This window comes from Nicotiana tabacum, chromosome 16 (assembly GCF_000715075.1).
Source record: "Nicotiana tabacum cultivar K326 chromosome 16, ASM71507v2, whole genome shotgun sequence".
In the NCBI taxonomy this organism is placed as follows: domain Eukaryota; kingdom Viridiplantae; phylum Streptophyta; class Magnoliopsida; order Solanales; family Solanaceae; genus Nicotiana; species Nicotiana tabacum.
The window spans coordinates 127,340,051-127,412,139 of NC_134095.1; the positions used below are offsets into that span (position 1 = coordinate 127,340,051).

General features: G+C 38.3%; 4 protein-coding genes across 5 annotated transcripts in view; 3 read left to right on the top strand and 1 right to left on the bottom strand.

The window, feature by feature from the left end:
• The window catches only part of LOC107820227 (putative late blight resistance protein homolog R1A-10), a 3,780-nt gene extending 3,413 nt beyond the window's left edge, over positions 1-367 (bottom strand). Inside the window, exon 1 of one of the 2 annotated variants that reach the window (XM_016646474.2) lies at positions 63-367. The gene's annotated coding sequence lies outside the window, so the exon portion shown is untranslated. The other variant, XM_016646472.2, reaches the window with a different exon arrangement.
• A 729-nt stretch (positions 368-1,096) lies between these two features.
• Positions 1,097-2,891, top strand: LOC107820228 (uncharacterized). Its single transcript, XM_016646475.2, has 6 exons — positions 1,097-1,239; positions 1,325-1,595; positions 1,679-1,766; positions 1,872-1,996; positions 2,088-2,305; positions 2,388-2,891. The coding sequence occupies exons 1-6, from the start codon at positions 1,168-1,170 to the stop codon at positions 2,457-2,459; spliced, it is 846 nt and encodes a 281-aa protein (XP_016501961.2). The 5' UTR covers positions 1,097-1,167; the 3' UTR covers positions 2,460-2,891.
• A 30,112-nt stretch (positions 2,892-33,003) lies between these two features.
• Positions 33,004-33,504, top strand: LOC142170407 (uncharacterized). The gene has a single exon (XM_075232307.1). The coding sequence runs from the start codon at positions 33,004-33,006 to the stop codon at positions 33,502-33,504; it is 501 nt and encodes a 166-aa protein (XP_075088408.1).
• A 138-nt stretch (positions 33,505-33,642) lies between these two features.
• Positions 33,643-37,973, top strand: LOC107790380 (uncharacterized). The gene is made up of 3 exons (XM_075232309.1): positions 33,643-34,045; positions 35,763-37,129; positions 37,197-37,973. The coding sequence occupies exons 1-3, from the start codon at positions 33,643-33,645 to the stop codon at positions 37,971-37,973; spliced, it is 2,547 nt and encodes an 848-aa protein (XP_075088410.1).
• Positions 37,974-72,089: the final 34,116 nt, after the last annotated feature.

Sequence of the window (72,089 nt, forward strand, 5' to 3'; positions counted from 1 at the left end):
ACACACATACACACACACTGCATAATAGGAATACACTGAAGCTCGCCTTCATAACTTTCTACCTCAATCACCATCTTTTCCGTTGAAATACACCACTATGAACATTTCCTTCCCATGAAAGAACTTTTTCTTCACTGAAAACAGATTCGACAAAAAACCTCTCCATTTACCCATTTTCACAAACACCATATCTACACTATTTTGCGGCGGTGCTGTTGCCTATTAAGTTTCTAATCGATCTCCCGGTTTGAGTTCAAACCCCTGTTCTTCCAGTTTTGGTCGAGTTTCTAATTTTTCGTGGTTCTTCTATTTTCTCTGTTCGACTGTCGCTCGGACCTTTCAGATTTATACTTTTTCTAATTTTTCCAGTTATTTCACTCCTTCACTCCATTTATTTGTAAAAATTATTTATTAGCCCAATACTAAAAATAATAAATGCTACTCCCTTCATTTCATATTAAACAATGTACGTTCCTTTTTAGTCTGTTTAAAAATAAATGACACATTTTTAAATTTGAAAATAATTCAACTTTAAACTCTTTTATTTTACCTATTTACCCTTAATGAGAAGCTTTTATAGCCACACAAATGTCATGGCCCCACATACTTTTTACCCCTTAAGCTTTTAAGATCACAAGTTTCAAGAAACTTTTTTTTTCTTAAACTCCGTACCGAGTCAAACGACCTCATATTATATGAAACAGAGGAGTGCTAAACAGGCCCAATGGCCGTTTTGTTTTATCCTTGCACAATAAAAGTGCACATATACGTTTTGTTTCCTCTTCCCCACGTTCTGACCAACTCTTCCCTCAAAGGTCAGAGTTTCATCTAAGGTAAAATTCCCAGTCTTTCTTCAGTTCATGGCATGGTATAGCCGTTTAATTTTTCCAACTATCTTCTCCTAATAATTCTCCATTCATCCTCATAATTTCTAATTGCAATGATATTTAATGTGTATTAACTTCTGATTATTAAATTGATGATTAATCTTGTGCCTACTGATACTCTATTTTGATGGACTATATATAGATGGTAATGACTGTTGTTCATACTGTAACTTGCTTGCTTTCTCTTGCTTCTCATTATTTTCTTAGAATGACATACTCTTTTCTTTTAGAGTTGGGTCTTCAGAGGGATGATTGGTTGATAAGGGTTAGAATTTGTAGAATGTGGGAATCTTTTAATCCCAAGAAAAATGGAGAGTTAATTGGCTTGGATATGATCTTTATTGACGAAAAGGTACATATATGATTCTTAATCTTTTATATGTAGATTCTCTTTGTAGCTTTTAACCTCAAAATACTTAACTCTTTTCTTTTATCAGGAAAATTTGATGCATGCTACAATCAACAAGAAACTATATAACAAGTTTAAGGATAAGTTGACTGAAGGTTCTTTGTCTGTTATCAAGAAATTCAAAGTTGTTGAAAATAGTGGTAGATATAGGCCTGTTGAAAGTAATTTTAAAATTAATTTCTTACTTAAAACTGTTGTCAAGAGTCTAAAAGAAGATGTTAGTATTCCTATAAATGGATTTCAGTTTATCACACCAGATATGATCGACTCAAGGGTGAACAATAACACTGTGTTATCAGGTATATTCATTATAATTTTTGCTATCTTTTTTTTAAATATCCATGTGATTCTTAAATAACTGCTTTATGCTCTTCATTTGAAGATGTGGTGGGCTATTTGTGCGGAGTTGGAGACATGGAGATTGTTGGCTCGAGGTGGAAAAAAAGGGACATTCAAATTGTTACTAATCAGTGAGTCGCTTTTCATTTTATGTTTGTTTAATTTGTAAATCCTCCAGAACTTTCATTTCCTATTATGTTTCAATTCCTCTTCCTCAATCCATATTTCTGTTGTAGTTCTGTCAAAGCAAAAATTACTTTATGGGAAGAATTTGGTGAGAAATTCGATCCTTATTTGTACAAGAATGATTCTGGCCCGTATATCGTGATAGTAACCGCTACAACAGTTAAAGAATTCCGTGGTAATTGTTTTAGATTTAATGATTAAAGTTATATACTCTGTTACTTTGAATATTAGAATAAAATATTCATTATTGCATTCATTATCAATAGGTGAGGTTAGCTTCGCCACCAGCTACGCAAGCAAAATATTTGTAAATCTCAATGTAGACTACATAACTTCTTTGATCCAAAAGTTTGCAACCGTCTCTGCTGGAGTACAAACTATTGAACGTTCTAATGTTAATAGCATTTCGATTGAGGAAGAAATGTTTTTTAACAGGATGAACATCAAGAAGTTGTTGGATTGCGACTGGAGTCCTGAATTAGAGGTTCTTTCCCTATTTTGCTTCTTGAGTTTTCTGTTTCTCAAAATTGCAATATGCTTCTAATACATAATTTTTTAAATGGTAGGAATACATTGTTACCATGAGGGGAGAGATTACAAAAATAGACAACCATTTTGGTTGGTACTATATTTCATGAAATGCGTGCTCAAAGAAGATCGAAGCTGAAAATGGTGTCTATATTTGCCATATTTGAAACAAAGAATGCAAGTTTTCTTTGGTGAAGTAAGGAACCAATCTCTAATGTGAATTTGATTCATGTTATTATTTAAACTAACTTATTATGTAAAACAAGGTATAAGATACACCTAAAAGTCAAAGACAAAACTAGGCAGAGCAATGTTGTCCTATTTAATCCGATTGCAGAGAAGCTACTTGATACATCAGCCCACAAGTTGTTAAACAGGCTGCCATCAGATAACAATGATGTACCTATCCAAATCCAAAGCCTTTGCAAAAAAGAATTTATTTTCAAGCTAAAATTAAACAATTATAATTTGCAAGAGGGGCTTGAAAATTTTACCGTATCAAAGGTTTTCGTTCCAGTTGAGAATTTGGAAATACAATAGCAATCGAGGAAAGATAAGAAGGCACTGTGTATATGAAACTTTTAATCCATAATTATATTGGACTTTCATATATATATATATGTATGTATGTATGTATGTATGTATGTATGTATGTATGTATGTATGTATGTATGTATGTATGTATGTATGTATGTATGTATGTATGTATGTATGTATGTATGTATGTATGTATGTATGTATGTATGTATGTATGTATGTATGTATGTATGTATATTAGTTTTAGTTTTCTTTTGTTAGTAGGCTGCTGATGTCACATTCGATAACTTGGAAGACTCTGATGAAGATCAACATGTCAATGATGGTGTTACGAATAGAAAGAGAAGAAACATAATCATAGACGACGATGAGTTTAGTGATGAAGACACCAAAAAATGCAAATAGTAGAGTCTTTAGTGTTGGTTATAGCATATTGTGTGTGCTTAAATAAAACTGTTTGGTCCTCTTTTTAGCTTTTTGTTTGGTTGTTTGTAAGACTGCGAAGAACCCTGTCAAAGTTGTTGGTCATTCACACCACTTTAGAATATGAAAAGTGCTGGCTTCTTCACTGAAAAACTTGAGTTCGGTTTGTCAACTATGTTTTGAAGTTTGTTTTGATTTGATTTCTACCTCTTTGTTATGGCACCAGAGTAGTTTCTTGAAGATATAATCCATTTATTAAATTGGTAACTTATATTTTCGGTGCAGTGACGGTTAAATTGGAAACTCATGATTTTGGAGCGAATGTTGCCGCTTCTCCTTCAATTTAGGTGTATTGCATTCATCAAGAAAGCATAATTACTGTACATGATGGATAAAGTCTCTTGCTGAAACAATCCTTTGATAATTTATTTACTTCGTCTATTTTTTTGTCTCAAAGCGAAAAACCAGTTTAAGAGTTGAACAATTAGTAAAACTTAGTATACTACAACTCTTTCCGCAAAGCTAATAGTCACTTAATTGAAATGCACATTGTCACACCTCCTTTTTTCGCGCCCGCGAGGGTGTGTGGGGAGTTTTCTCCAATTAAAGGACAGTCGAAACGGGATTTGTTTGTTTGTTTCAGAGTCGCCACTTGGAATTTTAAGGCGTCCCAAGTCACCGGTTTTAATTCCTGAATCGAGGAGAATATGACTCTGTCTATTTAACAGTCTGCGCACCAGAAATCCGGATAAGGAATTCTGTTAACCCGAGAGAAAGTGTTAGGCATTCCCGAGTTCCGTGGTTCTAGCACGGTCGCTCAACTGTTATATTCGGCTTGATTATTTTTGATTTGTTAAATACATTTTTATTGCATGATTTTATTGTTACCGCTTCTATTTAGATTTAAAGACCCTTCTTTGAATCGAATCACGCGTACGTATATTCGTGTTATAAATTATATTTTTAAAACATGCGGAGTTGTGTCACGCGCACGTGTACACAATAATATAGATAATATTTTTATTAAAATAATCATTTTCGAAATTATGCTTTAAATAAAATCAAGAACATTCGCCCTTTGGTATAATTAAGTAGTGAACATCACATCTCGGGTTTTTATGAAATTAATAATGATATTCTCCGAGAAATCTCTTTTTAGTAAAAATTTGCTCGAAGTTGCGCGAACGCATAATCCGAATCGCCTTTAGAAGTATAATCAAGTCACGCGAACGCATCCTTAATTATGCAAATATTCTTGACAGTAATATAAATTCTCTACAAATGTTTATTGCATCCATCTATTTTTAAATGTAAGAGTCATGAGAAATCACTATTTGAGATGCCTCTAAATTCCTTGAAAAGAATTCACAATTCATTAAGTGTTGACCGCAAATTATATTTTTACGTGTGAATTATATTCCTCAAAAACCATGAGTTTAAAGAGTAAAATAAAATAAAAATAAACAACGTGTGATTAATACTACCATTTTTATGGTAAATACAATATTTATCTACCCAAAAAGCGAATTGCGTATAAAACTTAGGAAAACAATTGATTTAATAAATGAAGTAATATTTTTTTGAAGAATTTTCATTGTTATATTTGGAGCAAACGCTATTTACACATTTTTTGACTTAAAATGTTACAATCTATAAATCCCATCCTTCTTTTACACCACTTGTTTTTAGTCCGAGGTTATAATTGTTTGGTTAATTTTGCTTACGAAGATTGAGTTTGAGATAAATAAACCAATTCTTATATTCTGCCTATGCGAATACTTTGCAAAAACTAACTCTATATTTTGTAAAAAATCGTTGACATTATTTCATATATTAAAAGAAATGAGTTGATCGCGTTCCTAAAATAACTAAGCCATTTGTTATTAAGAAAGAGAACTAATCTACCAATTGATTTAATACTATATTAACCAACTAAAACAAAACTGAAACTTAAACTAATAAAATTTAAATGAGTAAAAGACATCCTTATAATTCCAAACTTCATTTACTTGCCATGTTGAAGCTCTTCACAACATGAGTTTAAAAGATATGTACCTGATATTGGAAGCAAAAGAAAATGAAGATGAAAATCAGCAACAGTAATAACAGTGTAACAGCAACAACTGCCCAACAACAGTAACAACCCAGTAACAGACCGGTGGAGTAGTAATCCCAAAAACAAAAGCTTTAAGCTTTGAATGAAACAACAACCATTAATACTAATTTCAAACAAAGAAAGAAAGCAGAAGATTTTTTAGTTTTTTTTATTTGAAAGCTTAAATATTTTTCGGAATTTTCTATCTTTTAAATGTTCAGCCCTTTTCTCTCTCTCTTATTTTCAGATTTGTTTCTCTCTCCCGTTTTTTTTTCTCTCCGTCTCGTGTATGTTTCTCTTATATTCTGCCTTGTCTTGTGTTCAAGACTTCATATATATAATCCCATCCCATAAATCTTTTAATCAATTAAAATCAATACTTTTTCTCTACCTAACCCATTATCTTCCCACTCATCCCCATTACATTAAATAAACATATCACAACACCCCATTTCATTTTGTCCCCCATGCCTAACATAAAATAATGCAAGATTCCCCCTTTAAATTAAATCTTGTCCCCCTTTATATTAAATAATCATATCACCACCCACCCCATTTCATTTTGTCCCCCATGCTTCAAATAAACAATTACAAAATGTACAATTCCTAAACTACCCCTCACGACCTTACTGAAATTACCAAACTACCCCTGAACGTACTACAAATTACCAAACTACCCATCAGCTATAACACATCATTTAATCAAACTTAACCAAAATATAGACAATATGATTAATTTCTAACAATGTTCAAACAACAAATTTCATGAACATGATTTCTTCAACATTTCAACAACAAAGCACATGAACATGATTTCAACAACAACTCACATGAACACAAATTGAACAACAAAGAACAACTAAAATTTGATTTGAACAATATTTTAGCAACAAACAATCCTATTTTCGGATTCAACAACTACAACAAACAAGTATATTTAGATTTCTAACTTCAATCATATTGAACTTAGGATCAACTACTCTAACAACATTACAACAACAATTCCTATATTAAACTTTATGAGACAAATTCAAGAAATAATCACAAATGGTAAACAAGAAATCAAGCTATACAAATTTCGGATTCAAGATCATCCAAACAAAGTATGAACATGAATGAATCTATTTTAACACAACAAACATGACGGATTAAACGATTAAATCCATATATTTCCTTTAACACAACTAAATTCTTTTTAGACAAATAACAAGATCGACGAATAAACAATTATGAACTTAAGCTTGAATTTAACAATATTAACAATTTCTAACAATACATAAACACATGAAACAAATTGAAGAAATAGTTAATTAAATTTCAATTTGAATCTAACAAACATCAGACTAACAAATACTCACTTAAACAATAATACAAACATGAAAACAACAAATTAAACTTCCATTTTAAAATCTGAAAATTAATTTAACAAACAACACATGAACATGAACTAAAAATTAATTCAAACGATAAACAAAACAAACATTTGTTGATTTTAGATTCGAAAATATCAAAACAAAATACGGACAAAATAAAACTCAAAAACTACTAACCGGATCGAAAGACGAACAACGACCAAACAAACAACGAACTTGACGATGAACTCACGACGTATAGGATCTTCACTTGACGAAAAACCCTCGACAACAACAGTACAATGGTGAGCAACCAAACGGCAAACTCATGGGGTCATCGATGGCAGTACGCAACAGCGAAGGAGACGACGTGAAGCAGCAGCAGTCCGAAGCGGCGAGCAGCAGCACGGCGCGGACAGCCATGGACGACGACATGGTCGACGTCGAAGCTCGTCCATGGCTGGACGTAGTAGATGGCAGAAGAAGATGGAACGCAACAACGATAGTGGCAGCAGCTGTCCGTTGAGGGGGACGACAGGGAGAAGAATAAACATCGGCAGAAACAGTGATGGGGAGGTTGACGATGAAGCAACTGCGACATGAGTGTTTGGTCGTAAGGTTTGAGCTGGTCGACGAGCAAAACACAGCAACAACATTGCTCGTCAATGGCGGACGGTGGAGGGGTCTGGTTTTCTGGCACTTGGGCTGATCATTTGGAGGATGGTTGCCGGGCAGCCATGGTTGGGAGGGAGGTGAGCTTGAGGAAGAAGAAGAAGATAGGAGAGGGGGGGGCGGATGGTTTAGACTTTTTAGGGTTTTCTTCCTTTAATTTTTGCTTTGTTTTTGTAAAATGTAAGACAAAGGGGTTTGGGTCTTTTAGGTTATGGACTGGGTCGACCCAGTTCGAAATGGACTGGGTCGTAGGGAAGATTGGGCCATTTTTTGGGCCTATGGCTTGAAATTGAAGAAGAGGCCCAATTCCGACTTTCTTTATATTTTCGCTCTCTTTTCTTCTTTTATTTTTCTAAAACTAAATTATAAAAATACTTAAACTATTATTAAGAACTAAATTAAGTTATAAAAGCGCAAATTAACTCCCAATAACAATTAACGCACAATTAAGTATTAATTAAGCATAAAATTGTATATTTGGACATTAAATGCTAAAAATGCAAACGATGCCTATTTTTGTAATTTTTAATTTTTGTAAAACAAATTTAATTACTAACAATTGTAGAATTAAATCCTACATGCAAAATGCGACATATTTTTGTATTTTTTGTTAATTTAGCAAATAAACACGTACAAACAAATACAAATAATTATTCAAAATATCACAAAATATCACAAAATTGCACACCAAAGAAAAATCATTTTATTTTTGAATTTTTTTTGGGAGTTATTCTCATATTGGGCAAAAATCACGTGCTTACAGATGCCCCTCTTTGCCCGGAGACACGAAGGGTTTTCGTGCAAAGATAAAACGAGCGATTTTGCCCATCCGAGTACTCCGTTGAAGCATTTTTTTGAAAAAGATTTGACCGAACCTTTGCTTCAAAGGTTTCCTACATATCCTGGGCTAAACAGGAATCATGTCAATGTAGTTCGGGAAGTTTTGGTAGCTGGGACTACCGTGGGACTGCATTGTTACTGTTGTTGCATGCTATTACCACTGCTTACCGATCTCCTTGTTACACCATGCTTAAAAGAAAACAAGAAGCTAGGCTAGAGTACAATTTGTTTTTGTTGCCTTGCTTCCTTGTCTGCTTGCATTTCTTCCGGTGTTTTTCTTCTTTTGACACATGTACTTGAGTTTGTACTGTGACCTCTTTGTTGCAACCTTCTGTTTCCCGGTGCCGGGGAATTTTATTGTTTCCTGCTAGGGATTCCTATTGTAACCCTCTGTTTTATTGTCCTCTGACTTGATCTTGAAATGTATGCCTCTGTTATCTGGGCGGGCTCCCAACTTCAATACTTGAAAATTAAAGACTTGAAATGTATGCCTCTGTTATCTGGGCGGGCTCCCAACTTCAATGCTTGAAATGTAAAGACTGCAATGTATGCCTCTGTTGTCTGGGCGGGCTCCCAACTTCAATGCTTGAAATGTAAAGACTGAATGTATGCCTCTGTTATTATGGGCGGGCTCCCAACTTCAACACTTGAAAAGTAAAGACTGAAATGTATGCCTCTGTTATATGGGCGGGCTCCCACTTCCAACACTTGAAAGTAAACGCCATTCCTCTCTTCAGACGGGCTCCTGACTTCAAACCATACATCGCCATTCCTTTCTTTAGGTTGGCAAGATTTCAACAACCTTTTTAAAATGCCTTTCCTCTCTTCAGGCGGGCTCCTGACTTCAACAACAACTTTGAAAATAATCGCCATTCCTCTCTTCAGGCGGGCTCCTGACTTCAAACCATACATCGCCATTCCTTTCTTTAGGTTGGCAAGATTTCAACAACTTTTTAAAACGCCTTTCCTCTCTTCAGGCGGGCTCCTGACTTCAACAACAACTTTGAAAATAATCGCCATTCCTCTCTTCAGGCGGGCTCCTGACTTCAACCAATACATCGCCATTCCTTTCTTTAGGTTGGCAAGATTTCAACAACTTTTAAAAAACGCCTTTCCTCTCTTCAGGCGGGCTCCTGACTTCAACAACAACTTTGAAAATTATCGCCATTCCTCTCTTCAGGGGGGGCTCCTGACTTTAACAACAACTTTGAAAATAATCGCCATTTCTCTCTTCAGGCGGGCTCCTGACTTCAACAACTTTAAAATAAAATCCTATTCGAGGGCGGATGAACCCGAAATATCCTATTCTAGGGCGGATGAACCCAAAATATCCTATTCGAGGGCGGATGAACCCAAAATATCCTATTCGAGGGCGGATGAACCCATTATATCCTATTCGAGGGCGGATGAACCCATTATATCCTATTCGAGGGCGGATGAACCCAAAATATCCTATTCGAGGGCGGATGAACCCATTATATCCTATTCGAGGGCGGATGAACCCATTATATCCTATTCGAGGGCGGATGAACCCAAATATCCTATTCGAGGGTGGATGAATCCAAAATATCCTATTCGAGGGCGGATGAACCCAAAATATCCTATTCGAGGGTGGATGAACCCAAATATCCTATTCGAGGGCGGATGAACCCAAAATATCCTATTCGAGGGCGGATGAACCCAAAATATCCTATTCGAGGGCGGATGAACCCATTATATCCTATTCGAGGGCGGATGAACCCAAAATATCCTATTCGAGGGCGGATGAACCCAAAATATCCTATTCGAGGGCGGATGAACCCAAAATATCCTATTCGAGGGCGGATGAACCCAACAATATCCTATTCGAGGGCGGATGAACCCAAATATCCTATTCGAGGGCGGATGATCCCATTTTCAAAATCTGGAATTGTCTTACCTCCGACTGTTTTTCTTCAAATCGTGTTGTCTTGCTATCTCTTAAAACTTGAATTGATTTCCTCGTTCCTCCGAGAAAATTTTTGACAATGGCAGAAAATCTTCTGCCCCAGTTTTGGTGCTTTTCCTTGTTCTCCAGGTGGACGCCTGACTTCTGATATTTCAACTGTTCTTCCTTGTTCTCCAGGTGGATGCCTGATTGCTGATACTTCAACTGTTCTTCCTTGTTCTCCAGGTGGACGCCTGACTGCTAATACTTCCATTTCTCTTCCTTGTTCTCCAGGTGGATGCCTGATTGATGTTTCTTTCATTGCTCTTCCTTGTTCTCCAGGTGGACGCCTGATTTTCTCTTAATTTTTTTCATCCTCATTCTCCAGGTGGACGCCTGACTTCTTCTTCAATTTTTCATCCTCATTCTCCAGGTGGACGCCTGATTTTTTCTTCATCCTCATTCTCCAGGTGGACGTCTGACTTCAACCAATAAAACTCCTTTACTTTCTTCAGGCGGGCTCCTGACTTCAACCATTTTTTTTTCAATTCAAACTTCCTTTTTTTTTAAAAAAAAATTATCCTAGGAGAAAATTCATCAGACTAGGATTTGATATCTTATCTTAGGAGAAAGATTCATCGGACTAAGATTTGATATCTTATCTTGGGAGAAAAATTTCATCGGACCAAGATTGTGACTCTAGGAGATAAATCGTCAGACTAGGTCCATTTGTTGTGATCTTAGGAGAAAGATTCATCCGACTAAGATTTTATCTTGGGAGAACAATTTCATCAGACCAAGATTTTGACTCTAGGAGATAAATCGTCAGACTAGGTCCATTTGTTGTGATCTTAGGAGAAAGATTCATCCGACTAAGATTTTATCTTGGGAGAACAATTTCATCAGACCAAGATTTTGACTCTAGGAGATAAATCGTCAGACTAGGTCCATTTGTTGTGATCTTAGGAGAAAGATTCATCCGACTAAGATTTTATCTTGGGAGAACAATTTCATCAGACCAAGATTTTGACTCTAGAAGATAAATCGTCAGACTAGGTCCATTTTGTTGTGATCTTAGGAGAAAGATTCATCCGACTAAGATTTTATCTTGGGAGAACAATTTCATCAGACCAAGATTTTGACTCTAGGAGATAAATCGTCAGACTAGGTCCATTTGTTGTGATCTTAGGAGAAAGATTCATCCGACTAAGATTTGATATCTTATCTTGGGAGAAAAATTTCATCGGACCAAGATTGTATCGGGAGGTAAATTCATCAGACTAGGACTTTTTATCCTAGGAGAAAAATGTAAAGATCAATGATTTGAGAAACTTACCTTCGTAATTTCTTCTTTTCTTTTCTCCTTCCTTCGCGCTGCTTTGTTCTTGCTTGCTGGGGATAATACCATTGCGGGAGTCTTCTTTCTTCCCCTCCTTCAATTTTTTTTTTCAGAATTTATTTTCTCTCAACACTACTGGGGATAAAAGTGTTATCTTCTTGGGATAACGTTGTTGAGGATAACGCTGCTGGGGAATTTTATCCCTTCAAATCGATGCTTCATTCTTCTGGAAGCTGCTGGGGATGATAATGACTTTTTGCTTTTCTGAGCACAAGCGTCATCCCTTTATTCTGTCTGCTGGGGATCAATTTCCTCCATTGGAAACTTATTATGTTGGGGGCAACCCTGGTTCAAAGACCACTTCCTTGGTGCTATCTTTATTCTTCCCCAAATGGGTACCTGAAAAGAAAATTTTCTGCCCCAGTTTGACAATCTTTCTTGCGGCATGCATTTCCGACATCAATGCCATTTCCTTTACCTGTTTTAACTCAAACAAAATTTGTTAGCTTAAAGCGTGGTAGTTGGTTGTGATACTCCACTGGGATGGCTTTTCCCTTTCTCCTTCCGTGCTCTGCATTCCACCAGGGACGATATTATTTGCTGGGGATAATCCTTTTCTGCTAGGGATATCCCTCTTCTTTCATGACATGGCTCGGAGACTTGCATTTTTCCGACCTTTTAGTCTCGCATGAATTTTCCAAGTCATGCTTATTGCTCTCCTTGTTTGTCCATGGGCCTTGGCCTTGAGGTTTTAATAACCTCTGATTTTGGCAAGGATATCCCTCTTGACACTCGTTGATCTTTTTGTCAATTCCTTTTTGCTGGGGATATCTTTTTTTTGACGCTGGCCTCGCGCTTGTTCCTTGCTGACTATACCATTTGTATGTATTAGTCAGATCTTATCTTGGAAAGCCAATGGCCTATTTTGAAGTCATTTCCCACTGGTTCTGACCAAACAGACTCTACTGGGGAAATTTCTATGAAAGGAAAAGATAAAAGGGAACAGAATAAAAGACAACGGAAAAAGATGACTCTTTAACAAAAGAAACTATAAATAAAAACCTATCAAACGCAAATACCGACTCTAATGGTCATGACATGCACATGTGGCCTATCCTTCGTCGTCAATCGTTTTTCAAGATTTTCCCTTGACTATCCCCCATCTGATTCCCAATATTATTTGACTTGTAGTGCTCGAAGGGTTTTCACTATCAAGCCTCTCTCATTTTGGTTTTTTTCTCTCAGCTTTCATCGCCTTATGGTGTCCGTAAAGATTTTCACCAATAAGACTCTCTCATTTGTATCACTTTCCAGTTGGGGATTTGGAGTGTTGCTGGTATGACTCTCTCTGCTGGAGATTAGAGTCCTTTCTGTTGTGGAACAGAGTGTTATGTTCACCGGTAAGACTCTCATTTGTCTGACTTGGCATCTTTTGCAGACTGGTCAGAAGGTCTTTCTTTGGACCGTAATGTGGTTTTTTGGATAGGCTTAGAAGGAAGGGTATTAAAGGCTCAAAAACAAATCAAATTTGGGGTTCAAAATTACAACCTTCGGAACCAATTTTGCTTACTACAAGCGCGATGCTTGCCCCAGTTTCTTGCTTGGGGATTTTTATTTTTGTTATACTATGTTACACTATGCATATTACGCACATTATGCGCACTATGCACCCTATGACCGAGCCGTGAAGCGCCTACGTATCCTCTTTGAGGAATCAGGTCAAACGTAGTTCCCAATTCCTCTGTTTTCATTTGACTTTCTTTTTATTTTTTTATTTTTTTATTTTTTCTTTACCTTCCAGGCTCGTATTTCCTAGTCGTTGCTATTGATTCCGAACGAGGGGTATGAAAGAAAATAAATAAGGCTCAAAAGGGGTAACGAATGATAAAGTGTTTAGGTAGCACAACAAAATGCCTTCGTCATTCCAGTCTTTAAAACATGCCAAGTGCAAACAACACAATTGATCATAGATTTATAGTCTCTTCCGATGGTGATGGACTTGAACATTGTGTTAAACACTTGCTTTTTCATTTGTAATTTCTAAAGCACTACTGGGCGACACTCTCACTCTCATGAACGACTCTCATGCTAATTTGGCGAATCTTGCATTTAACGGTATTCTTTATGTTTTACTTGCCCCAGTTCCACATGATTCGGGCTTCAAATAATCTCAAACCGTTCTTATTTCCTTTAAATGCTCTGATTTTCTTTCCGGGGTTTTATGATTAACTTTAAAGACTAGGCCCAAACTGTGTGCGCATGTCATGTCCCTAGAATCGGCATTGAACAAAAATGACAAAGGGAATAAAACAAAAAGATGACTGGAAATAATAAAAGATCGGCTTTTGTATTAGACTACCGGCGAAATGGTTTGAATAATAAAACAAACAAAACAACCAGAATAAAATCCTAACACAGTCTTGACAAAACTTAAACAAATTGATATGACAAATTGGAAAGATAAGAAGGTTTGACACAAGACAATATTCGGATTACAACCCTAATAATAATCCGGACAACAGAAATGACAACAAAATAAGCCACCAAAAGCTTCTCTCTTGCTAACCAAGGAACGGAGCGTCCTCCCACTTTATCAAAATTGGCATCTTAGCCACTAAGCTTTGCATTAATATTGTCGAGACCATTGCCAACTTCAATATTATCAACCTTAGTCAACAAGTCCCAATAGGATTCGAGTGTTTCTGTTATCAAGCCTGATCCCCGCAAAGTGTGCTTCTGGGTCTTGTAGTTTCGGCTTACCACAAACAAACCACCTTCTTTCTTTGCGATTCAAAACAGGTTAGAATGGACTCAGTCGGTCCTCATTATTAACAACATTTCTTTTTCATTTTTCTTCTTTTTCGATTTTTTTTCATTCATTTTTTTCTTTTCTTTTTTTTTCGATTTTTTTTTCTTTTTTTTTTTTCATTTTTTTTCATTTTTTTGTTGTGGTCGAATCTTATGGAGATTGCCTACGTATCATGACCCCGCATGAATCAGACCTTGCGTAGTTCGGACAATAAACAATAAACATTTTTTATCAATTTTGATATTAAAGCAAACTGGGTTTCAATGGTTTGAAGATGACCTACAAACTTGAAAATCAAACAACCCACATATTTTAATCAAAAGATTTACAAACTCCAAAAATAAAGGGCCAGCTTCCTTTCTCCATTTGACAAATGCAACCGAACGGTTATTTTTGCAAACGTGGCCCCTTCCAAATTTTGATGCCGAAGAGGATTATTTTATGACACTTTACAAACTTGTTCATTCTTTTACGAAAATAGCCTTTCGACAACTGAAAGATACTCTAAGGCTATTTCGGCAAGAACGGTTTAAGACGCGGTCGAAGCTGGCTCGGCTTATTTTGACCAAAAATCCAAACGGTATTCACTTGACCGTTGACTCTTTTTTTTCAAATTATAATAAAAACCGGGTGTTTCAAACACGGCCCTTCAGCGCCTCGGGGACGAAGATTTTTTAAGGCTGTGTGGGTCAACTGGACCAAAAATCCTAAACATGACCCAAAAGGTGGATGTTTATGCAAAGTCAGCCTTCCGGCGTCCCTTTCGGGAACATTCGGCTATGTCTTGATAAAACAACATCACCCAACTTCTTTATGACTCTTAAAATTTGACATATTATTTTTTGGCTATTTGTTTAGCAAAAGGGGAGGTTGGACACCGCCCGACTTATTTATGACAAAATTAAAATTTTGACACGTTTATCTATTTATTGGTTTTTGGCTATTTTAGCAAAAAAGGGGGTTGGACCCGATGAGGGTTGCCTACGTATCTCACATCCGGTGAGAATCAAACCGGCGTAGTTCGGGCAGGTCATGAATAAAGTAAGTAAACTAATTTTAAATTATTATTATTTTGAATTTGTAAAAGAACTGCTTTGAAAGAAGAAATGAAGTATATATATTTTTTTTGAATTTTTGATTGATTTTCTTTTTGAAAGAAAGACTTCTAAGAATTCATTTTCTTTTGATTTGGACTTTGAGAATTTCAAAAGTAAAAGGAAGATTTTTTTTTGTTTTTTCTTATTCTAAGAAGAAAGAAAATATTTTTTGGAATTTTACCTTTAATAAATGAAATGCTTTCTAAAAAAAAAATATTTTTTTTTGAATTTTGAAATTTCTTTTCAATTTTTAAAGAAGAAGGAAAATATTTTCGAATTTGTTTTATTATATTATATATATATATATATATATATATTAATAATTAAAAAGACTTTCTTAAAGAAGTCAATAATGAAAAATATTTTTGGATTTTTTATTTTGAAAATTGGGAGTCTAAAAAAAACTTTTCTAGACTTTTTGGCAGGACAAATATTTTTGCAACAAATAAAGATATATATACATTTTTGGAAATAAAGAAAAACTTTTTGGATTTATATATATATATATATATATATATATATATATATATATATATTTGCAACAAATAATAAAACCACTTTCAACGCGACTCTTTTTATTTTATTATTTTGAATTTTTCAGAAACGAATAAAAAAAAACTATTTTAAAAGTAAGACTCTTTTTCATTGTCATTTTCAGGGGAAGACAAACTATTTTCCTTTATATATATATATATATATATATATTTTGAAAAATAAGACAGAACAACGATTTTTTTTTCTTTCTATTTTTTCTTTGGTTTTAATAAAACAAACTAATAAGACATTTTTTTTTCATTTTCTCAAAATTTCGGCAGTGTTTTGACAGTATTTGGGCATTGGTTTTTTTTTTCCAAAAATAAACAGTCAATTCCCTAACCGCTATTTCTTTTTTTCAATTTTAAAATATTATTCATGATATTCAAAAGTCAGTCAACCCACAAATCCGGATCAAATAAATGCGCAAGTAGCAGCAAGTAAGATGTATCAGGATGGTCATTTTTTTGGTACACCTGTCCTAGACAGACCCAACCCCTGTGTTGAGTCTCCAAAGTCAAATGCACGTGATGCAAACAATCGCTCCTACTAGGGATCCAGCATGAAGCTGAGTTATTCTAAGTGAAAAAACCTGAGGCATATTGATCTAGCCCTGGCTTACCCAAACGGACAGTTTGAGCCGAAGCGGGGCAACGTACCGGGAGCACAAAAGTCTACCCGGCCTAGTTACTTGTCCCAACTTCGTCTTATTTGGTATGACTTTAACAGAAAGGTGGGCCACGCGCACGTGTGCACCATAAATTTAGAAGACTCAGAAAGAAGGGGGTTTCGTAGCAGTTGTATATATTCATAATTCAAATAATATTAAAGCGGTAAAAGTGTCATTTAGCACATTGGGCATATATCATGTAAAAAAATCAGATAATAAATAAAGCCAACTATAACAATTATTTTAAGCTCGAATTCTTGAACCCTGAACCAGTGGTTCTGGGTTAAGTCCCCAGCAGAGTCGCCAGAGCTGTCACACCTCCTTTTTCCGCGCCTGTGAGGGTGTGTGGGGAGTTTTCTCCAATTAAAGGACAGTCGAAACGGGATTTGTTTGTTTGTTTCAGAGTCACCACTTGGAATTTTAAGGCGTCCCAAGTCACCGGTTTTAATCCCTGAATCAAGGAGAATATGACTCTGTCTATTTAACAGTCTGCGCACCAGAAATCCGGATAAGGAATTCTGTTAACCCGGGAGAAGGTGTTAGGCATTCCCGAGTTCCGTGTTTCTAGCACGGTCTCTCAACTGTTATATTCGGCTTGATTATTTTTGATTTGTTAAATACATTTTTATTGCATGATTTTATTGTTACCGCTTCTATTTAGATTTAAAGACCCTTCTTTGAATCGAATCACGCGTACGTATATTCGTGTTATAAATTATATTTTTAAAACATGGGAGTTGTGTCACGCGCACGTGTACACAATAATATAGATAATATTTTTATTAAAATAATCATTTTCGAAATTATGCTTTAAATAAAATCAAGAACATTCGGCCTTTGGTATAATTAAGTAGTGAACATCACATCTCGGTTTTTATGAAATTAATAATGATATTCTCCGAAAAAACTCTTTTTAGTAAAAATTTGCTCGAAGTTGCGCGAACGCATAATCCGAATCGCCTTTAGAAGTATAATCAAGTCACGCGAACGCATCCTTAATTATGCAAATATTCTTGACAGTAATATAAATTCTCTACAAATGTTTATTGCATCCATCTATTTTTAAATGTAAGAGTCATGAGAAATCACTATTTGAGATGCCTCTAAATTCCTTGAAAAGAATTCACAATTCATTAAGTGTTGACCGCAAATTATATTTTTACGTGTGAATTATATTCCTCAAAAACCATGAGTTTAAAGAGTAAAATAAAATAAAAATAAACAACGTGTGATTAATACTACCATTTTTATGGTAAATACAATATTTATCTACCCAAAAAGCGAATTGCGTATAAAACTTAGGAAAACAATTGATTTAATAAATGAAGTAATATTATTTTTGAAGAATTTTTATTGTTATATTTGGAGCAAACGCTATTTACACATTTTTTGACTTAAAATGTTACAATCTATAAATCCCATTCTTCTTTTACACCACTTGTTTTTAGTCCGAGGTTATAATTGTTTGGTTAATTTTGCTTACGAAGATTGAGTTTGAGATAAATAAACCAATTCTTATATTCTGCCTATGCGAATACTTTGCAAAAACTAACTCTATATTTTGTAAAAAATCGTTGACATTATTTCATATATTAAAAGAAATGAGTTGATCGCGTTCCTAAAATAACTAAGCCATTTGTTATTAAGAAAGAGAACTAATCTACCAATTGATTTAATACTATATTAACCAACTAAAACAAAACTGAAACTTAAACTAATAAAATTTAAATGAGTAAAAGACATCCTTATAATTCCAAACTTCATTTACTTGCCATGTTGAAGCTCTTCACAACATGAGTTTAAAAGATATGTTCCTGATATTGGAAGTAAAAGAAAATGAAGATGAAAATCAGCAACAGTAATAACAGTGTAACAGCAACAACTGCCCAGCAACAGTAACAACCCAGTAACAGACCGGTGGAGTAGTAATCCCAAAAACAAAAGCTTTAAGCTTTGAATGAAACAACAACCATTAATACTAATTTCAAACAAAGAAAGAAAGCAGAAGATTTTTTAGTTTTTTTTATTTGAAAGCTTAAATATTTTTCGGAATTTTCTATCTTTTAAATGTTCAGCCCTTTTCTCTCTCTTATTTTCAGATTTGTTTCTCTCTCCCGTTTTTTTTCTCTCTGTCTCGTGTATGTTTCTCTTATATTCTGCCTTGTCTTGTGTTCAAGACTTCATATATATAATCCCATCCCATAAATCTTTTAATCAATTAAAATCAATACTTTTTCTCTACCTAACCCATTATCTTCCCACTCATCCCCATTACATTAAATAAACATATCACACCACCCCATTTCATTTTGTCCCCCATGCCTAACATAAAATAATGCAAGATTCCCCCTTTAAATTAAATCTTGTCCCCCCTTTATATTAAATAATCATATCACCACCCACCCCATTTCATTTTGTCCCCCATGCTTCAAATAAACAATTACAAAATGTACAATTCCTAAACTACCCCTCACGACCTTACTGAAATTACCAAACTACCCCTGAACGTACTACAAATTACCAAACTACCCATCAGCTATAACACATCATTTAATCAAACTTAACCAAAATATAGACAATATGATTAATTTCTAACAATGTTCAAACAACAAATTTCATGAACATGATTTCTTCAACATTTCAACAACAAAGCACATGAACATGATTTCAACAACATTTCAACAACAACTCACATGAACACAAATTGAACAACAAAGAACAACTAAAATTTGATTTGAACAATATTTTAGCAACAAACAATCCTATTTTCGGATTCAACAACTACAACAAACAAGTATATTTAGATTTCTAACTTCAATCATATTGAACTTAGGATCAACTACTCTAACAACATTACAACAACAATTCCTATATTAAACTTTATGAGACAAATTCAAGAAATAATCACAAATGGTAAACAAGAAATCAAGCTATACAAATTTCGGATTCAAGATCATCCAAACAAAGTATGAACATGAATGAATCTATTTTAACACAACAAACATGACGGATTAAACGATTAAATCAATATATTTCCTTTAACACAACTAAATTTTTTTAGACAAATAACAAGATCGACGAATAAACAATTATGAACTTAAGCTTGAATTTAACAATATTAACAATTTCTAACAATACATAAACACATAAAACAAATTGAAGAAATAGTTAATTAAATTTCAATTTGAATCTAACAGACATCAAACTAACAAATACTCACTTAAACAATAATACAAACATGAAATAAACATGAAAAAAACTAATTAAACTTCCATTTTAAAAACTGAAAATTAATTTAACAAACAACACATGAACATGAACTAAAAATTAATTCAAACGATAAACAAAACAAACATTTGTTGATTTTAGATTCGAAAATATCAAAACAAAATACGGACAAAATAAAACTCAAAAACTACTAACCGGATCGAAAGATGAACAACGACCAAACAAACAACGAACTTGACGAAAAACCCTCGACCTTTGCCGGACTTTAACCGGACTGCCTTGCGTCGTCAACAACAGTACAATGGTGAGCAACCAAACGGCAAACTCATGGGGTCATCGATGGCAGTACGCAGCAGCGAAGGAGACGACGTGAAGCAGTAGCAGTCCGAAGCAGCGAGCAGCAGCACGGCGCGGACAGCCATGGACGACGACATGGTCGACGCCGAAGCTCGTCCATGGCTGGACGTAGTAGATGGAAGAAGAAGATGGAACGCAGCAACGACAGTGGCAGCAGCTGTCCGTCGAGGGGGACGACGGGGAGAAGAAGAAACATCGGCAGAAACAGCGATGGGGAGGTTGACGATGAAGCAGCTGCGACCGGAGTGTTTGGTCGTAAGGTTTGAGCTGGTTGACGAGCAAAACGCAGCAACAACGTTGCTCGTCAATGGCGGACGGTGGAGGGGTCTGGTTTTCCGGCACTTGGACTGATCATTTGGAGGATGGTTGCCGGGCAGCCATGGTTGGGAGGGAGGTGAGCTTGAGGAAGAAGAAGAAGATAGGAGAGGGGGGGCGGATGGTTTAGACTTTTTAGGGTTTTCTTCCTTTAATTTTTGCTTTGTTTTTGTAAAATGTAAGACAAAGGGGTTTGGGTCTTTTGGGTTATGGACTGGGTCGACCCAGTTCGAAATGGACTGGGTCGTAGGGAAGATTGGGCCATTTTTTGGGCCTATGGCTTGAAATTGAAGAAGAGGCCCAATTCCGACTTTCTTTATATTTTCGCTCTCTTTTCTTCTTTTATTTTTCTAAAACTAAATTATAAAAATACTTAAACTATTATTAAGAACTAAATTAGGTTATAAAAGCGCAAATTAACTCCCAATAACAATTAACGCACAATTAAGTATTAATTAAGCATAAAATTGTATATTTGGATATTAAATGCTAAAAATGCAAACGATGCCTATTTTTGTAATTTTTAATTTTTGTAAAACAAATTTAATTACTAACAATTGTAGAATTAAATCCTACATGCAAAATGCGACATATTTTTGTATTTTTTGTTAATTTAGCAAATAAACACGTATAGACAAATACAAATAATTATTCAAAATATCACAAAATATCACAAAATTGCACACCAAAGAAAAATCATTTTATTTTTGAATTTTTTTGGGAGTAATTCTCATATTGGGCAAAAATCATGTGCTTACACACATTTCACATTGCGTCCATTAATCAAGTCAAAAGAGACACAACAAAACAATGTTGATATTTATATGATTCTGAAATGAGGATTGAATTCTTCAGTAAAATTGATGAGCACCAATTAATAGGCAGGCGAGAAGCTTCTCCCCTGCTCAACCAACAAATAATGTAAATACTCTATCATATAAGACAACAACAACAACAAGCGTACTTCACAAGTGGAATGGCCATAGACTGGAAGGAAAAGTTAGAATTAGCAGAAGAGTAATGGCAATTGTAAATGCAGTGTAACACTCCTCAAATTTATAAAAATTTCAAGATACGCTAATTATAGAACTGAATTGTTATTATTACTATTATTTTATCTTGCCTATAGTGAAATATATATATATATATATATATATATATATATATATATATATATATATATATATATATATATATATATATATATATATATATATATATATGTGTGTGTGTGTGTGTGTGTGTGTGTGTGTAAATAATTGGATATACAATTAGGGAATTATTAATAATTTTAATATCAGTAATATTTAAAAGTGGGTATCATTAATTATTAGTTAAGGCAAAACAAAACAAAAGGACAAAAATAATAAAACAAAAAAAAATGCTTAAAGCCTTGGAAAGGGTAAGAAACGTGTGTCATTCAAAAAGCAAAGGCTTAAAGCCTTAAAGCAATACAAAACTAATGTTTTGTTTATTCACGCCAGGCATAGGAAACAGTTAAAGCCTTACGAACAGAGGCAGCCAGGAATTGCACACGCACAGAAATTTTTTAGGGTTCATTATAACTCACTTATTCTTGAACTCAGGTACATAAAATTTCCTATTGTCAATTATCCTAAAGTAGTAACAGGTAAGAATTGAATAGTTAATTCCCTTTTTCCTCTATATCAACAGTAAATTCCATGTTTAGGTGTGAAACTTTAAAATTGATTAAAATGCACTGGTTATTGTAGAATCGATTGTTTGGCGGGTATAAATTGGACTGGGGTCTACGTATTGGCTCAAGGAGTTTTGAGGTGAGTTGATATAACCCTTTACTAAAGTGGTTTGACTCACAAAAGCACGCACACAAGGTGTTTGATGAATTGCATACAAGAGTTAATATATACTTAATTGGAGTAGTAAGTGCCTATTAGCTTAGAATTATTTTCTAGCTAAAGTTAGATGATTAGTTGGATTTATGTGCATAAATTTTAGATTTTTATGTTATTCTTATATGCTATCTTCATGTTGAAAATTCATGAAGGATCAAGAATCTTTATAAATACTTTTGAATGTTTATTCCATTCTTATGCCATGCCTTATATTTAAGGATACCAATGTGAGTATGTATAAAAGATTTAGACTTGCAAAGTCACAAGAAGAAGTTTTAGAAAGAAAAGATTTTTGGGAGTATCCTTTATTCTGAGAAGGGGTCATCGTCTAGGCCTAGGGTCCTGACAAAGGCGTTGACTTCCTGAAACTACTTGTGCCAAAGTAGGGAGCACACGAGCCGAGGGTTTCTTTGCTGAGAATTTACTTATCCATGCTAAGGTATGAGACATGAGCGCTGAGATCCATAAAGCGAGTGGCACCTCGTGGATTTGGCCTATTCGATCAGGTTGGCATCGAACCCGTGCCGATCACACGGTGACTGAGACATAATTAAGTCAGGATAGTTGGAACTCCCAAAGTATAAAGTGAAGTATATTTTTTTAAGAAAGAAAAAGAAAAGAATTTCTTTTAGAATATTCAAAAACTGCTATTATGCAATTATTTAGAATTATTCTTATAAGCTTTATGTTTTACATGCATTTAGAACCTTTGCTCATAATGTATATGTTATTAAAGTTTCGCCCCTGTTGTTGAGACTCACTGAGTACAATGGATAGTACTGATGTTCTCTTTTGGGAACCTACGTTAGTTTGCGGTACAATGTAGGAACCGGATTTGCAGGCGAGCAGGCTACGAGTTAGGACTTCCTTCCTTTCTAGTGCTATTGTTGAGCTCCACTTTTGTTCGTGGAGTATTCCTTAGATTCATTTTTATTTAGCTATTTCTTTGTTTACTTAGAGAACTGGCCAGAAAATCTCATGTCCTGAGCAGTGCGTCAGTTTATCAGTAGAGGCTTTATAGACCTAGTCGTTGAGTTAAGATTCAGATGTTTTTGATAATAACTTAGTAGTATTTCATTGGTTACTATGAATAAAGTTTTGGAGTTGATTTATGTAAATGTTTAAATTAATCAAAAGTATTTGGTTAGAGTATTGCCTTGTTACATATAAAGTTTGGAGTTATAATAGATTTGATAAGCAAAGATGGTTCGCTCGGTCATGTTTAGTAATCAAGTGTCAGTCCCGGCTTGTTCAGAAAATGGGTCATGATAAACTTGGTATCAGAGCCACAGGTTTATGGAGTCCTAGGGGTCTATGAAGTCGTATTGGTAGAGTCTTGTTTATGTGTATGAAGCGCGCCATACTTATAAACATGAGGCTACAAGCATTTAGGAAAAGTCTCTTTTTTTTCATACTTTAGATCGTGCAACAGAATCTACCTCTAAGAAATTATCTAATTTATTCGTTGCTCCAAAACTCGCAGAAATGGCTCGTACTCGCAACTCTGACACCGATACTCAGGATGTTGCTCAAGAAACTATTGCTACTATTGTGGCTCAAGGTAGAACTAAGAAGGCTTTGACTCAGAAAAGGAGGGGAAAATCCACAAAGGGAGTCCAAATACCCCGGGTTGAACGAGAAGAAGGGGTGGAGCATGATGATCCAGTACCTCAGGATCTAGTACCGCCCCTAACAGCAGCCCCGGCTTAGGCAACTATATCTCCCGAGGTGGGTCAAATGTTTAATGCTGTCAACAATGCTATGGAGATGTTTAAAGCCTTTATGGCCAACCAGAACGAGAGAAGAGAAGAGATTCCACCTCAATCAAATAGACAGAGCAATTCTGAGTCCTCAAGAGTGAATGAATTTTTAAAGTTAAGTCCTCCAGTGTTCCATGGTTCTATAGTTGATGACGATCCGATGTTGTGGCTGGAGGGTGTCAAGAAAGCCCTCCGAGTGATGAAAGCATTTAATGATGAAGTTGTGGAGCTAGCTGCTTACCAGCTTAGAGATGTGGCCGGTGTTTGGTTTGAGATGTGGGAAAAGGAAAGAGATGAAGATGATGGTCCGCCTACTTGGGAAGAATTTGAAGAGGCCTTCATTGCTAACGTTATCCCATAAGAGGATAGGGAAGCTAATGCAACAGAGTTCGAACAGCTCAAGCAAGGGAATAAAAGTGTGCAAGAGTACTACATGGAATTCATAAGGTTAGCTAAGCATGCTCCTCACATGGTGAAGACTGAAAAAGCAAAGATTCACAGGTTTATTGGCGGTTTAGCTTACCACATTAAGGATACAACATCAGCTGCAGCAGTAGGGATGGAAGCCTTCTCCTCTGTTGTGGGATTTTCCAAGCACTTAGAGAAAGACAGACAACTAAGGAGAGAAGAAAAAGAGCATAACAAGAAAGCCCGGACAACGGGCAAGTTTAATGGTACATCCAGCGGAGGTGGAAGGGATTCCTCTAATAAGGAGTCATTAGCACCAGCTCAGTCCAGTCATCAGTCAGGTGGTGGGCCTTCCTTCAGACGTACTCAGAGTTATGGAAATTAGTCTCGCCAGAATCAGAATTTTAGGACATCATCCTCACATAGCCAGAATCATGTTGAGCAAAATTCACACCAGCAAATTCTTTGTGGAACATATAAGTGGCAGCATTCAGGTCAGTGCAAGCTCGGGTTTCATGGTTGCTACCATTGTGGAGACATTGGTCATATAAAGTCCAACTGCCCAAAGTTGCGACGTAATTTCAGTGGTGAATAAACTCGTCCTTCTAGTCCTCAGCTACTGCAGTTGCACCCCCTCAGGCTCGTGGTTCTCATAATCAGACCGAGTATGGAGCAGGCAGAGGTGCAAACCGAGTTACTCAGGGAGGGGGACAACCCCGTTTGTTTGCTACACTTGATCGTCAGAGTGCAAAAGCATTTGCAGAAGTTATTATAGGTATACTTTTAGTCTACTCACATAATGCTTATGCCATAATAGATCCAGGTTCAACGTTTTCATATGTGACTCCATACTTTGTAATTAACCTCGGACTAGAACCTGAACAACTTAGTGAGCCGTTCCTAGTATATACTCTAGTTGGCGAGTCAGCAAAAGTCACCAGAGTCTATAAAGGTTGTATAGTTTCGGTCCAAGGTCGCAACACCAAAGCCGATCTCATAGAGTTAGAAATGGTGGATTTTGATGTGATCATGGGTATGGACTGGTTGTCTTCCTGCTATGCGATGTTAGATTGTCATGCCAATATAGTCAGGTTCCAATTTCCAAATGAAGAAGTCTTAGAGTGGAAAGGTAGTTCAACATCGCTTGTAGGTAAGTTTATTTCTTATCTTAAGGCACAACGAATGATAGGTAAGGGGTGTCTCGCCTATTTGGCTCACATCATTAATCCAGAATTAGAACCACCAACTCTTCAGTCTGTGCCAGTTGTTAGAGAATTTCCAGAAGTTTTACCAGATGACCTTCCCGGTCTTCCTCCCGAAAGAATCATAGACTTCGACATTGATCTCATGTCAGGCACTCAACCCATATCTATACCTCCTTATAAGATGGCTCCAGCAGAACTTAATGAGTTGAGAGAACAGTTGAAAGACCTTCTTGACAAGGGTTTCATCAGACCGTGTGTTTCACCGTGGGGTTCCCCGGTCCTGTTTGTCAAGAAGAAAGATGGGTCTATCAGAATGTGTGTCAATTATCAGCAGTTGAATAAAGTTACCATTAAGAACAAGTACCCACTGCCAAGAACTGATGATTTATTTGATCAACTTCAGGGTGCCAAGTACTTTTCAAAATAGACTTGAGGTCGGGTACCATCAATTGAGAATCAGAGAAGAAGATATATCTAAAATAGCCTTTAGGACTCACTACAGGCACTATGAATTTCTAGTAATGTCCTTTGGGTTGAAAAAAGCTCTAGCTGCATTCATGGACCTCATGAACAGAGTTTTCAAGCCATTCCCGGATACCTTTATTATCGTGTTTATAGACGATATTTTGGTATACTCTAAGAGCAAGGAAGAACATACAGAACACCTTAGAATAGCCTTGCAAACCTTGAAGGAGAATGAGCTTTATGCCAAGTTTTCAAAATGTGAGTTCTGGTTGTAGTCAGTAGCATTCTTAGGCCACGTGGTATCTAGTGAAGGAATAAAAGTAGACCCTCAAAAGACAGAAGCAGTCAAGAACTGGCCTAGGCCGACAATGCCAACCGAAATCAGGAGCTTCTTGGGATTAGCTGGCTACTATAGAAGGTTTGTAGAGGGGTTTTTGTCACTTGCAGCTCCATTAACTAAGTTGACTCAGAAAGCAGTTAAGTTCCAATGGTCAGACGCTTGTGAGCAGAGTTTTCAAGAGTTAAAGAAGAGGTTGACTACTACACCTATGTTAACCTTGCCGACAGGTTTGGGTGGGTTCACAGTGTATTGTGATGCCTCCAGAGTGGGCCTTGGTTGTATTCTTATGCAAAATGAAAAAGTTATTGTTTATGCTTCCAGGTAGTTAAAGAATCATGAAAAGAACTACCCCACACACGACTTTGAGCTTGAAGGAATGGTGTTTGCATTAAAAATATGGCAAGCATTCTGAAGTGTTTACAGATCACAAAAGTCTCCAGTATATTTTCAAGCAAAAAGAACTAAATTTGAGACAAAGAAGGTGGCTCAAGCTATTGAAAGATTATGACATCAATATCCTTTATCACCCGGGCAAAGCTAATGTGGTAGCAGATGCACTTAGTAGGAAGTCAATAGGTGTCTTGGCCCATCTTGGTGTACAAAGGCAATCTTTGGGTCGAGAAATTCAAAAACTAGCCAATGATGGAATTAGATTGGATGAGACCGAAGAAGGAGATAGAACTGCTTATGCCTTAGCACAATCCTCCCTTGTTGCGCATGTTAAGGCTAAGCAAGATGAAGATCCGTACTTAGTGAAATTAAAAGAAGGAGTCAGAAACAAAGAAATCACTGCTTTCATTCTAGGAAGTGACAGAGTTTTGAAGTTGAATGATCGGTTATGTGTGCCTGATGTAGATGGTCTTAGGAAGGCCATAATGGAGGAAGCTCACAGTTCGAGGTACTCTATTCACCCAGGTGCTACCAAAATGTATCTAGATTTGAAAGAGTTATATTGGTGGAAAGGCATGAAGAAACAAGTAGCAGATCATGTGGCTAAATGTTTAAATTGCCAGCAAGTCAAAGCCGAGCATCAGAGGCCTGGTGGCCTAGCTCAAGACATAGAGATACCACAGTGGAAGTGGGAGATGATTAATATGGATTTTGTAGTAGGTCTACCTCGAACATACCGTAAACATGATTCAATTTGGGTTATTGTAAACCAACTGACAAAGTCCACACATTTCCTACCAGTAAAGACGACAGACTCCGCAGAGCAGTATGCGTAGTTGTACATAAAAAAATAGTCTGATTGCATGGTACTCCAGTTTCAATCATATCTGACAGAGGCCCTCAGTTCACGACACATTTTTGGAAGGCATTTCAGAAAAGATTAGGTACCAAGGTCAATTTAAGCACCGCATTTCATCCACAGACCGATGGCCAGGCAGAAAGGACCATTCAGACTCTCCAAGATATGCTGCGTGCGTGTGTTATAGATTTTGGAGGTAATTGGGATGATCACTTGCCACTTATAGAATTTGCTTACAATAACAGCTATCAGGCCAGCATTGGTATGGCTCCTTATGAAGCGTTGTATGGGCGGAGATGTAGGTCTCCAGTGGGTTGGTTTGAACCAGCAGAGGTGCCATTGATTGGTCCAAAATTTGTTTGTGAGGCCTTGGAGAAAGTTCATCTAATTAGAGAAAGACTTAAAGTGGCTTAGAGTCGTCAAAAGTCTTATTCTGATAAGAGGCATCGTGAGTTAGAGTTCATGGTTGATGATAAGGTGTTTCTGAAAGTTTCACCAATATAAGGAGTTATGAGATTTGGTAAGAAAGGGAAACTTAGCCCTAGATTTATCGGACCTTATGAAATTCTAGAAAGGAAAGGAAACGTGGCTTATAAGCCAGCGCTACCAGTTGAGTTATCCTTTGTTCATGTTGTCTTTCATGTGTCTATGCTTAGAAAGTACATTCATGTTGAGTCGCATAAAATACCTGCCGATACCATAGAAATTAAAGAAGGTTTGACTTATAAAGAGGTACCTATAGAAATTCTCGATAGACAAGTAAGGAAGTTGAGAACAAAAGATATAGCATCGGTAAAATTTTTGTGGAGTAATCATGATTCAAAAGAAGCTACGTGGGAGGTCGAGGAAGATATGAGGAAGAAGTATCCTTATTTATTTGAGTAACAAGGTATGTAAACCTAGGTTTGGCTTGACATTTATATTTCATTTAATAAATACAAGTTAACAAGTGTTTATGTCCTTCCTAGATTATATTTAGTTGTTGTAGTGATTTAGTTTATGCCAGAGTATATTTAATTCATTAAAGTAATTTTTATATTTAATTCATTAAAGTGATTTACTTTTGCGAAAGTGTTGTGCTTTAGATTCTTGTTAGTTATTGTGGTACCTCCTTGCCGGAGTGTGAGTAATTAATTAATGAGTTGTGTATGGTGCCTATGAATGGCTTGTTATGGTATATTTGGTTGTTGGTGGTGTAGTTGTGGTATTTGTGACAGGGATAGTTTTTGGATAGTCCAATTTACAAGGGAAACTCTGCCAAATTTTTTGAAATTTAGGGAGTTAGCCAAAATTTTGAGTCCCTTGGAAAAGTGAGTAGTGGTAGGAAAACTTAAGAGGTTCAAGAACCTAAAGAATGATTGTTAGCTTAAGAATAAGGCCCTAGAAACATTCGAGGACGAATGTTTTTAAGGAGGGAGATTGTAACACTCCTCAAATTTATAAAAGTTTCAAGATACGCTAATTATAGAACTGAATTATTATTATTACTATTATTTTATCTTGCCTATAGTGAAATATATATATATATATATATATATATATATATATATATATATATATATATATATATATATATATGCGTGTGTGTGTGTGTGTATACACTTAAATAATTGGATATACAATTAGGGGAATATTAATAATTTTAATATCAGTAATATTTAAAAGTGGGTATCATTAATTATTAGTTAAGGCAAAACAAAACAAAAAGAAAAAAATAATAAAACAAAACAAAAAAAGGCTTAAAGCCTTGGAAAGGGTAAGAAACGTGTGTCATTCAAAAAGCAAAGGCTTAAAGCCTTAAAGCAATACAGAACTAATGTTCTGTTTATTCACGCCAGGCATAGAAAACGTTTAAAGCCTTACGAACAGAGGCAGCCAGGAATTGCTCACGCATGAAAAAATTCTACGGTTCATTATAACTCACTTATTCTTGAACTCAGGTATATAAAATTTCCTATTGTCAATTATCCTAAAGTAGTAATAGGTAAGAATTGAATGGTTAATTCCCTTCTTCCTCTATATCAACAGTAAATTTCATGTTTAGGTGTGAAACTTTAAAATTGATTAAAATGCACTGGTTGTTGTAGAATCGATTGTTTGACGGGTATAAATTGGACTGGGGTCTACGTATTGGCTCAAGGAGTTTTGAGGTGAGTTGATATAACCCTTTACTAAAGTGATTTAACTCACAAAAGCACGCACACAAGGTATTTGATGAATTGCATAAAAGAGTTAATATATACTTAATTGGAGTAGTAAGTGCCTATTAGCTTAGAATTATTTTCTAGCTAAAGTTTAGATGATTATTTGGATTTATGTGCATAAATTTTAGATTTTTATGTTATTCTTATATGCCATCTTCATGTTGAAAATTCATGAAGGATCAAGAATCTTTATAAATACTTTTGAATGTTTATTCCATTCTTATGCCATGCCTTACATTTAAGGATACCAATGTGAGTATGTATAAAAGATTTAGACTTACAAAGTCACAAGAAGAAGTTTTCGAAAGAAAAGATTTTTCGGAGTATCCTTTATTCTGAGAAGGGATCATCGTCCAGGCCTAGGGTCCTGACCAAGGCGTTGACTTCCTGAAACTACTTGTGCCAAAGTAGGGAGCACACGAGCTGAGGGTCTCGTTGCTGAGAATTTACTTAGCCATGCTAAGGTATGAGACATGAGCACTGAGAACCATAAAGCGAGTGACACCTCGTGGATTGGGCCTATTCGAGCAGGTTGGGATTGAACCCGTGCCGATCACACGGTGACTGAGACAGAATTAAGTCAGGATAGTTGGAACTCCCAAAGTATAAAGTGAAGTATATTTTTTTAAGAAAGAAAAAGAAAAGAATTTCTTTTAGAATATTCAAAAACTGCTATTATGCAATTATTTAGAATTATTCTTATAAGCTTTATGTTTTACATGCATTTAGAACCTTTGCTCATAATGTATATGTTATTAAAGTTTCGCCCCCTGTTGTTGAGACTCACTTGAGTAAAATGGATGGTACTGACATTCTCTTTTGGGAACCTACGTTGGTCTGCGGTACAACGTAGTAACCGGATTTGCAGGCGAGAAGGCTACGAGTTAGGACTTCCTTCCCTTCCATTGCTATTGGTGAGCTCCGCTTTTGTTCGTGGAGTATTCCTTAGAGTCATTTTTATTTAGCTATTTCTTTGTTTACTTAGAGAACTGGCCAGGAATCTCATGTCCTGAGCAGTGCGTCAGTTTATCAGTAGAGGCTTCATAGACATAGTCGTTGGTTTAAGATTCAGATGTTTTTGATAATAACTTAGCAGTATTTCATTGGTTACTATGAATAAAGTTTTGGAGTTGATTTATGTAAATGTTTAAATTAATCAAAAGTATTTGGTTAGAGTATTACCTTGTTGCATATAAAGTTTGGAGTTATAATAGATTTGATAAGCAGAGATAGTTCGCTCGGTCATGTTTAATAATCAAGTGTCGGTCCCAGCTTGTTCAGAAAATGGGTCGTGACATGCAGCGTCGACGTCGATATCAGAAAATGAAAAAGAATCAAGCTTTAACAGAATTCTGTTTTCTGGTGAAGCAGCCTAGGAATGTACTGTTTGATAGGCAGTGGAATTTAGTGGATATGGGCTCAGCTGCTGTGGTTGTTGCTATGCATTTTCTCTATCAATTTGCATCCTTTTAACTTTAATTAGGCTGCTATTGGAATTGCATTTGGCTTATACATAGACTTTTGGGTATTACTCTTTCTTTTCACAGAAACTTGTCTCATAGAAGTTTCAAAATTCCCAAATAGTTAGAATACATTTTTACCTATACATAAAGGCATAACAACGCAAAAGAAAATAATAATCTATATAGATTTGAACTGCAACATATATCAGTAACATGATTCACAATTAAAATATTTATGATACACAACTAAATCCCTCAACCCCCACGCCAACTGTTACTTTTTTACCACCAAATCTTTTAACGGTACTCTCCTACTAAATAACAAAAAGACAAATCCCTAATTTTTTTTATTTTCCTTATACCAGATTATACTCATCGTCTCCAAACTCTTCAACCAACCAAACATCCATTCTATTTTCTCTAGAAGTTCAAGCATTAGTACATCCAAGGAAGGCGTGTATTTTGTTTAAACTATCTTACAAAACATAACACATAAGCAAATTCGTTCACTATACCCCATTTAATTCCAATTCCAATTTCATCACCAGGTTAGTTCACTTTAGATTTGCTCCTCCAATATTCATATCTTCTATATATCATATTATTTTTTCATGAATATTTCCTTTTACATGTTATTTTGATATATTTTACTCTTCCAAAATTTTATAGCAGATTAAATGGAATTGGTATCTGCTACTGGTAAGGAATTTAGTGCGTCAGTGAATATTCCGTTAGAGATTACCCTACTACAGCAGCTTTTGCCAGTTTTAGCTCGGCAAGAAAGGATGTTAAAAATAAAATTGAAGAGATTTTCATCAACAATACAATGTAACCGAAAGAACGAGGAATTAAGTGTAATCAGAAATTGTAGATTCAAGTTTGCGAGACTAAAGCGAAAAGTTTCATTAGTTGAAAAGAAGTACAAGTATCACCCAAGAAAGAAAATAGTTCTGTTTCTATACTTGGTGAGAAAATTCACAAAATTTATGAAGTTAATCAACTTCGAAGGGAGACATGTGCTGCCTCAAAAAAAATGGTATGTTGTTCTTTACCAAGCTTTATTCCTTAACAATAGTGCCAAATTTGTTACTTTCAATTTTTGTTGATGTGAGAAAATAGAAAAATCGCATCACAATCTAAGTATAGCATGCTTATATTGATATCACAAAATTTAAACTTGACAGGTCATTATGCAACAACTTGGAATTTTGCCCCCCCTACGTACACATGCCAATATTGTGGTGCTATTTTATGGTATGAAGAACGAACAAGAAAAACTACACAGACATCACACCCTAAATTCTTATTGTATTGTTCGGAAGGCTGTGTACGGCTACCGTTACTGACTGAACCACCACCCTATCTCAAATATCTTTTGGGAACAGATTCTGGACAACTAGGTATCAACTTTCGAAAAAATATCAGGGCTTATAACTCGATGTTCGCATTCACATCTATAGGGGGCGAATTGATGGATCTATTAATCGTTCGAAGGGGCCGTATGTTTTCAGGATGAGCGGTCAGAATTACCATCACATAGGCTCTTTGCTACCAGAAATTGGGAAGAAGCCACAGTTTGCTCAGCTTTATATATACGACACTGAAAATGAGATAAGTAACAGAATGAGTTGGCTGTTGCAAGAAGATATTGATCCCAAGGTTGTTCATGAATTATCTCAAATGTTAGATGAGCATAACATTTTGGTAAAAACATTTAGGATGGCTAGGGATAGATATAGAGAGCATCCAGAATCTGTGTTCCATCTACAGCTACTATCTGATAGGACAAGAGATGGTCAACAATACAATATACCCACAGCCTCTGAAGTTGCAGGATTAATCGTTGGTGATCTTACTGAAGAAAACTTCAAACGAGATGTTATTGTAGAACATCGGAAAAAGGGACTTCAAAGAATCACAGATTTACACCCAAGTTTCATGTCTATGACATACCCATTAATACACCCATATGGCGAAGACGGATATAGACTAGGAATCTTTTGGCAGACGTAAACAACAGAAATTCCAAGCGAGAAAAATTAACAATGAGACAATTCTATTGTTTCAGGATACAATAAAGACTTAATGAGGGACAAACTCTTCTACTAGCAGGCAGACAATTGCAGCAGTATATCGTTGACGGTTACATGCATGGCAATAGAAGAAGAAAGATTCCGCTATATCCGAAATAATAAAAAAAAACTCAGAGTTGATCTTTCTGCTGGATTAATGGATGTTGTTCTTAGAGGTGATTTTGATTGTTCAATGGTAGAAAAAACTATTATAGTACCTTCATCACACGCTGGGGGACCCCGATATAGGGCACAAAATTATCAAGATGCCATGGCAATTTGTAGGTGGGCTGGATATCTGGATTTTTTCCTTACTTTCACTTGCAACCCAAAGTGGCCAGAAATAAATGAAATGCTCCGCTTAAGTAACCAAGAGGGCGATGATAGTCGAGTTGACATCATATGCAGAGTTTTTCAAATAAAATTGTTCCAGCTAATGCAAGATTTGAAAAAGCAACAACCCTTTGGGAAAATAATCGCCTGTAAGTTCCTCCTCATTACATACTCATTGCAGGCATCACTCATCTATCAATAAATTAGCACGAAATGAGTATTAGTAATATGTCTTTTTTGCAGTTAAATCTGTATCATGAAAACAAATTTTATTTTATCCTAAAGGATTTATGTTTTTAGACATTTCATTATGATTAAACCTCCCCTTGCATATATCATATCAATGAGAACCAAAATTCTGATGTTACATATAAAATGTTATCAAAAATATATTTCAATCGTAAAATTTAAGTCGTTAAATGAAAAGTGATTTTTTTTTTTATAATGAATGAATATTGATCCTATTAAATCTGACGAGTTATGTATTTTTTTTAGAAGCCAATAGCACTGTTGATTCATCTTGACATTGTTAACAATAATTCTTCACTCCAAATATATGACATATATTCTTCTTTGGGAAAATAATTGGAAAAGGCAAAGATTAAAATATATGTAATACCCTAAAAGAAAAGAAAAAAAGAAACATGACCATATCTTTTCCAGAAAATCCAAAAAAATGGATATGAAATTTGTGTAAATTTAGTAACTTAAGATTCTTGTTGTTAAAGGATTTATTTGTTTTTTTTTTATGTGCAAAATAATTTTGATAATTAAGAAAGTGATTGTCACATATTAGCAAATTAATTAATTTTATTAAAGCAACTTAGAACAATATGTCGATCTGGTAAATAAAGTAAAATGAAAATAAATAAATAACAAACAATTCAATAATTTGGTAACATCATAAAAGTAAGAGCAAATGGCGAATATATTAATGTGAAACAACAATACATCAAATGTTGCTATCTGGTGAAAGAACAAACAAAAGGTGGAACTACTAATTGCCATATAAATGTACAATTAATGTTGAAGGAACTAAAAAATTTCCTACCACTCCAAGTTAGTTCTTGAAATCCAACATCATACATTTGAAATAATATTTTTGTACTTTAATGCAGGATAGTTATTTGAATTTAAAGGGCAAAAAAGTTATTCTAATGTTTCGACAATATCTTTGAATCCTTATTAATTTTGCATGTTGTCTTTAAAAAATATTTTTAATTTGTTAAATATATGTCTCCTTATTAAAATTGATGTACTGTAAGACATCTAAAATCTTTTAGAACTTTGAAAAGCCAAACTTAAAATTGTGAAACTGCAAAAGGTTAACTTTAGAAAAACGAATAGTTAGACACATCCAATATGAGGTAATAAATTCTATTAACATTTAATAGTAGATTTTAAGATATTATTTATTATAATTTTGTGTTTACATTCTTGTCCAAAAATATTTACAATATTGTTTAATAGAAGGGCGGGCAATAGTGTCATTCAACTTTATAAGGATATTTTGGTATTTTAACTTTTCACTTGAGATGTTCCCGCTTATACTATAGTATGATGATGATATATAGTCATCTTTGACCTTAATAATATGTTTGTTTACTTTTATCTTTAATTTGTTTGCTTTATCCTTCTCAAGTACGAAGAAATGTATTCTCAATAGATACACAATAAAAAACAAAATTAAGGTTTGATTTAGTTAACAGAATTATAAGTCTTCGTAATAAACTATTAATAGGAATTTAAAAGTACTACTTTGATGAATATTTAAAAAGAAAGTCAGCTTTATGTTTTGAATAAATGATGGTATGATTATTAATTTACTTCCATCCTAACTATCACCATATACCATTAATTCTGTAGGTCTATATACAATTGAATTTCAGAAAAGAGGACTGCCTCACGCACATATACTGCTCTTCCTGCATCCCATATTAAAGAGTCCCTCCATAGACCATATTGATAAATTAATAGCAGCAGAAATACCTGATCTGGAGATTGATCCTGATGGTTATAATGCCGTCAAGAACTTCATGATGCACAGACCCTGTGGAGAACTCAATCGCCATTGCCCATGTATGAAGCAAGGAAAGTGTACCAAGCATTTTCCAAAAAAATTCAACGATCGAACAACTTTTGATGCAGATGGATTTCCAATTTATAAGAGAAGGAACACAGATACTCAGGTCAATAGAAATGGTGTCTTATTAGACAACAGATATGTCGTACCTTACAATAGGAATTTGATCGTCAAATTTGATGCACATATAAATGTTGAGCTATGCAATTACTCAAGGTCGGTGAAGTACCTGTTCAAATATGTCAATAAAGGATCCGATAGAGCAACGACAACTGTAGAATGTACAGATACCGATGTAGAAATTAATGAGATTAAAAGATATCTAGACTGCAGATACATATCAGCTACAGAAGCTTGCTGGAGGATCTTTAAATTTGGCATACATCATAGAGAGCCAGCAGTTGAGCGATTGCCATTTCATTTAGAGGGACAAAATTCAAAAATATTCGAAGAAGAAAGGCGAGTAGAAAGTGTTCTTAGTACACCAGACATTGAAGTAACAAAATTCACGGAATGGTTTGAGGCAAACAAAAAATACACTGAGGCACGAGAGCTCACATATTCTGATTTTCCTACACATTTTGTCTGGAATTCAAGAGACAAAACTTGGACCAAAAGGAGAAATGGCAATGTAGTTGGTAGAATTTACTTTGCACATCCTACAAGTGGAGAACGTTTTTACATGAGAATGCTGCTTAATTTTGTCAAAGGATGCACTTCATTTGAAAGCATTAGAAGAATAAATGGAGTAACGCATGACAATTATAAAGATTCATGCTACACTTTAGGATTACTAAAAGATGATAAAGAGTGGAATGATTGCTTGGCTGAGGCTGCACTTTGGGCAATAGAAAACGAGTTGAGAAATCTCTTTGTGATGATATTTATTCACTGTCAGGTAACTGATTGTAGAAAAATTTGGAAGCCCAACTTTGAGATTTTATCAGAAGATATAATATCATTACAGAGAAAGAGATTTCGATTAAAAGATTTACAGTTGACAAAAAAACAACTTGAAGCATATACATTATTTGAGATTGAAAGCATCCTATTGAAGATGGGAAAAAGTTTGAAAGACATAGATGGAATGCCACTCCCAGATTCAGCTTTACTAATATGTCGGAAATCGTCTTATCAACGAGGAGCTAGAGTATGACAAAGATGCTCTAAAGATAGTGCATGACCAATCATTCGCTCCGTTAAATGCTTGCCAAAAGTCAGCGTATGAAGCAATAATAAATTCAGTTGAGAAGGAAGAAGGCCGTTCATTTTTTATAAGTGGACATGGTGGTACTAGGAAGACATTTCTATGGAATACAATAATAGCCAAGATAAGATCATACTCAAGAATATTTCTCCCTGTTGCTTCTGGAATAGCTGCTTTGTTATTACCAAATGGTAGGATAGCTCATTCACGGTTTCATATTCCTTTGGATGTTAGCTCAGAGTCAACTTGTGAAATAAAACAAGGCAGTCAATTAGCTGAACTTCTCTTGAAAACTTCCTTGATCATTTGGGATGAAGCGCCAATGGAAAATAAATTTTGTTTTGAAGCCTTAGACAAAACCTTGAGAGATATCCTCCGAGTGAGGTATGAAAATAGTTCTGACAAACCATTTGGAGGCCTTACAATTGTATTTGGTGGTGATTTCCGTCAAATACTACCAGTAATTCCAAAGGGTACACGAGCTGATATTGTTGATGCGTCACTAAACTCCTCTTACTTGTGGCCATTTTTCACAATTTATGAGTTGAAGCAAAATATGCGTCTCTATAGTGGAATAGTAAGTGATTCTGAGGCTGCTAAAATATCGACTTTCGACAAATGGTTGCTACAAATTGGAGATGGCTCATTTTACGATGATATTAATAAGGAGCTTATTAAATTACCTCCTTATGTATGTATCAAACCATCCAACGATCCAATCGGATCAATTGTCGAGGCAGTTTACCCATCCCTATTACAGAAGTACAATGACCCAACATATTTGTAAGAAAGAGCAATACTAACGTGTCACGACCCCAACCCCGGTCATGATGGCGCCCAACATACTGCTAGGCAAGCCCGACCATTCAACAACATTATCCCAAATTCTTATTCAGATTATAGATAAATATCACAGAGAATTTACTAAGTCATTTCATTCAAGTGTATAATTAATAATAAAATCTGCGGAAGTTCAATTAAAATACCACACCATAGCCCAACAGAATCCGGTGTCACGAATATGAGCCTCTAATACAAAATATCCACCTATTACAAGTCTGTCTAGGAAAAATACAGAATAAACGATAGAGATAGAGGGGAGAGATCAAGGCTGCGAACGCCATGCAGCTACCTCAATACTCCCGGATACTGCCTGCTCAGCTAAACAATTCCTCACTTAGCATGTGGTGTACCTGGATCAGCACGCAAGGTGCAGAGAGTAATGTGAGTACTCCGACCCAGTGAGTAATAAACATAAATAAAGGCTGAGAATAAGAAATCATGGAAAAATACAAAGTAAACTATAACTGGCAGTTTAGAACAACAAATAGTGAAGCAACAAGTCAATTAAGTCAGAGTACCAAATACTGAGACAGGTATAACAGATAAAAACAAATGCATGAGTGCAATGCAATGCATATGATGGTACACTCTAGTACCCACTGCGGCGTGCAGCCCGAGCCATCCATTTATTTATCGTCGGCGACGCTCACTGGGGGTATGTGCAGACTCCGAAGGGGCTCCTACAGCCCAAGCGCAATATCAAGCCATCTCGTGGCATCAAATCTAAGCCCTCGGCCTCATATCAATCTCAGTATAATCACCCAGGCTCTCAGCCTCAATACCAATGTAATCAACCAGGCTCTCGACCTCAATATCAATATAACACTGCTGCGGCGCGCATCCCGATCCATGCTCAGTCCAGAAATCATCATAAGCCCCTTGGGCATTTGTAAAACTGTAGTTCTCAACCCGAAATATCATTTAGAAATATCATTTAAGTTTTCAAATCTTAGAAAGATGGCTGAGTTTGCAAAACAGTATTTTAAACCTTGGACTGAGGTCAAATGATATGCGAAAGCAGTGATATCAATCCCTGAAGGATTCAAATAATTGCCAAGAAGCCCAAATGTAACAATTAAATCCAAGTAAGGATGATTCTCAATTTAGTTCAAGTAGAAAACACGGTAAAAACATCTCTCGGGGCGGACCAAGTCACAATCCCCAACGGTGCTCTACCCCACGCCAGTTATCCAGCGTGCAAGTCACCTCAATATAGCGTTACGATGTGAAATTCCGGGGTTTCAAACCCTCAGGACATCATTTACATCAATTACTTACCTCAAGACGGTCAAAGTTTAGCTCGCTATGCCCCTTCCTCTCAAATTACCCTCCTCATGCGACGAATCTGCCCAAAATCACAACGAATATGTCGCATTATGCTAAAGAGACAATACCCAATCAAAAAATATCAAAATTCACAAATTTGACAAAACCCGAGCCCCGGGCCCACGTCTCGAAAAATCAGAAAATTAACATCACCGGATTCCTTGTCTCGCCACGAGTCTTTACATACCAAGAAATCCCAAATCCGAGTTCAAATGACCCATCAAATCCTAATTGTTTAGTTTCAAAATTCAAGCCCTACTTCTTGATTTGTAGGCTTATATTTCATGAATCTCTAGGTGGAATTCACAATAAAATCGAGTTCTAAGTCCAAGAAACTTACCTCAAGTCGTTCCCCCCTTGAATCCCTCTTTAATCTCCACCAAGAAGCTCTCAAAATGATCAACCATGGAGGAAAAATGACCCAAAATCGCGGATGATTTGTTTTGTAAACTCAAATTTTTCGGAAGTACTGTTCATCCGTGCTGTTACTATACAAGCGCGTGGTCACTGTTCACCCACGCGGTTACTGTGCACGCGCGGTTACTCTTCACGCTGCTAAAAAAAATACAGCAGCAGCCAAAGAAATTGCAGAACTTTTTGTTTTACTAAAATGGCTCTAACTCCATCATACGAACTCGGAATTCGATGATTCTTATTCCTATGAGTCACAAATAATGATACAAACATAGTCCTTCAATCGAAACTCAATTCGGAGCTCGTTTGCTCAGTGCGATATCCATTTCGCTCGTTAAACAATTAACTCATGTTTCGTGTCAAAAACCCAATTGCGACTTGATGAAATTAGACCAAACTTTCCAGATCACTCCTATAATTTTAAATTCTGGAAATCTCGAAATAAAATTTCGATCTCTAGAACTAAAAATGGACCTTTGGATCATTACATGCTTATGCTCAAACGACAAAAATCTTCCAAAAACTCTTCCAAAACTTATCCGAGCCTCATGGGACCCCGACCAAACATGCCAACATAATTCATAACATTATTCAAACCTCTTCCAATCATCAAAACACCTCAAACAACATCAAATTACCCAAAACTCATCGAATTCAAACCTAATTTTCTAAAAACTTCAGAAATACTCTTTCGATCAAAAACCCAACCAAACCACGTCCGAATGACCTGAAATTTTGCACACATATCCCAAATCACCTAATGAAGCTATAGCAACTCTCGGAATTCCATTCCGACCCTCGGATCAAAATCTCACCTATCAACCGGAATTCGCCAAAATATTAACTTCGCCAATTCAAGCCTAATTCTACACCGGACCTCCAAAATTACTTCCGATCATACTCCAAAGTCACAAATCATCCCCCGAAGCTAACCGAATCATCGGGATTCAAATCCGAGCCCTCTAACACATAAGTCAACGTTCGGTTGACTTTTCCAAAATAAACCTTCCTTAAAGAGACTAAGTGTCTCATTTCCTATTAAAACCAATCCAAATCAACTCGTTCATACCCAACACTGATAATGAAGCATAAAGAAATAGGAAATGGTGAAAACGGGGCGGTAACTCACAAGACGATGGGTCAGGTCGTCACATCCTCCCCAACTTAAACAAATACTCGTCCTCGAGCGTACCCAGAGTTGTCCTAGAAGCTAACCAATAGCTGAACGACTTTACCAAGAATATACCCGTGGGTGATCCCACACTACCCTATCTCGCATAGATCCGATAACACAACATAGCTGAAATTTCATAATCCATCTAATCCATAAACCATAGAACCACACTGCACCTTCCGAAATCATACACAAGATTAGAACTTCACATCCATACTCAGAATAAGCCCGAACCAGCTGTAATAACCCATACCTGCAACATTAGGTGCAATTATCTGATATACCACATAACTCAAACAATCGGAATGATAATTTCTATTCACCGTAGCTGCATATAATAATCGAATATCGATAGGAAACCTCTTAACAACTAAAGCCTCATTCCAACACTTTCACATACTGCCAATGATAAAGGAAACACACAATAAATCATAACCATTTCCTATGTCAACCATTCATGAAGTCATTTCTCTCCTGGTAATTACCATAGCAAATTTTGAATCGAACCTCAATATTTACCCATCACACATACTGAAATCGAATCCGTTCGCATTCATTAATGATTTCAAAGATCTCTTCTGACCAAACACACTACTCAGGTGATGTGACGACCCGACCCGTCATCTCGTAAGTTACCGCCCCGTTTTCCCCATTTCCTATTTCTTTATGCTTCATTATCAGTGTTGGGTGTGAATGAGTTGATTTGGATTGGTTTTAGTAGGAAATGAGACACTTAGTCTCTTTAAGGAAGGTTTGTTTTGGAAAAGTGTTGACTTATGTGTTAGAGGGCTCGGATTTGAATCCTGATGATTCGGTTAGCTTCGAGGTATGATTTTTGACTTAGGAGTGTGATCAGAAGTAATTTTGGAGGTCCGATGTAGAATTAGGCTTGAATTGACGAAGTTAGTATTTTGGCAAATTCTGGTTGATAGGTGAGATTTTGATCTGAGGGTTGGAATAAAATTCTGAGAGTTGTTGTAGCTTCTTAATGTTATTTGGAATTTGTGTGCAAAATTTGAAGTCATTCCGGATTCATTTTATACGTTTCGGCATGCGCTTTGTAAAAGGAAAAGTTTAAAACTCATAAGTCCGAATTGAGGTGTGAATTGTAGTTTCGACGTTGCTGGGCATGATTTGAAACTCCGAGTAAGTCCACATGATATTTTAGGACTTGTTGATATATTTGATTGAGGCCTCGAGGGCCTCGGGTAGAATTTGGATGGTTATTGGAGTTTAACTTGGGCATTTCAAGAATATTTTGATGTCGTTCTTCAAGAGTAAATGGTATCACATTATGAAAATGAGCTCCAAATTTAGATTTTATTGTTGCATTAGATCCGTATCGAAATTTTGGAGCCATAGCAAAAAGAATCATCCAATTTGGACATCGCATGAGAGAGTTATGCCCATTTTCGTGTCGGGGAAAAATAATTTTCCATTGCTAGCGCCCAGGGTAGCGCGGGGCGCCATCCATGGCGCCGGGATTTATTTTGGCTACTCGAACCAGCGCCACAGGCAGCGCCCGGTGCCACATGTGGCACCCGAATCGGAAAAATGTTATAAAACGGGGTTTTTGGCCATTTTTGACAAAAATAGAGTTGGGGGAGCTCGGGTGAGGCGATTTTTCGAGTGATTTTCAAGAAAAACATCAGGGTAAGTGTTCTTAACTCAATTTTTGGTTAGATTAATCGAATCCATTGTTGGTTTTAACATTTAATTTGTGATTTTAGTTGGTAAAATCTTGAAAATCCTCTTGGTTTAATTTGAAGATTTGAGGGTCGAGTTGATGTCGGATTTTGGTAAAATTGGTATGGTTGAACTCGTTGGGAGATAAAGAACCAATTGATATAAAATTTTTTGAGTTTCGAGAAGTGGGCCCAGGGCTCGGGTTTTGCTAATTTCGAGATTTTTGGTGCTTTTCAATTATTTTTTGCTTGGGCCTTGTTCCCTTAGCATATTGTGACGTATTTGTTCTGATTTTAAATAGATTCGACGTGCGTGGAGGCCAATTTGAGGGGCAAAGGCATCGCGGGCTAGAGTTTTAGCCAGTTCGAGGTGAGTAATGAATGTAAATGATGTCCTAAGGGTTTGAAACCCCGGATTTGCACATCGTAGTGCTATATCGAGGTGAGACACTCGCTTGATGATGAGCGCGAGGTCGTTTACTATTGGGGAATGTGACTTGGTCCATCCCGAGTGATGTTTTACCACGTAATTGATTGAAGCTTATTTGTTATCATCATGGTTTGGACTGATTGTCATATTTGGGCTTCGTACCAACTATTTGAACCCTTCGGAGAGTTTTTATCACTATTTCTTCACTGTTTTGAATTACTACTTGAACTCAGTTGTATCATTTTTCACTGTTTTAAAACTCAACCACTTTTACTCGGTTTTGAAACTAAAATGATTTTTCTAAATGATATTTCGAGCTGAGAACTACTGTTTTACAAATGCCCAAGGGGGCTTATGATGATTTCTGGACTTATGATGGTTTCTGGACTGAGCATGGATCGGGTTGCACGCCGCAGCAGTATTACATTGATATTGAGGCCGAGAGCCTGGTTGAGTACATTGATATTGAGGCCGAGAGCCTGGTTGATTATACTGAGATTGATATGAGGCCGAGGGCCTAGATTTGATGCCACGAGATGGCTTGATATTGCGCTTGGGCTGTAGGAGCCCCTCCGGAGTCTGTACACACCCCCAGTGAGCGCCGTCAACGATAAATAAATGGATGGCTCGGGCTGCACGCCGCAGTGGGTACTAGAGTGTACCATCATATGCATTGCATTGCACTCATGCATTTGTTTTTATCTGTTATACCTGCCTCAGTATTTGGTACTCTGACTTAATTGACTTGTTGCTTCACTATTTGTTGTTCTAAACTGCCAGTTATAGTTTACTTTGTATTTTTCCATGATTTCTTATTCTCAGCCTTTATTTATGTTTATTACTCACTGGGTTGGAGTACTCACATTACTCCCTGTACATTGTGTGGAGATCCAGGTACACTACAGGCTGAGTGAGGATTTGTTTAGCTGAGCAGCAGTATCCGGGAGTATCGAGGTAGCTGCATGGCGTTCGCAGCCTTGATCTCTCCCATCTATCTCTATCTTTTATTCCGTATTTTTCCTAGACAAACTTGTAATAGGTGGATATTCTGTATTAGAGGCTCATATTCATGACATCGGATTTTGTTGGGCTATGGTGTGGTATTTTAATTGAACTTCCGCATATTTTATTATTAATTATACACTTGAATGAAATGACTTAGTAAATTCTATGTGATATTTATCTATAATCTGAATAAGAATTTGGGATAATGTTGTTGAATGGTCGGGCTTGCTTAGCAGTGTATTGGGTGCCATCATGACCGGGGTTGTGGTCGTGACAAGTTAGTATTAGAGCCTAGGTTACTTGGTCTCGCGAGTCATGAGCTGGTTTAGTAGAGTCTCGCGGATCAGTACGGAGGCGTCTGTATTTATTCTCGAGAGGCTGCAGAATTTTTAGGAAAACTTCACATTCTTGAATTCTTATCGCGCGTCCTTGATTCATCTTGAAAAGAAACTTTTGAAATTCCCTCCACGCGTTCGTATGCGCGCATAAGAGTTCAGTATCAGATGTGCCTCGATGGCTTGTGATTCCCCGATCGAGGGGCGAGGTGTTATCTCTGTGAGTTTATGGTGGGCCAGTCTGGAGGACTTGAGGTTGGATCTTTGCCTATGGCGGGAGCGCCGAGGTGCTGATTGTGTGAACAAGTGTTTTTGAACTTATATGTTCGGTAGTGTCCCTGTTAGTGGAAATGATGGTTGTGGCTATATGATGAGTATGTTAGTACTGCGAGGCGTATCTATATGATTTGGAAGCGACGAGAAGGGTCTGCTGAATGATGGAAGAACTAATAGATGCTTGAAGTCCATCGTGATTCAAGTTATAGCCCGAGTTATGGGCGTGTGAAGAATCTTTTCATGTCTCCTAGTTGGAAGTGAAGTAAATTTCATGTTGCGGTATGAGTACAGACTCAGGAAGATCAAGTGACTGCATAATGCTTATGGCGGTGGAAGGTATACGAAAATGTTATATTGAGGCGAAACAGGTGGGTTATCTCCCATGAAGTGTGCTAAGGCGGTGTGATCCTCATGTGAATGACAGAAGATCTCATGTGCAAATGAATTGTAAGTGTTGAAGTTTGAAATTTTTGGTTCACTTAAGAGAGTGAGTTTAACTGTTGCAAGATTGCCAAAGAGTTGAAGTACTAGATGAAATGTGTTTACACAAGCTTACAGAGGATTTGAGTTTAACCTCACTAAGGTATTGAGGCAACAATGGAGTATATGCGTTATGAGTATAGTGTGTTGTGATCTATGGCTTCGAGCCAAGTTGGGGAGCTTGCTATTGGTTAGCGGATTGTGCGGTTATGTACTATGTTAGTTCTGATTTGATGCATGCTGGTGAATCAGTTCTGGTTGTGGAAATTGGGCGGAGAATGGCACGAGTGAAGGAAAATTTTGATAAGATGTCATGAGCTCGGATAAGCAGGAGATAAGTTTCGATGTTTACTATAAGTTGGTATTGTCTTCAGCGTCACCTAAGATCGGTGTTTTTTAAAAAGGGTTTTGCGTCCTGGTTAATGATTCTTGATCGCTCTTCAGCGTTAGTGCGATCGGTGGTTTGGAGGTACGCTCCAGATATTGTTGTGGTAGGTTGTGGGAGTGTGTCCCACGGGAAGATTATATAAGTGTGGCATGTGATCACTTGATTGATTAAAGATGTAAACCAAGTATGAAGTTTGTGATGGTGTCGTTAAATTGAAGATTCATGCCTGGAGGGCACTTGACTTATTGGGTTGTGAACTAGGGAGGATTACTCCGATTGTGATGGTTGTTCTTGTGTGTTATGAGAAAAATGGGAGTTATTATGGATCTTTAAAAGGTTATCAGACTAGTTCAGTGTGATCAGAATCAGCTTGCAGTCGGTGGATAGATTTAATGTGAATAATGACTTTATATCAGGCCAGATGTGTGCATTTTAGTAACGCGGTCCTTATGGAGGAGGAGTTAGGTTGATGTTTTGTTGTCAGATATTTCGCATAGTGATACATTGCGCCGCGTAAGTTGTGAGATGGCTTGAGAAATTGCTATGTGTTGAGAATCCGCATAGGAATGACGTTATATGAGCATCTTGGCTCTTGAAATTCAGACTGTACATCGCACCTCAGTTGTGCTTGAGTTTTGTAGCTTATAACGCTATATGTCCCTCAGAGATATTATTATGCACTTAGCATGCTTACGACCGATACTCGGTATTTTGTTGTAATGAGCAAATTTGGATCGATGTCCATCTCCTTATGTGAGATCTATGTGTGGATCGGGTGGCACGCCGCCATGGGTATGTTTTCTGGATCGGGTTGCACGCCGCAATAGTGTGATGTTGAGTATAGTTTTCTATATGCTATTTTGTATGCCTTGTTTCCTGTTTTCTAAGGAAAGTCCGTATTAGTGCGTGGGATTGGTAATTCCTTCCAGAGTTCATTTCTTTTTTTGTATCGCGTTCGAATTGGTAGCCTATTGGCATATTAGGGCATCATATGCGGCTTTTGATTATGTATGGGGTGGCTTATTACCTGAGCAGTTCGTAATGAGTGAGACGAGATCATTGAATTCGAGATCAGTGCAATCTGAGTATATGAAGTAAATTAAGGGGTAAGACCATTGTTTGGTTCATAATGAGGTGATAGTTCTTGCCAGAAGTATAGACCCAATGAATTGTTGATTCGGCGGTGTTATGAATTTATACAGATCTCATCCGTCATGTCGGTATTGTAAGAATTTGAACAAGACCTATGTATGTCATGCAGAGCATGGGATGTGTAATGATTTTTCTTTTAGATGGGATCAATGGAAGTTCTTGACTAGTTGAGTACGTAAACGTTCATGGTTCGGAAGGGAGATGAAGTCCTCATGTTACCTTAGGATGATATTGTATATGCGATATGTTGTGAAGGATTAAGATTTGCGTGTGTAAGTTTATGGTTCAGTTCTAAATGGAAATTCATAACATTCTTAGGCAGTACGGGCAACTTCAGGTGATTAGAGGGGTGAGCTTCAGATGATTAGGGTGAATGATCTTCAGATGATTAAGGAAATTGTATTTCTAATCATAGTGATTTGTAAAGGGTATATGTTTCAGAAAAAAGGCCAATGTGATTAAGTTGATGGCACTTCAATAGTATTGCGGCACTTTAAGGCTGGATCGACTGCTGATATTCGAGTTGCTTGTATGGCACATGGAAATTTTAGAGTATTTATCGTAGAATGATTGGGTATCAAAGGTGTGCATGTATTCGCACGGTGGAAACTGGAATCAGGTATGATGATTTGTGTGCCATATGGAGTTGGAGACTGGGAGTTCTCATGTACAAGCTAGGTTGTGGTGGTGGATCGTGTGTATTCGGCACCGTTTAGCGGCAATCGGGATTTGGAGGCTTGAGTGGATCTTTGTTTGCTGGTATGTTAGATTTTGGATGTGATGTCGGAATTCAGACTGGTTGTCTTAGTGTTGAGTGATTCTGAACTATTGCGCTACGGGCAATACCGAAAATGCCGCGGGTTGAGTGATGAAGTGCATTGGATTATGTTCTAGCAGAGTGGTTTATATTTCAAAGGACCAGCGGACGATTGGGAAGGATTGCTTTCTTAATTGGGCATTCGTGATGGATGTCAGTGCAAAGGTTGCTATCATTAATTCAGTTCCGGTGTTGGGGGACTTTTCATATGAGTTTCATATGGCTAGGCATGTCGCCGGGCGAGGTTGTTGATTTCGGTATTAATTTGGTATCGGGCACCGAATTGTCTGGCTCCGATACGAGTTGTAGTAGTGGAAGTCGAGCGAGATGAGTAATTGGGTGTTGCTCGGTGAATAACGTACCAGTTATGTTCTATCAGGTTTGCGTGGTGTGTGTTATTTGTTTCACCATGGGTGTAATGATTTGCTTTGGCTCTATACATCAATTGAGCATGGTTGTCGATTCAAGCATAGTGACTTGAGGTGTTTCCTGTGGAGTAGTATTTGGATAGGAACGCGCGTTGCAGCAAAGCTGTGTGGAAACATGACATTGCGGGTCAAATTTGTGTGTCCTGTTTCTATGATGTGAGACAGGGTCTCAGCCTTGTGTTGTGGTAGTACTGGTGAGTTTGAGGTACAACTCTCTCAGTTGAGTCATTTTCATGAATTGAGTATGTTCAGACCGTTTCTTATCGGTGCACGTATTATGCAAGTTGTAGCTTAGGCATGTATTGATGTGTCATGTCACCTGAGTAGTGTGTTTGGTCAGAAGAGATCGTTGAAATCATTAATGAATGCGAACGGATTCGATTTCAGTATGTGTGATGGGTAAATATTGAGGTTCGTTCAAAATTTGCTATGGTAATTACCAAGAGAGAAATGACTTCATGAATGGTTGACATAGGAAATGGTTATGATTTATTGCGTGTTTCCTTTATCATTGGCAGTATGTGAAAGTGTTGGAATGAGGCTTTAGTTGTTAAGAGGTTTCCTATCGATATTCGATTATTATGTGCAGCTATTGTGAATATTATGCCCAAGTTGTATCGTGATAATTTCTATTCACAGTAGCTGCACATAATAATCGAATATCGATAGGAAACCTCTTAACAACTAAAGCCTCATTCCAACACTTTCACATACTGCCAATGATAAAGGAAACACGCAATAAATCATAACCATTTCCTATGTCAACCATTCATGAAGTCATTTCTCTCTTGGTAATTACCATAGCAAATTTTGAACAAACCTCAATATTTACCCATCACACATACTGAAATCGAATCCGTTCGCATTCATTAATGATTTCAACGATCTCTTCTGACCAAACACACTACTCAGGTGACATGACACATCAATACATGCCTAAGCCACAACTTGCATAATATGTGCACCAATAAGAAACGGTCCGAACATACTCAATTCATGAAAATGACTCAACTGAGAGAGTTGCACCTCAAACTCACCAGTACTGCCACAACACAAGGCTGAGACCCTGTCTCACATCATAGAAACAGGACACACAAATTTGACCCGCAATGTCATGTTTCCATACAGCTTTGCTACAACGCGCGTTCCTATCCAAATACTACTCCACAGGAAACACCTCAAGTCACTGTGAGCACGTGATTTTTGTCTTACGCGACAATCGCTCCAAAAAAGAAATGAAAAATAATAACAAATGGTCCTGCTGTACAATTTTCGGATTTTACGTGGCATTTTGTTAATTATTTATGATTTTTGCCCATTTTTATTTCATTAAAACAAAATACAAAATGTATGTGTCATGCGTAATTTGAACCGTAATCCGGTTGTTAAATAGAAAATCATAAATATGCATCTTTGTCCGTGATTTTTTTTAGTTTGTTGTTTTGTTTGATTTTACCTACTTCAAATATTTTAATATGTGTGTGCAAATAATTGTATTAATTGTCTATTTAATTTTAATTTGATTTACTTGGTTTTTGTTTTAAAAAAAAAATAAAATAAAATAAAAAAAAATATAAATAAAAGATAAGTGCAAAATTGGTTTGAAAATCAGTTTGGGCTGATTTTCATTTTAATTCAAAGCCCAAACAACCCAGCCCAAAACCTGTGCTTGCCCCGGTCCGGACCATCTTACTTCAAGGACGTCCAAACGACGTCGTAGTGATTGAGTCTGATCTGAGCCGTTGATCTCTGAAAGATCAACGGCCAAGATCTCACACCCCGTACCCACTAACAGACCCGACCCGTCTCACCCGGACCGACCCCAACCCTTTACACTGGAAACGACACCGTTTCCCGTTAATTGAAGGATCCTGGCCCTTCATCGTGTCTCATCCAACGGCCAGGATCCATCTATCCACTAACTATATAAACCTACAACCATTATCCCACGCCCCATCCAAAGACCCCCCCTACCTTTCATCGTCACCACAGAACCCCGAAACCCTAGCCGCCCCTGTATACTTTCACCATGAAAGCCGGCGTCATGGACGCCTGTGACCCCATCCTTAACACCATAGAACCCCCTTGCCACCCTGAACACGGATCTGTTAACCACTTGGCTCGAATCCCCTCCCACCTTCTCGAATCTTCATTTGAAGATTCGAGTCGGAACCTAACTTACATCGATTAACCCCAGTTTCATACCAGATAGTCCCCGGACCCCCTCGTGACCAAACCATGCTTGGTTTGGTCCGAATCTGACCAGGGAAACACAAATCCCAGATCTGATGTTTTGAACCCTAGGGTCCTCGTGTCTGTTCCTTGCCTGTTCCATGCCTGTTCCGTGCCTGTCCTCGTGCCTGTTCCGTGCCTGTTTTAAACCAAGAGATTAGGGTTAACCTCGTGTCTGTCCCGTGCCTGTTTAAACCAAGAAATTAGGTTTAACCCTCATGCCTGTTCCGTATCTGTTTAAGCCACAGAGATTAAGGTCTAATGGACCTTAATCGAAGTGTTTCTCATCTAAGAAACACTTCGATTAAAGTCCGTTTAGCCTTAAGAAAGGCCTGTTCAGATTCAAGCTAAGACTCTTTGATTTTTCGGGATTTAAGGTGAGTTTTGTTTTCTTTTCTTTTCTTTATTCCATGTGCTGATTAAAGGTCTGTTCGTATGGCCGAATGTCGTGTGTAATTTGTGTCTTTGAATTTTTAGCAACTGTTAATTGTCCACCTTACCTGAACCTCTGTGTTTGATTGAGTCCCTCTTCTGTCTTTACTGATAATGTGTACATGTGTGTGCTGTGCAATTAGTCGAACCTCAATTTTGACTGATCAACTGATTCCTCGAGTACAATTCTGTTTAGTCAGTACAATTCAAATCATGTGTTCGATAATGTTAAATGTCTGATTTTGGCTACGGTTGTACATGTTATGATTAATATTGTCGAGTCGACATGTGTCGTCAATTAGTTTCAGCTGCCTGAACAATAACAAATCGATTTGCTTCTGTTAAGCATTGCCTGATTCAATTAGGAACTGAGTTGAGTGCTTATAATTGTTAATTTGAATCAGAAATTTAAAATCAATGTTTTGTTTAGTTACAGTTCTGAAATTGGAGGGCATATGCACTTGTGCACAACATGTGCATTTGTGCACCACATGTGCATTTGTGCACAGCTTGTGTCCTGCATAAGAGATTTTTGAATTAAATAGTTTGACAGCATATGCTATCAGACTACATTCTGCTGCCCATACTCTACTTTAGTTTCAGAAATAATAAACATTACTCAAAGTAAGTCTGCCAGGGAATATCATGGGGTTTGTTTATACTTAATTAGTTAAGTGGAATCTGAAAGGAGGAGAGCACATGGGAGGGGTGTTGTGAGGGTCTAAACAGGCTGTAAAAGGTTTGATTTTAGGTGGATAAAAGAGAGGACTGCGATCAGTTTAAAGGGAGATCTGACAGGAGCGGGAGGAAAAAGATAGAGATACACCTTGAGAGAGACACACACAAAAGGGAAGCTGAAACCAAACAAAATCAGTTTCTAAGTGAGAAAGAGGGTTTGTTTTGGATCAGGAGGGGGATTTAGAAAAGAAATTCTTGCTCGACTGGAAAACACTACTTTTCCTCATCCTTTCATGTCTGAAGTCTAGTATCCAGTTTGTTTTGTTTCTATCAGATTTTAGGATTTTCCCTCTGAGTTTTGAAAAGATCAAATATTGATTATTGTACCATTGGTTTACTGCTTTGTTCTGTTGGTCTGGGATTGTCATTGCTGCTGTATTGCTTTGTTGTTACTACCATTCTTGTGCTGCTGCTGCTGACTCTTCTGCTTCCACTTCTTCTTTGCATTTCAGTATCCAGGTACACATTTCAAGTCCCATATTGGTGTAACTGTAACAGTCTGAAAGCATGAAATGAAAAGTTGGAGAAGTTTAAATGTCTGTTGTAATACTCATGGCATGTTGATTTCTTTCTATATATATGATTAGTTTGTAAATTTCAATAGCAGGAAAAGATCAGTTTGGTGCTTAGCTGAGTTCTAGTCTCTTGCGTCTTAGTTTATAGTTGTTTGTTGTTACGAGGTGTTAATTATACAGTACACAGAATGTACGGATAATTGATATAGCGACTGACCAGATTCCTGTTAGCTATAGTGATATGCATACGATAGAGTACTTCCATTTTTTTTACAATGATGTTCGGTTTTATTTTTAGTTTCCTTTATCAAGACCCGCTAGGCAGCATATAGAAGCGCATTCGAATCCCTATCAGTAATAACACCTAGTAGTTAATTCCCTTAATCCAGCCTAAATAAGTCTAGTTAAATTCAATTCAAAAAATGTTTGGATGCAAGTATAGCATTTGGTCAATCTCGCATGTCTCACAAGGTATGGCGTCTCTCCACTTTGTAAATAATTAATCAGAAACTGATAGGAATCCGGATTAGGCCAAAGCATATAATTAAATTAGCATGTACCTTTTTCTTCTAGTTTTTAGAGACAAATGCATTAGAAATGTAGCCACTTTAGGATATCCTTTCTAGAATAGAGACGAGCCTCGCCAAATAAAACGCAAAATTGCGGGGCCCTCAATAAATAACCATAATAATTTTTTTAGAATTCGGGATAGGCCGTTTAGTGAATTTCATGGCCTTCTACAAAATAATAAAGCGCTAGACCCTTTAGCCGCGGCTTAAGTAAATTACATTCTTAAACTCGGGTGCACATTGATGTGACCCGAATCCAAATCTCAACGGAGTCGAAATGTGTTAACAACTACGGGTGCATTGATTGTGACGTGGTTCGAGATGCATTTTTACGATGTTGCAATTCTATAAATGATAATAACAAAGCGGTTTAAACTTAATAAAAGCACATAAATCAAAACATGTATTTAAATCAGATATTTAGCCATTATAACAATTTAAGCGACCGTGCTAGAACCACGGGATTCGAGGGTGCCTAACACCTTCCCTCGGGTCAACAGAATTCCTTACTTAGAATTTCTGGTTCGCAGACTTCATGTGGAAAAGTCGAAAATTTCCTCGATTTGGGATTCAAGATAAACCGGTGACTTGGGACACCAAAAGCCAAACCTTTCCCAAGTGGCGACTTTGAATTAAATAAATAATCCCATTTCGAATATTGTCACTTAAATTGGTAAAACTCCCCTCGCGCATTTAACCCTTCGGGGCGGGCGCGCAAAAAGGAGGTGTGACAGCTCTGGCGACTCTGCTGGGGAACGAATCCAGAATCTCTAGTTCATGGTTCAAGAATTCGAGCTTAGAATAATTGTTATATTTGGCTTTATTATCTGATCTTTATTACATGTTCTTGCATAACGTGCTAAATGTTGTCTTTTACCGCTTTGATATTATCTGAACTGTAGATAAACTGTGCCGAAACCCTTCTCTTCTTACCTCCGGGGAGAAGCTCGCTGGTCGAGACTCCCTATTCTGTTAGTGTCGATACCTGAAATAAGAAAGAGGTCGGACAAGTTACAAAGCCGGACGATCTCGCGGGTCCCCGGTACGTAGCCCCCTCCTCGACTCGAGTTGTCCGCTCGGGTACACAGTCTAGAACAAATACCCAGGTTACGAACCTAGTATAACGGAACTTCATGCCGGATCCCTAGTAGGAACGTTTATTTGCATCATGTTGCATTTGACTTAGGGGGCTCAACACAGGGGTTGAGTCCGTCTAGGACAGGCAACCTGAAATGAAAAGACCACCCTGCTGCATCCTCTTTGTTTTGCGCATTTATTTGCTTCGGTTCCGCATGCTGACCGGTTTCTAAAAAAAAGAAGAAAAATAGCAGCGTAGGGAGATAATTACTTATTTTGGAAAAATAAAACCAATGTCCAAGTAGTGTCGAAACCTCGCCGGAATTTTTCTAAAAAAAACAGAATAAAACCAAAAGTTGTCTTTTAGTTTGATTTATTAAAAAAAAAACATATAAAAATTTTTCCTTTCTTTTTTTTAAAAAAAAAGGGTATTTATTTAAAAGTAATTTTTTTTTTTGGAAATTCATCATTCAAAAAATATGTTGTTTCTCTCGTAGTATCTCTTTTATAAATTCAGACTAATAGTCTAAATACTTCCTAAAAAAAAAAATTTTCTTTAGTCTTTATCTCTTTTCGAAAGAAAATAATAATAAAAAAATATTCTTGCTTTCTGGGTTTAATTGATTTTCTCTATTCATGATGGGCCGAACTACGCCGGTTTGATTCTCACCGGATGTGAGATACGTAGGCAACCCTCGTCGGGTTCAACCCCATTTTTGCTAAAATAGCCAAAATCAATAAATAAATAAAAAGAAAAAAAAGAAAAAGAAAAAGAAAAAGATGTGTCAAATTTTAAAAGAGTCATAAATAAGTCAGGTGATGCTGTTTTGTCATAAATAGCCGAATGTTCCCGAAAGGGACGCCGGAAGGCTGACTTTGCATAAACAGCCACCTTTGAGTCATTTTTCAAGGTTTGATCCAGTTGACCCACACAGCTTTAAAATCTTCGTCACCGAGGCGTTGAAAGGCCGTGTTGGCAATATTTGAGTTTTCTAATTTGAAAAACTATAAAAAGTCATAAATAAGTCAGGTGATGCGGTTTGTCATAAATAGCCGAATGTTCCCGAAAGGGACGCCGGAAGGCTGACTTTGCATAAACAGCCACCTTTGGGTCTTGTTTAGTATTTTTTTTTCTAGTTGACCCACACAGCCTTAAAATCTTCGTCCCCAAAGTGCTTAAAGGCCGTGTTCAAAACTTGATCCCCTTTGTAAAATATTTCTGAGTCAAGTCATTTTTGTTAAAATCACCTTAATAAATGTGCAGGATGAGCACGATGCAAAATGAACATTTTTCAATAATGACCAAAATCCCTGTCAAGTTACGGCTATGGTGGAATGATCTAGGCGTTGAAGGACAAAATGAGGTCAAGAAATATCTGAAAGGTCTCGTGGGTTTGTTGGAAATCCAGCCTCGGGGAGATATCATAAGAGCTTTGGTTACCTACTGGGACCCAGCGCACAATGTTTTTCATTTCTCTGATTTTGAACTCACCCCGACTTTGGAAGAAATGGCTGGGTACACTGGAAATGCGGAACTTCCGTTGAGGCAAAAATACTTGGTCGCCCCAAGAGCTGTCACGGTACATCGGTTCCTAGATTCATTGAAAATACCCAGAACGGTCCACAACCCGGATCTGGCTGCCGGATTTTGTACTCCATGCTTCATATATGATAGGTACGGTCATGAGGGAGGATTCAATAATCCAATCAACAAACTGTGCAGCAAAGGTATTCGTCAGAAGTGGGACAAACACAGACGGGTAGCCTTCATGATGATGTTCCTGGGCCTTCTGGTATTTCCAAGGAAAGACGGAAACATTGATTTGAAGATATCCGGGGTCGTCAGCACTTTACTCACGCAAAGTGACAGTACTCTCGTGCCTATGTTGGTATCTGACATCTTTCGAGCTCTTACAGCCTGTAAAGCTGGAGGGAGGTTTCTTCGAAGGTTGTAACTTGCTCCTACAAATGTGGATTTCCGAGCACCTCTGCCGACGTTCCGAGATTTTGAGCCATGGTTCCCCAGAAAAGACTTGCATAGAAGAATTCTACACGAGAACCAAAAAGATCAGTTTTCCCAAAGGAGTCCTGGCATGGACCTCGTTCTTTCAAGCTCTTACTGCCAGCCAAATACAATGGACGCTGGGATGGTTGCCTGTTGATGAGGTCATATATATGCCGGCAGCTGAAACTCATTTCTTACTGATGGGGCTCAAGAGCATTCAACCTTACGCGCCCTGCCGAGTTTTGAGACAGCTCGGAAGATGCCAGACAGTACCTCATGAGGAAGATCTTAGCACTCGAGCAGTTGAGATAGGTCCTAACGGACAATTTCCAGAAGCGAAAATTCGCCAAATCTGGAGTGAGTGTCAATATTTAAAATCAGATACTCGCGTGCGGGATTGAGCCAAAGGTAAGACGGCGCCAGGTTACCTTGCATGGTATAGAAGGGAACTTAAGCATGAAAGACCGGCTAAGAGGCCCCACATCCTGAATTTCGCCGAATCATCGCAAAAACAGTGGGATTGGCTAGCAAAAGAAAGAGGCTATTACGCCGAAATTAGCAGGTTAAAGCAACAAGTAGAAAGCCTGAAATATGAGCACAACATGCAGGCTACTACCGGTCTGGGAGAGCGGAAAAGTTTGATTCAGGAAAACGAAATGCTCAGAGTCCAGATCAAACAGATAAAGATGGATGCGGATAAACAGCCAAGGCGTCGATCAGATGAGCAGTTGATAAAAAGGCTAAAAAGCAAAGTCAGGGAATGGCAAGAGGATTTAGAGAAATCTAAAAACATCATAGCAGAGCTCAGGGCACAGTGGGATACAAGAGCAGATAAGCATCGCCGACACTTGAATCAACTGGAAGGCGACCACAAGAAAACTGTCGCTAAAATGAAAAGAGAGATGGCTACATTTGAAATCGAAGCAACTAATCAGGCCAAAGATCTCCAAATTGAGAGCAGATACTGGTACGACTTGTTGGCCCGAATGAAGTTAGAAGTACGACAACTGAAGAATCAGCATATTCAGGATGCTCAGGTATTCAAGATGTGCAGCGATCGGATAAAATGCCTACTTATAGAGAAGAAGCAAACCAGAAATAGGATCAAGGCCATTGCCCATGCCATCACCAGACGATGTTTGCCCATGTCATCACCAGACGATGTCTACAATGTGAGAACATGACCAGCGTTACCGTCCTCTCGGCAGTGATGAGTTATGTCAAGCAGACCATGCATTAGCTGGAACAACTCGAGAGGGATCTCACACCTAGGACCGCGGCGAGGCCGAACGATGCCCCGCAGACACCAATTTTCAAAACCATAATGTACTCATAAGTCGAGTCTGTATCTTAGCATCCTCTGCTTGTTTTTCCCATCAGGGTGATTTTTAGTTTATTTTTGAGTCTAGGTTTATTTTCAAAGTTTGCCTTTTCTTTTGCAAATATAGTTTGTAATAAGACCGTTTCAACAATAAAGGTGTGTTTCTTTCATTTGTGTTTTGAACTACGTAATGATCTGATTCACGTGGCGTCGTGATACATAGGCAATCATCATCGGATCCGGTCGCATTTTTACCGTAAAAATAAAAAAAAAATATAAAAGAAAAACAAAAGAAAAAAAAATGATAAGAAAAGGGAAGCCTAAAAAAGGAATGCCGGAATGACGCATGCTTTCGTCGCAAACATGTAGAATTCACTTAACTGTATAGGTGGATCATGCTCAACGTGAGGTTGCCTATCTATTATTTTGTTTCAAATTAACCGTGCGTTTGTCGTTGAGTATTCCCAGGTTTTTGGAAAAGACGGTTGGTTTGGTGAAAGTCTGGCCTCGCACTCATACTTCACGAGGTCAAGGAGAAGTGTTCAACTACCTGTTGTTAGAACCAGAAGCAGCACTCACACTTACTTCACCAGGTCAAAAGGAAGTGTGGAAATGTCTTCAGAAATTCCGTTGCAAACAATCCCTGTCTCCGAGGAGAGCTCGATCTCAGCCGTCCTCACACCTGAATCCGCAACTGCGGAAGAGAATAGAATCTTACGACTCCGCATGTTGGAAATGCTGGACGACTGGAATAATGGGAAAGAGCCGCCAAGTGTCGTCCCCGGATTCCCTGAGTTATTCTCCAGATCAAGCGGGACTTCTAATGTCCCCATAAATTATCCTGCTACCCCATTCGGGTACCCAGCCACCTCAGCCTTCTCTGCTGGATCGTCTTCTGAGCCTCATCCGCGAATGTCAGCCACCGATGCAAGCATGAACATCTTTAATGCACCACCCTGCCCGATTACGGCACAGCCTACTGCGTACAAGCCAAGCTTTGACTCATCATCTTTTACATTCCAAGCACCCTCGTTCTCAATGGAACCAACTAGGTTCACTACCAGCACTAATCCTCCACCGCCTCAGTGCGAGCTCGCACCCGGGCAGGATCAGAACCCCAGAATTGCAGAACAAAATGAGATTTCCAAAAGAATAAGAAGCCTTGAACAAAGTTTGAAGAACATGCAAGGATTGAGCGGACAGAAGAGCGTCTCTTACGCCGACCTATGCATGTTCCCTCACGTGTATTTGCCAGTGGGTTTCAAGACCCCAAAGTTAGAGAAATACGATGGGCACGGTGACCCCATTGCACATCTTAAGAAATATTGCAACCAATTGCGGGGAGCCGGCGGAAAAGAAGAATTGCTAATGGCATATTTTGGGGAAAGTCTAGTAGGGATAGCCTCGGAATGGTATATGGACCAGGAAATGTCCCGATGGCATATATGGGATGATCTCGCCGGAGATTTTGTGAAACAATTCCAGTATAACATCGACATTGCACCAGACCGAAATTCTCTGTCGAATTTGATGAAGAAACCTTCAGAAAGCTTCAGAGAATATTCTATTAAGTGGCGCGAGCAGGCGTCAAGGGTGAAGCCTCCCATGGATGAAGTGGAAATGGTCACTACCTTTCTCCAGGCTCAAGAGTCTGACTATTTCCAAAACATGATGTCAGCCATGGGAAAGCCATTTGCGGAAGCAATTAAGATTGGAGAGATGGTGGAGAATGGTCTGAAAACAGGTAGGATTCTGAGTCAAAGCAGCCATAAGGGCGACCTCCCAAGCCGTCCAAAGCGGGTCCGGAGGAATGGCAAGAGGGAAGAAAAAGGAAGAAACGACCATGGCAGCCTCAGAAGCAAGGGAATATCGTCATCCCAGGCCTCATTTTCCGGAAAGAACCCCACAACACTACTACCCCCATTCAAATCTGGCATATGCTCATCAACCCTATATGGTCATGAATGCCCAGCCTTATGCCCATCCGCCGCAACAAGCCAACTGAGGCCCAGCTCCACCTCCCAGAAATCAGCCTCCTTACCGCAACCACTATAACCCACAACCTCCCCAGAATAACTTCCGCCCTCAGGAGCCACTTCGAAGGCGGACTTTCACGCCCATCGGTGAACCATACTCTACTTTGTTCCCGAAGCTAGTCCAGTTGGGTTTCTTGCAACCAATCCCTCAAACAAGGCAAAACCCGACGTCACCTTCTTACAAAGCTGGAGTCAGATGCGCCTATCATTCAGGGGCCGAGGGACATGATACAAAAGACTGTTGGTCTTTAAAAAGAGTGGTCGAGAATTTGATAGAGCAAGGGAAAATAGTGCTAAGGGACGAGGAGATCTCGAATGTAACTAACAATCCGTTACCTGCTCACAATAATGGGCCGCTGATCGGAATGATTTGCGAAGACAAAGAATTCGACCCTGCTTTGAAAGCTATAATCGCCATTGTCGACACGGGGAAAAAGGGCTGAAACAGACCAGAAACCAGAAAAGGGGGAGGAGGCCAAGGCTATAAAGAGCGAGCCTGAAAAGGAGGTGGAGAAGAAAGTGGTACCGGTAAAGGATGGAGTTCTTTACATACCACGAGGTCGAGCTGAGAAGACGCAGAACTTCGGGATCAAAAAGACAAAACCTATGTACGTGCCAAAAGGGGCCTATGTGGTCCGGGGGACGATTCAACCACCTCGGCTGAATGAGCCAGTGGTTATCGGACGCGTGCCACAAAAGCCAATGACCAACCCGTCCACAGTGCCGTGGAATTATCAAAAGACTTTGGTAATGTACAAAAGTAAAGAGGTCATGGGAGAACTTCCAGAAAATACTTTCATTGGAAGGTATTCAAATACCCAAGAGCTGAACAACGCCACACAAAGGCGCTTCCCGCCAAAGAAGCCCGTAAGTGTTGAAGAAGCGGAAGTGTTCTTCCAACAAATGAAAATGCCGGATTACGAAGTGATAGATCAACTGCGCAAGTACCCCGAGCAAGTGTCCATGCTGTCATTGTTGATGAGGTCGACCGAGCATCAAAAGATCTTACTGAAGACCCTGAATGAAGCATATGTGCCAGTTGAAACCTCGGTAGAACAATTAGAGCGGATGACAGAAAGATTCTTTGCCGTCAACCAAATCTCTTTCAGCAAGAACGATCTACCCCCGGAAGGAGCGGCACACAACAAGGCTTTGCATCTAACAGTTAAATGCGAAGATTATTATGTCAAGCAGGTAATGTTGGATGGGGGCTCAGGCGTTGACATTTGCCCGCTCTCCACGCTACAAAGAATGGAAATTGGGACCGGAAGAATCCGACCCAACAATGTCTGCGTAAGGGCTTTCGACGGCATCAAGAGAGATACCATGGGAGAAATAGACCTGTTGTTGGTCATAGGACCAGTCGAATTTCAAGTAACCTTCCAGGTGCTCGACATGGATACATCCTACAATTTTCTCCTTGGCAGACCTTGGATCCATGCGGCAGGAGCTATGCCTTCCACTCTTCACCAGATGGTGAAGTTCGAGTACGAATACTGAGAGATCGTGGTCCACGGAGAAGATGAACATGCTATTTATCGGGACCCATCTATCCCATACCTTGAACCAAGAGAAGGGAGCGAACATACGGTCTATCAAGCTTTCGAGATTGTACTGGCAGAGCAGCACGAAGAGGGAATACCCTGCCCCAGCCTTTCTTGTCTAACGCTTCGGTTATGGTGGCCAAAGAGATGATCTGGCATGGATTTAGGCCAGGGAAAGGGCTCGGACGAACCCTTCAGGGAATAACAGAACCCATTACCTTGCCAGTCACCAAGAAACCTTTTGGACTAGGTTTCAAACCTACTCCAGCAGACGAAGAGTGGGCAAAGAAAAGGAAAAATGAGGGTTGGAAGTTACCTCGACCATTGCCGGATTTATATGCAACTTTCATCAGGCCAAGGTACGCCGAAGAAGATGATGATGAGGTCTTCACAGCTGAGGAAATCGAGGAGATATGTGGGACGATGAGAGAGATGCTCTACGAGGTCCACATGGTTCAACCAGGTGAAGGCACAAGCACTGCTGAGATGATGTACGTGGGGCCGAACGCCAAACTTCAAAACTGGGAGGCCACGCCATTCCCGACTAGACGGAAGTCCGGGTAGACCTGTCCTGCCACCTTTCCTGTGTCACAAGTTGTCTCCAGGACATAACTTGAACGTTTTCTTCCTTTCAATTGTTGTTTTGAATTCCTAAGTTGTAAACATTGTTGTCTTCCAACTTTCCAAAGAAAATGAAAAAAAAATCCTCATTACTTTCCCATTCTTTCTTTTGTTCTGATTTTTTGTTATTTTTCCTTTTATCTTTCCTTTCAGTTATAATAATGCGGCTTTAAATATGACATGCTTGCGGACTTCACGCCCAGATCACAACGAGCTATTTAACTGCGAATTAATGAACCCAGAACCAGAATATGATGAGGAAGAGGCTTTTAGGGAAATAAACCGAGAGTTGGAACATTTTGAGAATAAACCTAAGCCAAATCTGAATGACACCGAACCGGTTAATTTAGGAACCCCGGAAGAAATCCGGGAGACCAAGATAAGCATTCACACGGACAAGAAAACGCGAGAGGCGATAATTCAACTTCTTTTTGAATTTAAAGACGTGTTTGCTTGGTCATATGATGACATGCCGGGACTAGGTGTTGATCTAATGGTTCATAAATTGCCGATTCATCCTGATTGTCCTCCAGTTCAACAAAAGCAACGAAAGTTCAAAACTGAGGTCAGTGACAAGATTGAAGAGGAGATCACCAAACAATTGAAAACGGGAGTGATTCGGGTAGTCCAGTATACAACTTGGTTGGCAAATGTGGTTCCAGTACCGAAAAAGGATGGGAAAACCCGGGTATGTGTAGATTACCGAGATTTGAATAGAGCGAGTCCCAAAGATAATTTCCCGCTGCCTAACATCCACATCCTCGTTGATAATTGCGTCAAACATGAGATAAAGTCTTTCGTAGATTGTTACGCTGGGTATCATCAGGTATTGATGGATGAAGAGGATGCCGAGAAAACTGCCTTTACCACGCCTTGGGGCACCTACTGTTATCGGGTCATGCCATTTGGTTTGAAGAATGTTGGGGCTACTTACATGAGGGCCATGACTGCCATTTTTCATGACATGATGCATCAGGAAATAGAGGTGTACGTGGACGACGTGATAGTCAAGTCCAGGACGCAGGATAATCACATCCAAGATTTGAGGAAGTTCTTCGAGAGATTAAGGAAGTATGACTTGAAGCTGAACCCAGCCAAATGTGCTTTCGGAGTTCCGTCAGGCAAACTTTTGGGCTTCATCGTAAGCAGGAGAGGTATCGAGCTAGATCCAACTAAGATAAAATCCATCAGAGATCTACCTCCCCCGAGAACAAAGAAAGACGTAATGAGTCTGTTGGGCAGGTTGAACTACATCAGTCGGTTTATTGCCCAGCTGACAAGCACGTGTGAGCCCATATTCAAGATGTTAAGGAAAGATGCGGCGATTAAATGGATAACTAAGTGTCAAGAAGCCTTTGACAAAGTCAAAGAATACCTTTCGAATCCCCCAGTCTTGGTCCCTCCAGAACCAGGGAGGCCACTTTTCTTGTATCTGACAGTTTTGGAGAACTCTTTCGGTTGCGTCCTCGGGCAACATGACATAACCGGAAAGAAGGAGCAAGCAATCTACTACTTGAGCAAGAAATTCACCGGCTACGAGGCCAAATACACTCTGCTGGAAAGGACATGTTGCGCTCTCACGTGGGTTACTCAAAAGCTGAGACATTATCTCCAAGCCCACACTACGTTCCTCATAAGCAGGTTGGATCCTTTGAAGTATATATTTCAGAAACCGATGCCTACTAGGAGACTAGCCAAGTGGAAAATCTTGCTTACTGAATTTGACATAGTCTATGTCACTCGCACGACAATGAAAGCCCAGGCGCTAGCAGATCATTTGGCCGAAAATCCGGTCGATGAGGAATACCAGCCTTTGAGTACTTACTTTCCCGATGAAGAAGTAAACACCGTAAAAGTGGTCTCGGAGGACGCTCATGTTTGGAAGATGTTCTTTGATGGAGCCGTGAATGCCAAAGGTGTAGGGATTGGGGCAATTTTGATTTGGCCTTCTGGTCAGCATTATCCCGCCACAGCTAGACTTCGTTTCTTTTGCACAAACAATACAACTGAGTATGAAGCCTGCATCATGGGCATGCATATGGCAATCGATCAGGATGTCGAAGACTTACTGATTATGGGAGATTCTAACCTGATTATCCGGCAAGCCCAAGGTGAATGGGAAACTCGGGATGTCAAGCTTATCCTATACAGACAGCATGTGGAGGATCTCGGCAAACGCTTTACATCAATAGAGTTCAGGTATATTCCGAGGTGTCACAATGAATTGGCAGACGTACTGGCTACTCTGGCTTCAATGCTACCCTACCCGGGCAACGCCCACGTCGATCCTTTGGAAATCCAAATCAGGGAAAGACACGGTTACTGCAATGTAATCGAGGCGGGATCAAATACGCAGCCTTGGTACCATGACATCAAGAGGTTCTTGAAAACGCAAGAATACCCCGAGCATGCTACTGGAGATCAAAAGAGGACCATTAGGCGACATGCAAGTGGTTTCTTTCTGAGCGGTGAATTGTTGTATAAGAGGACCCCGGACCTCAATCTCCTAAGATGTGTCGATATCGAGGAGGCGAGAAAGATCATGCACGAAGTACACGCAGGTGTGTGCGGACCTCACATGAACGGGTATGTCTTAGCAAAGAAAATCCTTCGAGCAGGTTATTACTGGATGACCATGGAAAATGACTGATTTAGTTTCGTTCGGAAGTGTCATCAGTGTCAGGTGCACGATGATTTGATTCATGCACCTCCCACGGAGCTGCATCCCATGTCTGCACCTTGGCCATTTGTTGCCTGGGGCATGGATGTCATTGGACCAATCGAACCAAAGGCTTCGAATGGACACATGTTTATACTGGTTGCCATCGATTACTTCACAAAATGGGTAGAGGCTGTCACTCTCAAGTCGGTCACCAAAAAAGCTGTAGTGGATTTTGTACACTCAAATCTTATCTGTCGTTTCGGTATTCCTGCAACTATCATCACAGATAACGCAGCAAACCTGAACAGTCACTTGATGGGAGATGTATGCGAGCAATTCAAGATAACGCATAGGAATTCTACTCCTTATCGGCCAAAGGCCAATGGTGCTGTGGAAGCGGCAAACAAAAATATCAAGAAGATTTTGAGGAAAACGATCCAAAGTTCTCGACAGTGGCATGAACAGTTACCATTTGCATTGTTGGGGTATCGCACTACGGTACGCACGTCAGTAGGAGCAACTCCTTATCTTTTGGTTTATGGGACAGAGGCTGTAATACCGGCGGAGGTAGAAATTCCTTCTCTTCGAACCATTGTCGAAGTAGAAATCGAAGACAGCGAGTGGGTCAAGACTCGGTTAGAGCAATTGACTTTGATTGATGAAAAGCGAATGGCCGCGGTTTGTCATGGACAGTTGTACCAACAAAGAATGGCCCGTGCTTACAACAAGAAAGTCCGACCCAGGAATTTCGAAGTAGGTCAACTGGTACTGAGGCGTATTCTGCCGCATCATGAGGAAGCAAAAGGGAAATTTGCTCCAAATTGGAAAGGCCCATACATCATAAGGAAGATATTGCCGAAAGGAGCATTGTATCTAGGTGATATCGAAGGAAATGACCCCGACACAGCAGTAAATGCGGATGCGGTCAAGAGATACTACGTCTGAATTATACTCCAGTAGTCTTGACACATTTGAAATGACGAAGGTTTTATTCCCCACTACTCCCCAAACACTACCCAATTCTCTCTACAAACCTTGGAGCCGCTTACCAAAAAAAAAAAACGAACAAAACATTGATTGTGTCCTGAACTACGTTTGACTTGATTCCGAAAGGATACGTAGGCAGCCTCTCCCTGAGGTTCAGTCACACCAACAATAAAATCCCATTCACCCTGAAATTGAAACCGGGGCACGTCGAGCAGTTTAGAAGTTAGTATCATCTACCTCTCTTTACCAAGCACAAGCCTTCAGATCAATTACCAAAGATAGTGGGAAACCAATAAGCGTCACAAATGGAGACCGACACACTCTGAATTGAGAGAGATAAAATGAGAGAGTCTCGTCGGTGAAAACCTTCGGGCACCACGAGGCGACGGGAGTAGAGAAACCAAAATGAGAGAGCTTGTTTAGTAAAAACTCGCAAAGAGTGCTATCAGGCGATGACAGGAAGAGAAATGAGAGAGGTCAGCCGGCGAAAACCCGCAAAAGGCGCTGTTGGCCGAAAGAATGACTCCACCTCAAGGAAGTCTCGGCAAAGTTCCACCGGTTCGGAATCACAGATCAGTTTTGTTTCGACAGGAAACACAAGCTCATTGAAGATCAGGCGTCCAGTCCAAAAAGCATGTCATGTCCATGTAAAGCCAGCATTGTCTTCCTCAGATAAGTCTTTCTCGTCCCAAAGACGATACTCCTTTTCTAAAATCCGTTTTCTCTTTTCGTTGTTTTGTTTCAAATCTCTTTCATGTCTAACCCCAAATTCTAGATATACCGGAAAGGACAGGTGGCAGGTTAGTTTGCACGGAATTCCGTTTCATGAAGGAAAACACCTTGTTTCGTTAGTACGCCTGTTTAAGATCTGAAGAATCATGATGTTCGGCGGCGTTCGAAGTAAAGAGAAAAGAGAGAAATTTCCCCAGCAAGACCGCTTCGGACAAATCCCCATAGAGTTCCTCCTTGTACAATCCCCCACAGAGTCTCCCCGATATGTATATATATAAAAAAAAAAAAAATCCCCGTTGGAATTTCCCCAACACATCCCCAGCGAGCCCCTTTGTAAAATTCCCCAACAAGCTTACCCCAACAAATCCTAGAAAACCCGCTTCGAAACAAATCCCCAGCATGCCCCATTGTACAAAAATCCACACAAAGAATCCACTTTGTAAATATTCCCCCACAGAGCTTCCTTTTGTACAAATCCCCGCAGAATACCTCCAATAAAATCCCCGTTGAGAACCTCCAAGCAAAACGGGACAAAAAAAGAGAGAAAAGAAAAAAAAGAGCCTTACGAGGCGAATCATCACAGAATCTGGAAATACGAGCTTGAGCAGTCTAAAGGATTTCGCCATTTGAATCAAATCAATGGCGGGACTTCGCAACAGAAATAGAGACGCAACAAAGCAACTGGGAACGATCAAGGTCACCAAACCGACCGTCATCTCCGAACTAACAATTGTTCTTTGTCTGAAAAGTTGAAACATGTATAATCCAAGACAACCGTGCAAAAGCAGGTGTCACCTCAAAGAAGAAGGTACATGGGTACAAGAAATATTTTGGCAATAAGGAATTCACTCGAAAGGTAAGTTTCCACGAAACCCCGTTTTAAACCCTAAACTGAACTCTTTCCATTCAGCCAGCATTAGGGTTTTAAACCCTAAACTGAGCTTTTCCATGCAATCAGCATTAGGGTTTTAAAACCCTAAACTGAATTTTTCCTTTAGTCAGCATTAGGGTTTTAAACCCTAAACTGAACTTTTTCCATTCAGCCAGCATTAGGGTTTTAAACCCTAAACTGAGCTTTTCCATGCAATCAGCATTAGGGTTTTAAACCCTAAACTGAATTTTTCCTTTAGTCAGCATTATGGTTTTAAACCCTAAACTGAACTTTTCCCATTCAGCCAGCATTAGGGTTTTAAACCCTAAACTGAGCTTTTCCATGCAATCAGCATTAGGGTTTTAAACCCTAAACTGAATTTTTCCTTTAGTCAGCATTAGGGTTTTAAACCCTAAACTGAACTTTTTCCATTCAGCCAGCATTAGGGTTTTAAACCCTAAACTGAGCTTTTCCATGCAATCAGCATTAGGGTTTTAAACCCTAAACTGACTTTTTGTTTTAATCAGCATTAGGGTTTTAAACCCTCAACTGAACTTTTTCCATTCAGCCAGCATTAGGGTTTTAAACCCTAAACTGAGCTTTTCCATGCAATCAGCATTAGGGTTTTAAACCCTAAACTGAATTTTTCCTTTAGTCAGCATTAGGGTTTTAAACCCTAAACTGAACTTTTTCCATTCAGCCAGCATTAGGGTTTTAAACCCTAAACTGAGCTTTTCCATAAAATCAGCATTAGGGTTTTAAACCCTAAACTGAATTTTTCCTTTAGTCAGCATTAGGGTTTTAAACCCTAAACTGAACTTTTTTCCATTCAGCCAGCATTAGGGGTTTAAACCCTAAACTGAGCTTTTCTATGCAATCAACATTAGGGTTTTAAACCCTAAACTGAATTTTCCTTTCAGCCAGCATTAGGGTTTTAAACCTTAAACTGAGCTTTTCCATGCAATCAGCATTAGGGTTTTAAACCCTAAACTGAGCTTTTCCATGCAGTCAGCATTAGGGTTTTAAACCCTAAACTGAATTTTCCTTTTAGTCAGCATTAGGGTTTTAAACCCTAAACTAAACTTTTTCCTTTCAGCCAGCATTAGAGTTTTAAACTCTAAACTGAGCTTTTCCATGCAGTCAGCATTAGGGTTTTAAACCCTAAACTAAATTTTCCTTTTAGTCAGCATTAGGGTTTTAAGCCCTAAACTGAACTTTTTCCTTTCAGCCAGCATTAGGGTTTTAAACCCTAAACTGAGCTTTTCCATGCAGTCAGCATTAGGGTTTTAAACCCTAAACTGAATTTTCCTTTTAGTTAGCATTAGGGTTTTAAACCATAAACTGAGCTTTTCCTTTCAGTCAGCATTAGGGTTTTAAACCCTAAACTGAACTTTTCCTTTCAGTCAGCATTAGGGTTTTAAACCCTAAACTGAACTTTTCCCTTTCAGTCAGCATTAGGGTTTTAAACCCTAAACTGAACCTTTCCCTTTCAGTCAGCATTAGGGTTTTAAACCCTAAACTGAACTTTTTCCTTTAATCAGCATTAGGGTTTTAAACCCTAAACTGAACTTTTTCCTTTAATCAGCATTAGGGTTTTAAAACCCTAAACTGAATTTTTTCCTTTAGTCAGCATTAGGGTTTTAAACCCTAAACTGAATTTTTCTTTTGATCAGCATTAGGGTTTTAAACCCTAAACTGAACTTTTCCTTTAGTCAGCATTAGGGTTTTAAACCCTAAACTGAACTTTTCCTCTTAATCAAGCATTAGGGTTTTAAAACCCTAAGCTGAACTTTTCCCCAGTCGGTCGGTATTAGAGTTTCAACTCTAAAACTGAACTTCTCCCCAGCTAGTCGGTATTAGGGCTCCAACCCTGAACTGAGCATTTTTATCTTCCTTCATCAATTTTATGAACTTCCTGGCGAATAATTCGCGAAATTTTTCTAGTGAAACTGGGGCAAAAAAATTTCGTTTGTTTGTTTGTTTTCTCCCGCAGGTCTAACCTCGACCCACACGGATCGAAACGACCTACAAAGTGAGGTTCGACTCAGAATCAAAGAAGAAAAAGACAAAAAGAAGATGTCCCGAGATATCGGAGTAAATGGAAGGCGGATCGACTCCAACATTTGATTAAGATTCAGAACTCTGCTAGTCACGCCTCACTCAGCACCCCAGAGAATAAGCAAGCACCTACAACTCGCAAGCATCAAGATTCGGATCGAAGTCTACAAGCAAAATCAGCTGAGACCCAAGATCAAGTCGCAAAGAATCATAGATAGGGATCTTGTAACTAGCAGTTGACATGCATATAAGTATTTAGTTCAGTTTCAATTTTTCTTTGGTTGTAATAAGGCGGTCAGTAAAGCAGGTGACAACAGCAACAGCAGTAATAGCAAGCATCGCAATCCCATGGTAGTCCCAGCTACCAAAGTTTCCCGAACTACATTGACCTGATTCCTGTTTAGCCCGGGATATGTAGGAAATCTTTGAAGCAAAGATTCGGTCAAATCTTTCAAAAACATGCTTCACACGGAGCAGTCCATAGGCAAAAAATCGCTCATATCTGCTCACTTTATCTTTGCACGAAAACTCTTCGTGTTTCCGAACAAAGAGGGGCAGCTGTGAGCACGTGATTTTTGTCTTACGCGACAATCGCTCCAAAAAAGAAATGAAAAATAATAACAAATGGTCCTGCTGTACAATTTTCGGATTTTACGTGGCATTTTGTTAATTATTTATGATTTTTGCCCATTTTTATTTCATTAAAACAAAATACAAAATGTATGTGTCATGCGTAATTTGAACCGTAATCTGGTTGTTAAATAGAAAATCATAAATATGCATCTTTGTCCATGATTTTTTTTAGTTTGTTGTTTTGTTTGATTTTACCTACTTCAAATATTTTAATATGTGTGTGCAAATAATTGTATTAATTGTCTATTTAATTTTAATTTGATTTACTTGGTTTTTGTTTTAAAAAAAAAATAAAAAAAAATAAAAAAAATATAAATAAAAGATAAGTGCAAAATTGGTTTGAAAATCAGTTTGGGCTGATTTTCATTTTAATTCAAAGCCCAAACAAACCAGCCCAAAACCTGTGCTTGCCCCGGTCCGGACCAGCCTACTTCAAGGACGTCCAAACGACGTCGTAATGATTGAGTCTGATCTGAGCCGTTGATCTCTGAAAGATCAACGGCCAAGATCTCACACCCCGTACCTACTAACAGACCCGACCCGTCTCACCCGGACCGACCCCAACCCTTTACACTGGAAACGACACCGTTTCCCGTTAATTGAAGGATCCTGGCCCTTCATCGTGTCTCATCCAACGGCCAGGATCCATCTATCCACTAACTATATAAACCTACAACCATTATCCCATGCCCCATCCAAAGACCCCCCCCCTTACCTTTCATCGTCACCACAGAACCCCGAAACCCTAGCCGCCCCTGTATACTTTCACCATGAAAGCCGGCGGCATGGACGCCGGTGACCCCATCCTTAACACCATAGAACCCCCTTGCCACCCTGAACACGGATCTATTATCCACTTGGCTCGAATCCCCTCCCACCTTCTCGAATCTTCATTTGAAGATTCGAGTCGGAACCTAACTTACACCGATTAACCCCAGTTTCATACCAGATAGTCCCCGGACCCCCCTCGTGACAAATCCCAGATCTGATGTTTTGAACCCTAGGGTCCTCGTGTCTGTTCCTTGCCTGTTCCGTGCCTGTCCTCGTGCCTGTTCCGTGCCTGTTTTAAACCAAGAGATTAGGGTTAACCTCGTGTCTGTCCCGTGTCTGTTTAAACCAAGAAATAGGTTTAACCCTCGTGCCTGTTCCGTATCTGTTTAAGCCACAGAGATTAAGGTCTAATGGACCTTAATCGAAGTGTTTCTCATCTGAGAAACACTTCGATTAAAGTCCGTTCAGCCTTAAGAAAGGCCTGTTCAGATTCAAGCTAAGGCTCTTTGATTTTTCGGGATTTAAGGTGAGTTTTCTTTTCTTTTCTTTTCTTTATTCCATGTTCTGATTAAAGGTCTGTTCGTATGGCCGAATGTCGTGTGTAATTTGTGTCTTTGAATTTTTAGCAACTGTTAATTGTCCACCTTACTTGAACCTCTGTGTTTGATTGAGTCCCTCTTCTGTCTTTACTGATAATGTGTATATGTGTGTGCTGTGCAATTAGTCGAACCTCAATTTTGACTGATCAACTGATTCCTCGAGTACAATTCTGTTTAGTCAGTACAATTCAAATCATGTGTTCGATACTGTTAAATGTCTGATTTTGGCTACGGTTGTACATTTTATGATTAATATAGTCGAGTCGACATGTGTCGTCAATTAGTTTCAGCTGCATGAACAATAACAAATCGATTTGCTTCTGTTAAGCATTGCCAGATTCAATTAGGAACTGAGTTGAGTGCTTATAATTGTTAATTTGAATCAGAAATTTAAAATCAATGTTTTGTTTAGTTACAGTTCTGAAATTGGAGGGCATATGCACTTGTGCACAACATGTGCATTTGTGCACCACATGTGCATTTGTGCACAACCTGTGTCATGCATAAGAGCTTTTTGAATTAAATAGTTTGACAGCATATGCTGTCAGACTACATTCTGCTGCCCATACTCTACTTTAGTTTCAGAAATAATAAACATTACTCAAAGTAAGTCTGCCAAGGAATATCATGGGGTTTGTTTATACTTAATTAGTTAAGTGGAATCTGAAAGGAGGAGAGCACATGGGAGGGGTGTTGTGAGGGTCTAAACAGGCTGTAAAATGTTTGATTTTAGGTGGATAAAAGAGAGGACTGCGATCAGTTTAAAGGGAGATCTGACAGGAGAGGGAGGAAAAAGATAGAGATACACCTTGAGAGAGACACACACAAAAGGGAAGCTGAAACCAAACAGAATCAGTTTCTAAGTGAGAAAGAGGGTTTGTTTTGGAAATCAGGAGGGGGATTTAGAAAAGAAATTCTTGCTCGACTGGAAAACACTACTTTTCCTCATCCTTTCGTGTCTGAAGTCCAGTATCCAGTTTGTTTTGTTTCTATCAGATTTTAGGATTTTCCCTCTGAGTTTTGAAAAGATCAAATATTGATTATTGTACCATTGGTTTACTGCTTTGGTCTGTTGGTCTGGGATTGTCATTGCTGCTGTATTGCTTTGTTGTTACTACCATTCTTTTGCTGCTGCTGCTGACTCTTCTGCTTCCACTTCTTCTTTGCATTTCAGTATCTAGGTACACATTTCAAGTCCCATATTGGTGTAACTGTAACAGTCTGAAAGCATGAAATGAAAAGTTGGAGAAGTTTAAATGTCTGTTGTAATACTCATGGCATGTTGATTTCTTTCTATATATATGATTAGTTTGTAAATTTCAATAGCAGGAAAAGATCAGTTTGGTGCTTAGCTGAGTTCTAGTCTCTTGCGTCTTAGTTTATAGTTGTTTGTTGTTACGAGGTGTTAATTATACAGTACACAGAATGTACGGATAATTGATATAGCGACTGACCAGATTCCTGTTAGCTATAGTGATATGCAATACGATAGAGTACTTCCATTTTTTTTACAATGATGTTCGGTTTTATTTTTAGTTTCCTTTATCAAGACCCGCTAGGCAGCATATAGAAGCGCATTCGAATCCCTATCAGTAATAACACCTAGTAGTTAATTCCCTTAATCCAGCCTAAATAAGTCTAGTTAAATTCAATTCAAAAAATGTTTGGATGCAAGTATAGCATTTGGTCAATCTCGCATGTCTCACAAGGTATGGCGTCTCTCCACTTTGTAAATAATTAATCAGAA

What these genes read in the sequence shown, in the direction of transcription:
- LOC107820228 (XM_016646475.2), top strand. Translation starts at nt 1,168, where the DNA reads ATGTGGGAATCTTTTAATCCCAAGAAAAATGGAGAGTTAATTGGCTTG. An exon ending in CAATAACACTGTGTTATCAG is followed by an intron (nt 1,596 to 1,678) that starts GTATATTCATTA and finishes CTTCATTTGAAG; the next exon opens with ATGTGGTGGGCTATTTGTGC. An exon ending in ATTCAAATTGTTACTAATCA is followed by an intron (nt 1,767 to 1,871) that starts GTGAGTCGCTTT and finishes TTTCTGTTGTAG; the next exon opens with TTCTGTCAAAGCAAAAATTA.
- LOC142170407 (XM_075232307.1), top strand. Translation starts at nt 33,004, where the DNA reads ATGAGCGGTCAGAATTACCATCACATAGGCTCTTTGCTACCAGAAATT.
- LOC107790380 (XM_075232309.1), top strand. Translation starts at nt 33,643, where the DNA reads ATGGCAATAGAAGAAGAAAGATTCCGCTATATCCGAAATAATAAAAAA. An exon ending in CTTTGGGAAAATAATCGCCT is followed by an intron (nt 34,046 to 35,762) that starts GTAAGTTCCTCC and finishes TTAATTCTGTAG; the next exon opens with GTCTATATACAATTGAATTT. An exon ending in CTTATCAACGAGGAGCTAGA is followed by an intron (nt 37,130 to 37,196) that starts GTATGACAAAGA and finishes GCTTGCCAAAAG; the next exon opens with TCAGCGTATGAAGCAATAAT.